General features: G+C 50.5%; 1 protein-coding gene across 2 annotated transcripts; it reads left to right on the top strand.

Annotated features, from left to right (window-relative positions):
• The first annotated feature begins 20,335 nt into the window (after positions 1–20,335).
• BEAN1 (brain expressed associated with NEDD4 1) lies at positions 20,336–56,827 on the top strand. 2 transcript variants are annotated; one of them, XM_082711078.1, is made up of 6 exons: positions 20,336–20,583; positions 30,265–30,371; positions 30,829–30,990; positions 46,440–46,700; positions 53,447–53,597; positions 54,565–56,827. In XM_082711078.1, the coding sequence occupies exons 3-6, from the start codon at positions 30,948–30,950 to the stop codon at positions 54,902–54,904; spliced, it is 795 nt and encodes a 264-aa protein (XP_082567204.1). In that variant the 5' UTR covers positions 20,336–20,583; positions 30,265–30,371; positions 30,829–30,947; the 3' UTR covers positions 54,905–56,827. The 2 variants fall into 2 exon arrangements, with proteins under 2 accessions (XP_082567204.1, XP_082567205.1); XM_082711079.1 differs by lacking the exon at positions 30,829–30,990 and having other exon boundaries at positions 20,337–20,583.
• Positions 56,828–57,937: the final 1,110 nt, after the last annotated feature.

Genomic DNA, 57,937 nt, shown 5'->3' with positions numbered 1-57,937 from the left:
CCCTTGGTTTTTGATCTTCAACAGTTTTGTTATAATGTGTCTAGGATAATGCTAACAGTTTATCTTATTGGAGTTCATTGAGCTTATTGGATATGTAGATTAATATTTTTATCGAATTTGAAAGTTTGGGGCCATTATCTCTTCAGATATTCTTTCTGCCCCCCCCCCACTTCTCTCTCTCTTCTCTGGGACTCCCACTGTGCATACATGAGTATGTCTCATGATATCCAATAACTATCTAAGGTTTATTCATTTTCTTCATTCTTTTTGTTGTTGTTCCTCAGACTAGATAATCCTAATTGATCAATCCTCAAGTTTACTAATCTTTCTTCAGCTAACTCACATCTGTTCTTGGGTTCTTCTGAATTTTTCATTTCATTTATATTTTCAACTACAAAGTTTCATTTTTTTTAAAATAATTTCTACCTGTTTACTGATATTCTTTCTTTGGTGAGACATAATCCTCACATTTTTCTTTAGTTCTTTAGACATGGTCTCCTTTAGTTCTTTGAATGTCTTTTAAATAACTAAGTTAAACTCTTTGTCTAGTAAGTCCAACATTTGGGTTTCTTTACAGATAGTTTCTATCGATTGCTTTTTCTTCCTCCGAGTGGGCTATACTTTCTGGTTTCTTTATATGTCTCATAATTGTTGTAGAAAGTTGGGTATTTTAAATAATATAATGTGGCAACTGTGGAAACCAGACCCTTGCCCGCCAAGGTTAATTGTTTTGGTTTTTGTTACACATGCAAGTTGTTTAGTGGCTCTCCTAAACTACTGCTGTTAAAATTTGTACTCTTTGGGGCGCCTGGGTGGCTCAGTGGGTTAAGCCTCTGCCTTTGGCTCGGATCATGATCTCAGAGTCCTGCATCATGCTCCCTGCTCAGCAGAGAGCCTGCTTCCCCCTCTCTCCCTCTGCCTGCCTCTCTGCCTACTTGTGATCTCTGTCTGTCAAATAAATAAATAAAATCTTAAAAAAAAAATTGTACTCTTTGTTGTGTGTGGCCACTGAAGTCTCTGCTTGGTAGTAGTCAGATACCTCCTTAAATGCCTGAAACCAATAAATCTCAGTGCTTGCTAAAAGGCTGTGTGTGTGTGTGTGTGTGTGTGTGTGTGTGTGTATGTGTTTATGTTGGAAAACTTCGTCAAAGCTCAAGCAGGCAGTTTATAACTCAGCCTTAGCCTTCCCTTTCTGATGGCACAGAGCCTCCAGGTCCACCATAAGTGAGAGCATAGGGTTTCCCCTGATCTCTCCTGGACATCTCTTGCTTAGCCCTACACATACAAGTGACCTTTTAGATTCCCAGGAATATGCCAGAGTTTTTCAAATGAGTGGACAGCTCATTCCTCAGCTTTCCCTTTTAAGATTTTTGGTCAGCCTCTTGGGATGCCTGGGTGGCTCAGTTGGTTAAGTGGCTGCCTTCAGCTCAGGTCATGATCCCAGCGTCCTGGGATCGAGTCCCATATTGGGCTCCTTGCTCAACAGGAAGCCTGCTTCTCCCTCTGCCTCTGCCTGCCACTCTGTCTGCCTGTGCTCACTCTCAAAGTTTTAAAAAGATTTTTGGTCAGCCTCCTGTTTGCCGGAGCTGTTAGCCCTGCCTCAGGCCGCTGTGATGTGAAAGGATTACCAATGATTGTTTTCGACAAATGCCTGGGGTGGGGGAGCTGTTTGCATTGAGCAAATTTCAAGTCAGGTGAAATAAAAGCAAGCTTTAAAATGAGGTCTTCTAAGGCCCACCAGACAGGTCAAATGATACAGTTACTCGGGGACTGGGCTTTGGAGGATCTCCAGCACCCTCTTCCCCTTCCAGAAGTTTGTAAGCTGCTGATTTTCACTGTGATTGTGGGGCTGTTGCATTTCAAGGCTACTACAGGGCTGAAGAGAGGGGAATGGAATTAGGGTAAGTTAAAACACCACAAAGATCAAAAATCTTACAAGGTTTAGCCTCTTCTTGTGAATAAACACTCCCAGAATTTGTGAAAGACTTTGGTTAATTCCCAGAGTTCTGAGAAAGTTGATTTTGACAATTTTTTCCAGTGTTCTCATTGTTTTTATGGACAACAGGATTTCCTTATTCTTTTTTTTTTTTTAAGATTTTATTTATTTATTTGACAGACAGATATCACAAATAGGCAGAGAGAGAGAGGAGGAAGCAGGCTCCCCACCGAGCAGAGAGCCCGATGCGAGGCTCGATCCCAGGACCCTGAGATCATGGAAGGCAGAGGCCTTAACCCACTGACCCACCCAGTCACCCCGGATTTCCTTATTCTTTTGTTCCTGTGGATGTCAACCCTACCACCATGACCTAGGTTGGCTTTTGAGCTCTGTTTTCCTACCTGTCAAATGTAAAAATTCAGAGGCTTACCCTCTGAACTCCAAGTTACCCAACCCCTGGAGCTCATGCGATCTGTTCACTACTTTTTCCTCCAATAAGGCTGCCAGGCTTCAAGTCACCTCTTATCCCTCCATCCCTCCAGTGGGATCTGGCTCTGAGCTCTCAGCCACTCTGGCCACCTTTGGTTCCTGTTTACCTTGAGGTTGGAGGAGTGACTTTGTGAAGGCAGGTGGCTAGCCTCTGAATCTAGAGCAACTGGCAGACACCACCCTAGGGCACAAACCCAGTGCTCCCTGGATTCAGCTAACCACACTGCTCCAGTGAACCCTGGGCCCTGGGCCTGGCAAAAGGGAGCAGGAGCAGCATAGGCTCAGAGCCCTTCCCCGTACCCCCAGGTCAAATCTCTGCGGCTAACATGAACTTCCTCTTCATAGAAGACTAAAGTGAGGCCCAGATGGTGCAACATGACCAAGGCCACACAGCAAGTTAGAGACTAGGGCTAGAATTCCCCCCTTTTGGTTCCGCCCCAAAAATGTGGATCTGCAGGAGACTTTCCTAGACCTGGGGACCAAAAACTGGACCAGGAAATGTTATCCATCTCTATTGAACGGATCGTAGGAAAAATGACCACTTGGGGGCGCACGACATAAACAAATGCTCAGCCGCAATCCCAGTGCTGTGCACCCAGATATCCTGATGTGGACCATAGGCTCTGAGGGTTCTGGGCCTTGGCCGAGAACATGGATCAGAAAGGCAACCACAAAAAGCCCAACCCCGCAACCCACTTTAGACTCTGGCTCTGTCCCTCCCCTCCAGCCAGGCTCTGATATGGGAATGTCAAGAACCTAGTTCTCCATCTTCCCAAGCAAATAGGACACCTATGGCCTCCAGCAGTACTGTTGGCACTGAGAACTTCAACTCCTAGGGAATCTGCTGGCCTGGCTGCAGGAGCCTTTGTCTTGTAAGGGTTACAGTCCACTGCATAATCCCTCCCAGGACCAACCCCTGCCTCAGAGTCCATATCCAGCCCTCTTGCTCTTCATCAAATCAGTCCGGGAGCATGGACTCTGGGCCAGAAACTGTCCATCCCTGAATGCCCTGGTTTCAGGCACCTCCCAGGTCAAGAATACACACAATAAATCCTACTGTCCCCAAGGTGATGGATTGAGTCTCTGATCCTTACAACCAAAACCCTAGTCCACCCAGCAATCCCCTGTCTAAGTATTAGCTTGAGAGTCACACATAGGGTACATCTGTCACAGTGTTAATTTCTGGTAATGTACAAGGCAAAAAAAAAAATCAGAAACAGTGGAAATATCCAAGAAATTGACTAGGTAAATTATGGAAGATCCATAAAAAGAAAAAAGAATACTGGGCAGCCATTAAAAGTCATGTTGTCACGTGGTGATCTTAAGCTGAATTCAAAGTCAAGCAAAAAGACAGAATCCAATGCATTATTTATAGTCAGATCCCAATATTTTTTTTTACTAGTAGATAATCTTCTCCAGGTTTTTGAATTATAAGTAATTTTTCTTTTCATCTTAATTCTGTGTTTTCCAAATTTTCTATATCAGCATGCAGTATGTTTATAATCAGAAAGGATATTATTTTAATGTTAATAGATAATTACCTTCTTCTAATTGGAAAACCGTGAATATGATAAAGTTTATCATATCTTTGTAGCACTGAGTTTTGTTTTAAAAAAATGTTTAAGCTTACAATTTATTAAAGCAAAACTTTATGTTTTTTAAATTAACCAAACTGTTTTTAAAACCATTGCTTTTAAACCAGGCAAAACTGTTGTTGGGAGGTTTATTAATCTTATTGTGTTGTGTTTTGTTTTTATTTTCTAGACTTGGCCATGTGGGATCTGCACCTCCTAACTTTTAGAGTTCTGTTACACCAAATTCCCACTAACTTTCTGCATCAGAGCAACTGGAGTCCACGGAATGAGAAAAACCTGGTTTTCCAGAGAGGTAATCCTCATATGATTCTTCAATGCATAGAAATACCCTACATTACCCTTTCTCAAAAATATGAGAAAGAGCTGGGACCAATTTTCCACAGCTCGTCCAGAGGCCACCTGGGGATGTCTGGGAACGCTGAGGAGCACTAACACTCAAGAATTTCACAGGCCTTTGCAATGTGCTTTTCTGGCTTGGGGTGTTGAAAGCAAAATTAACTTATCACACTCCTGAGTAATGGTTGCTGGAGGGATGGTTAATGATGTTACACAGGAAGCTGTGCCGGAAGTCCTGGTTTTTTGGTGGGCCTCTGAGCAGGAAGTGAGTCTTCTCATCAAAGGGAAAAAAACAAAGCTCTACCTTTGAGTTCAAGAGTTTTCCTGGCGAAGCAAAGAGAGACCTTCAGGCAGAAAGTACGCAGCAGGAGAAAAGAAAAGCCCCACCTTGGGCACCACATAAAGCAGCTAACGTTTTGCAGAGCACAGAGACGAGTGAAAAGCGATCCGGGGCTTTTTACTTTCTTTCTTCGCACCAATTCTGGTACAGACGTATAATGAAATACTACTGAACCACAAAAAGGAAGGACAAATTGATTCATACAACAACTGGAATCGATCTCAAATACATTATACTAAATAAAAGAAGGTAGACTGCGTAGACGACATATGCTATGATTCCATTTATACAATATCTGACAAAGGCAAAACCAGAGCAACAGAGAACAGATCAGGATTTCCAGCAGTTGGCAAGGAAGGAGGATCTGACTAACAGAAGGTGCATGAGAGAGATTCTGGGGGTGACAGGACAACTCAGTATCTTCACCTGTGGCAGTAGTTAAACAAGTCTATTTCTCAAAATCATGGGACTATACTCCCCAAAAAGTGAATACTACTGTTTGTAAATACAGAGTAAATTTTTTATTTTTATTTATTTATTTTTTAATTTATTTTACAGACATCACAAGTAGGTGCAGACATCCAGGCAGAGAGAGAGAGAGAGAGAGAGGAGGAGGAGGAAGCAGGCTCCCTGCAGAGCAGAGAGCCCGATGCAGGGCTCCATCCCAGGACCCTGGGATCACGACCTGAGCCAAAGACAGAGGCCTTAACCCACTGAGCCACCCAGGCACCCCTAGAGTAAATTTTTTAAAATCAACATTTGTTTTAAATGGAGAGATGTTTCATCAGGATCTCATTTTATTTTGTTTATTTTATTTTTATTTTATTTTTTAGAGAGAGAGAGAGAGAGAGAAAAGTGTGCATGAGCAGGCGCGGAGGGAGCTGGAGAGAATCTTAAACAGACTCTATGCCCAGTGTGGGGCCCAGTGCTGGGTTCAGTCTCAGAACTGAGACATCATGACCTGAGCTGAAATCAAGAGTCAGACTTAACTGACTGACCCACCTAGGCCCCCCCGTCTCATTTTAAAAGTGATTTTCGGGGTGCCTGGGTGGCTCAGTGGGTTAGAGCCTCTGCCTTTGGCTCAGGTCATGATCCCAGGGTTGTGGGATGGAGCCCCACATCGGGTTCTCTGCCCAGCAGGGAGCCTGCTTCCCCCACTTTCTCTCTCTGCCTGCCTCTCTGCCTACTTGTCATGTCTGTCAAATAAATAAATAAAATCTTTTAAAAAAAGTGATTTCCTATTGCTCACATCATAGGTGCTCAAGGTCCAAGTATATATACTTACTTACTTGTTTATTCTTTCTAAAATATCTGATGAACAGTATGCTAATGAACAAATTCCCTGATTTTACTCTTGATGTCTCCTGAAGCCCTCTCTTCTAAACTGTGCCAGCCTTAGTTGGGATCCTCTTCCTTCCCTACTGTGTTTTTCCCCAAATTCCCAATTGTTCTACCTCTAGCCTCAACCCCCGCCAGTCATTCTGCTGTCACTGAAATTATTTGTCTAAAGTGCAAATAAGATATTGCACTCCCTTAAACTCAATAGATTTTCTTCAAACTTTCCATGGCTCTCCACTGTCAGATGACAGAGCCTGAGCTGTTCAGCCTACCACCCAAGGCTCTGCATAATCTGGCTTCTCCTTTTAATTTCTGTACCGACACATCTGCCTTCATGCCAAACACTCTGTCATATTAAGCTGTTAGCCTTTCCTCAGACAAATGGTAGGTTGTCTTATAGGTCAAAATATGCACTGTCCTTCTCTGTGGGAGAACTACACATCCCTAACCTATTGATGTCAAGCTTAGCCAAGTGATTCAATTTGTTGAATATGAGTGAAAGTGACCCTTGTCACTTCACAGCAGAAACTTTAAGAACCATGAGCGTCTGGGTGGCTCAGTCATTAAGCATCTGCCTTCAGCTCATGCCATGATCTCAGAGTCCTAGGATTGAGCCCCAGTCAGGCTCCTTGCTCAGCTGGGAGCCTGCTTCTCCCTCTCCCTCTGCCTGTTGTTCCCCTGTTTGTGCTTGCTCATTCTCTGTCACATAAATAAATAAAATCTTTAAAAAGAAGGGAAGGAAGGAAGGAAGGAAGGAAGGAAGGAAGGAAGGAAAAAAGAAACTTTAAGAACTGGCTCATGGCTCCACCATCTCTAGTCTCTCTGCCACCAGCAATGAACATGTAACATAAGTGAAAAATAAACCTTCATTTTTTGTAAGCCACTGAGATTTGGGGGGTTGCTTGTTACCACAGTATAACTTAGCCTAACCTGACTGAAACACTCCATTAGAACATAAGCTCCAGAATTGTTCACTCTGTAACCCCTATAAATAGTACAGACACATGGCTGGCACTCAGTACATATTTGCTGGATGAATGGATGGATCAGTGAATGAATGAACACATGACCTCTGGGCCTTTGCACACACTGTTCTCTCAGTAAAGAGTCACCATCTCTGCTTTTTCACTTGCCCGTATCCTCCTCAAATCAAACCTCAAAGATATCCTCCTCCAAGAAGCTCTCTCTGCCCATCACTCTCCCCTCCCTAAGAAATCTGTGTATATTTCTGCTCTCATAATAATTCTCTGTCTTCTTGCCCTGCCTATAAGATCCTGAGGCAAGACCAGATCCACCTCCCCTTTGTGGCCCTGAGCCCAGCACACATGGCCCAGAGCAAATGGGTGGATAAATGAATAAAGGAGTAAAGGAGTAGGAAGCTTTCAGTTCTTTCAGGAAATCACAGGCTTTTCCCACTTCAGACCTTTGCTCATGCCATTCCCCTGGAAAATCAGTCCCTTCTCCATTTGCTAACCTAATGCTTCTAAATCTTTTAGGGTCACCTGTCCCATCATTACATATCCCTGTCACAATTAAGTCATTCACTCTCCCCTGTTCCCACAACCTTAATACATCCCTTCAACAGAGCCCTTATTACATGGCACTGAGATCTTCTGTGGTCTGTCTCTATGAGCCCTGTGAGGGCAGGACCCGAATCTGATTCATCCCTATGTCCCCATATCTAAGACTTAATCACAACGACAGCAACCTCAAAGACAATAATAAAGATAACCAACTGGGGTATGTTCTGGTTAAATAAACAGATGAATCATTCTGTGAGGGAGTGAATGGATGAATGTGAATGGGTTCTAACATGTTCTTCCATTGTCCCTTAGAAAGCCCAGGCTCATCACTGGAGGAGAACTCTCCAAACGTGATGGGGGCTGAGCTGGCTGATGCTTTGTCACCCTAGCGGACTTCTCTCCCGGGCCCCTGTTACTGTCCCCAACCTCATGGGCCACATGATCCCATTAATGAGTGCAGGACACTGTAAGGATCAGCTCACTGTGCCACTTCCCAATCCACCACTAACATCCCCACCCCCTGCAGAGACCCAGCAGAGGTGTCCCAGAGCGTGACTCCAGGGAAGTGTGTGCACCAGGTCAGCCCTGGAGCCTCCTCTAATCTGTCACCAACAGAGGACAAGTGGAAGAGGGGAGGAATGGAGAATGATTTGCAGACAAGGAGGAACGAGAAGGAATCTGCATCCATTCCAAAGTCAACATGCACGGCTAATTGCATAATTGATTGCAGATGTGATTGGGAACTCAGAATATGACAGGGAACACCCAAGGTCAAGAAACACTAATCACCTCCACATAACGCTTTCCCTCCTCTAATTGACTCTTGCTCCAGAGAATCCCAAGGGAACCAAGGAGAATGAGAGGGGTCAAAGAAACAGAAGCACTTGTCCAGAACTCATCCTAAAGGCAGACCTCCGAGAACTTCAATCATCTGGAGATCAACCGGGAACCAGAAGCAAGTAAAAAGCTTCCATGTAATTGATCAGTACTCATCAGAAATATCAAGGTCATGAAAGCAAGAATTCTTACAGAATGGAAGAATCTAAGGACAACCAACCGCCATGAGCAATGTGGGATTCTGGAGCAGATACTCAAACAGAACATTTGAGGAAAACCCGTGAAATTCACAGAAGGTACAACAATTGTATTGTACCACTGATAATTTCCTGGTCTTAATCACTGGACTATGATTTTGGAAGTTGTTATCATAAGGGGAAACTGGATGAATGATACAGATGAACTCTACTTTTACAATATTTTTTATAAGTCTGAAAGTATCTTAAATAAAAAGTGTGCTTTGTTTTGCCTTCCAAAGGTCTTGTACGTAGCCATCAGCCTTCTGGTAAGAGTGCAGTCATGCTCGCCAAACCTGGTTTTGCTGAACTGTCTGTGTATCTAACTTACTTATTTAGCAGTCATGGAGATGGTTCTCTGAAGAAACCTACAGTTCTTCTGTGAAGCTTGGAAGTATCAAATGGGAGGAGGAGGACGGCTGGAAGCGATACACTGAGATGCACAGGGAGAGAGAAAGTACTGCAGTGGGGCCATTTAGCGCCGGGCTGATCAGCCTGTGCTCTTGAACCCGCAGAGACAACTCCCTGTTCCAGCTCAGTCGCAAATGTCTTTAGGGTCCAATTCCATTTGTGCAGCAAGTGTTTTTGGAGCCTTGAACCAGACCCTGGTGTGGGGACACTGGGTTCCTGCTTGCCAAAGGCTCACAAATGGGGAGCCCCATAGGCACAAACACAAAAGAAAATATTACACAGTTTCTATCACTCTGAACTGTGAAGCCTGTTAGGGAACCCCAGAGCCCTAATACAGAGCAACTGATTCAACCTCAGAGAAGACACGGTCAGAGAAGTTGCTGAAGAACAGGGTCTTTGGAAGTTAGAGGCAGCTGGAGCCCAGGGGTTCAGGTGGAGAATGGTTGGAAGGGAACCTAGCAAGATGGGCAGAGACCAAATCAAAAAGAATCTTGACTGCCATTTCCAGTGTGGACTTGATGTTTAGCGAGAGGAAGCCACTGAAAGTTTCAAGCAAGGCCATGGGTTGATTTAAGGAACCTCCATGGTTGCAGTGTGGCGGGGTGTCCTTTCTTCAAGAGTGAATTGAGAAGTTATATCAAGGCACTGTGTGCCCTGTTTTGGGGGCGGAATGCCTGCAGCATGCTGGGTGAGGGTGAAAAATGAACAAGGCGATAGTCCAAACAGAGATGCTGAGAAACAGCTCCTTCCCCAGAGGGCTGAATTCACAAGATTCTGCTGTCCACCAGGCTGCCCTGCCCTTCCCCGTGTGTAAAGGCTCAGCTGTTCCATGCTGGGGTGTGAATGGTCCGTGCTCTGTGTTGCATTCAGACAGCACGCTTACTATACTTCTAGGGCACGAGCTCTCCTGACAGCATTTCAAATCTATCCCCGTCAGCTCAAAACCAAGAGCAGCCAGACTGTTTCCTAAGGGAGGGAAAATAAGGGGCCCCAATCTCTTTCTGACCATCCGGGCTTCTAGCTGTCTCAGCCCTCCTCAGTTGCCAAGCTGCTGTGCCATCTCACGAGGAACAGGGGCAGGGGTCAGCAAAGCCTCCCAGAGCTGTCAGATCGGGTTTAGGATTCCCTGTTCTTCTGAGTCTTGTAGATGTGTGTGGGGCACCAGAATTCTTGATGGAGAGGACCAGAACAGAAAAGAGAAGCAGGATTAAGAGTTCCCTTCACACTGGTTAGGTGCCCCAGAGGAGGGGGCCATAAGCAGAAAATGCCAGAGACCCAGGTCCTAAGCAGTGCCTGCATAAGACCTTTCTGAGGGATGGAGCAAGTAATTTGCTACAGGAAGCACAGCAGGTCAAGGGCAGAGTGGGAACGGAACCCGGTTTTCTGGCTCCAAACCCAGAGCTCCTGACCCAGTCCAGAGTGAATTTCTCCATGCTTTCCAGAGCTTAGAGCAAAGGCTCATGCAATCCTCTGTGTTCCACCCAACCTCCCAGGGCCAAATGCCTCACAAATGCAGCAGGCACCTACTCCATGCCAGGCCAGGCCCTCCTGCACCACTTCTCTCCCCTGGAACTTTCCTCTAAAAAGGGTGGTAGAAATGCCTGACACATAGGCAGGTTTTCTATAAATGTTTTCTGCTCCACTGGTTTATTCATACTCCATCTTCTTCCAAAGAGAATCAAAGCCACTTAAAAACACACACATACTACGTATAATGTTTTCTCTAACAAGTGAGTAACTAGGAGCAAAGGAAACATACACACATCTCAATTTTTTTAAATAAGTGAGTGAATCAGGACAAGAGAAACACACGCATTACACTATTTTTTTAAAATAAGTGGGTGAATTGGGACAAAGGAAAAATAAGGATAAGAAGTAAAACGAAAAGCTCAGGATGGCACTGAGAGACACAATCTCTCCATTTTCCAGAGGTGGACCCCCAAAAAATAAGTAACAACCACTGCAGGGAAGCACCCTCTGTTGCAAGATTTGCAATATTCAAGGGATGTCTAAAAATAAAGGAAATAAAGGAAAAATAAAGGGGAAAGTGTTATTAAGTAGAAGCGGAGCTGTATTTGTTACTAAGCACGGAAAGAAAGTTGACTGATGGGCTGGGGAGATGTTAGGTTCTTCGCTTTGCCCCTCTGCCTGAAATCCCAGTCTCTCCTCTGCCTTCCAGCTGGGAGCCTCAACTGAGCAGATGCACACAAAAATGGGGCTCTCTTTGCTTTTTTAAAGACCTTTTTCTTAAGGAATAATATACATACATTAAAATGCACATTAGTGGGGCCCCTGGATGGCTCAGTGGGTTAAAGCCTCTGCCTTCAGCTCAGGTCATGAGCCCAGGGTCCTAGGATCAAACCCCGCATCAGGCTCTTTGCTCAGCAGGGAGCATGCTTCCCTCCCTCTCTCTCTGCCTGCCTCTCTGCCTACTTGTGATCTCTGTCTGTCAGATAAATAAATAAATAAATAAAATGCACATCAGTGTGCTGTTCAGTGAATTTTCGCAAACAAAATATGCCCGTGTACCCAGCAAGAAACAGCATTACCAGCACACCTAAAGCCCCCTCCCAGCCAATACCTCACCAAGGGCAAAGTGCTTGGACTTCTAACACCATAGATGTGCTTTTCTCATTTTGGAGCATTATATAAATAGAACCATTCAGTGTCTGGCTTCTCCCGTTCAACCCTGTTTGTCAGTTGCCCATACATTTCTTGTAGCTCTAGTATGTTTATCCTCATTGCTATATTCTGTCATGCAGTTATCTACAATTTATCCTCCTGTTGATGGACAGGTTCATCCATTCTTGGTCAGGAAAATTAAGACAATCACAGGTTGCACGTGGCTATTTTTAATTAAGTTCATAATTAGTTAATAATTTAAGTACTTGAGTTCAGAAGATGCCAATGTTATTTTTCTAAACTTTTAAATTAGACTCAAATGCACCATCTGAAAACTGTCAGTCTGGCAGCTGTCATTATTTTGATCACTGAAGTCTATTTTTATAACCAAAGATGTCTCAGTCCTGTGGCCAGGGAACCAAAAAAACATATAGAAAAGCCACACAATTTTTTTTTTTTTTTGCTCTTTTGCAATTAGACATTCAAAATTTGTAGGCAACATTTACTGAGACTTCACTTGTGTCAGGAACTCTGCTAAACATTTGGCTTGTATTATTCCTTTCAACTCTGACAACAACCCTGTGGAATAGTTTCGCTTTTATTACTGTCATTTTTCAAGCTTTGTCCTCAGCACTTAGCATAGGATCTAGTACAAACCAGACACTCAGTAAGTGCTTATTAAGCAAGGCAGTGAATGAATGATAACAGCTACCATTTATACAGCCCATAGTATATGCCAAAAACTGTGCCCAAAGTTTACATTCATTATCTTATTCAATCTTCCAAAAAAACTGAAATAACATAGGAGACACACCTCACAAATCCCCCCACTTTCTCTGAGAACTGCCCGCTGCTCATGCACACATCCACTAGCTGCCACATTAATGCCGTATGACCCCAACCCTCTGGTTACAATTGATTGGACCAGACGTAGATACCTAATGCAGCTCAGCCAACCAGATTCTCTCTAGGGAATATGGACTTGGCATTGAAAGATGGTCGGTCAGTTTCTCTTATGGCCAGAATTGAGGTGCTATGAACTCACGCCCAAGCTGGAGTGTGGACTTTTTATAGAATAATAGAGAAAGAGGAGAGAGGTGCAGAGACAAGGGGCAAAGTCCTGCTGGGTTCCCACCTCCTTCTCTGTTCCCCACTCTAGGACCTCAAAAAGCCCAGATTTTGATAGGTAAATATTCTCTTTCTCTTTCCACATATGAATAAACTGAAGCTCAGGGGAAGTAAAATGACTTGCCCAGAGTCACAATCCAGTGAGCTGTTTCCTCTTCCACACCCTGATGTTCCTTGGTCCAAATCACCGGGATGAGCACGCCCCCAGATCAATCTTTCATCCCTGTTGGAAGCTTTTTGTAGGCCAGGGCCCCATCTGACTCATTGTGGCATCTCTACCTGGACTGAACACTGTCAGGTGTCAGTGGCCAGCCACCAGGATGGAGATTTCACGAGGCCAAAGGAAAGATCATGGCGTAACTGATGGGAAGTTAATGGGTTTTGTGAATATAGTTTATACAGGGAGCAAAGTGGGGCATGGAACTTAGGCACCTCCTAATGACTTTGACAAAGAAGCCAGCAAGCAACTGATGCAAGTCCATTGCAGCCACAGCTGAAGACGGCGTGAGGGTACAGTACGCCACCCTGGAATACAGACACTACCTAAATCCTCCTCGTGCCACAAACCTCAGTCTGGCCGCCTTATGTTCACTCTTGGCCAAATAAATGAACTGAGAATTGGGTTTGGGTTCAGGCCAAATGTGGGGGCCTGGCCAACCCCAGGGGCTGAACTCAGAGCACATCACTGGCCAGAGTCCGCATTCTGCAGAGACTGGACCATCTGATCTCCTCTGCACACACTTACTCTACCCCATCTTCTACAAGGTAGCCAGAGAGATCTTCTGGAACACCAAACTGATCAGGTCACCCCTTCCACAAAATCCTCATGTGGCCCCCAACAAGGCCTTTATGACCTGCTATGGTACAGTGAGAAATAGATTTGGTCTTTGGCCAGGTTCCTGGCACAAATCTCCTAAAAACCATGTAATCTGAAGGGTCTTAAGGTTGCTAAGAGCATCTTTTTGTTATCGTGGGTCTTGTGCAGAGCTCCTAAGAATCTTGGAATTTTCTAGTGGTAGGAGACTCTTCTGTTATTCATTAAGAGCCCTTTTGGTCACACCTAAGTTTATGCTAAGGAGGTGATTTCAGATGGAGCCCTTACATAGCCTCAGAATGGGTATGGTCATCAGAAAGACCAAGTGGTGGAACTTTCAGCTCCACCCAGTGATCTACAGGAAGAGGAGCCGGGCAAGTGGGTGCAGGGCAAGGGGAGGGGGTGGAAATTAAGCCATATAAAAACTCTTAAACAGGAGCACCTGGGTGGCTCAGTGGGTTAAGCCTCTGCCTTCTCTTCAGGTCATTGTCCCGGGGTCCTGGGATCGAGCCCCACATTGGGCTCTCTGCTCAGCAGGGAGCCTGCTTCCCCTTCTTCTCTCTCTGCCTGCCTCTCTGCCTGCTTGTGATCTCTATCAAATAAATAAATAAATAATCTTTAAAAAATAAAAATAAATAAAAACTCTTGAACAATGAGATTGATGAGCTTCCTGGTAGGTGAACATGTCAAAGTGTTGGGAGGGAGATGATCCCAGAGAGGTCACAGAAACACTACACACTAACCCCCAAAAGCTTGCCTCTCTTCCACCCAGCTGTTCCTAAGTTGTATGCTTTGTAATAAACTGATAAACATAAACAAAATGTCTCCCTGAGTTCCGTGAAATTATTGAATCCAAGGAAGCAATCAAGGGAAACCTCTATTTTAGAGACAGAATTGTAGCTTTGTGATTGGGATCAAGAGTCATGAGCAATCTTGTGGTATTGAGCCCTTAAGTGTCTATACAATCATCAGGTAGTTAGTATCAGAATTGAGTTGAATTTTTGGACACCAAGTTGGTACCTGGGGAGTTGGAGAATTGGTTATTGGTGTTAGAAAACACTGTGGACCTGTCGTTTTCTGTCTTCGCTCATAACACACTGTCTTCGCTCACTCACACTCAACTTCGCTCCCAATACTCCAAGTCGCTGCATCCCTGAGAGTTTAAGTGAACTTTAAATTCAATTCAAGGAGCACAACCTCAAAACAGCCGATTCAAACCTCTCCAGATTGGGTTAAGGGTCCTTCCCCTTTGTGCACTTCTGACACAGAAATTATACTGCTCTGTGACCATGGGTTTATACATCTGCCTCTCCTCACAGACTGCGGGCTCCTTAAGAGCCAGGCCTTGGTTTTTCTACATCATTCTTTTTTCCTACCAGTATACAGCAGAGTGCCGGGCCTGTAGTAGGCATCAATAAGTACGTATGGGACGTATGGGTGTTTAGATGGGGATGGGGAAGAGAGCGGGGTGAGTGGGTGGGTAGAGGGGAGTAGATGGGTGGCCACATGGGGAGGAGGAAAAATAAATGGATCTGTGAGAGGACAGCGAGGTGGACAGATCAGAGGAAAATCAGACGGTGGATGGATGGAAGGATGGACAGAAAGGTAGGAGAAGAGGGAGGTGGGATGATAGGGAGGTGGACCGATGAGAGGAAGGTTGGCTGAGTGATGGACAGATGGGTGGTCAGGAAGGTAGGAGGAAGGATGGGTGGATACGTGAGGGGACAGAGGAGTGAAGGAGTGGATAAATGGGTAGACGGTAAGAGGGTGGGACAAAGGACACATGGATTCATGGGAAGAAGACGGAGACATGAGTGAGCCAAGGGATGGATGTGTCGATCGATTTCAAGCCTGCATGTCTAAGCCTAGGGTTCAGTCCTTAGGTTGTCTTTGTGGCCTAGACTCTTCTCAGAGTTCCGCCGCCTGCCAACAACTCTTGAAATAAACATATATAAAATCAAATGCGTGTTCGTCTTCCCCAAACCTCCAGTATTCTGCTCCTCAGTGACTGGCAACACCACCACCCAGCTGTACAACTAGAAATCCGGGGATGATCCTTGACTCTATCCACTCCCTCAACCCCTATACTCAAGACGTCACCAAATCCTGTTGATGTTACCTCTGGCAACTCTTGCCAGCTGGTCCATCTCCATCCATCTCCAGGGCCACTCCAGGGTCACTTCTCTCCTGGGCCAGGGTGATCACCATGTCTCCAGCTGTCCCACCTCCATTCTTTCTTGACCCCCTCCCTTGCAACAACCTCCACACTGCCAATAAAGCTGGCATTTCAAAATGCAAGTCTGGTTTTGCCACCACCACTCCTCCAGTATTGTTCAAGTCATTCGAATGCCTTCCATTACTCTTAGGATCAAAAGCAATCCTGACCTCTGCCCATTTCTCCTGCCTCATCCCACACCCTCACAAGGTCTTACCTCCTGTAACACTCTCTCATGGTTCCTTGTGGCATGTCCCATCACTGCAACTTTACATCTGTCTCTGGGATTCAGTGGTTCATGTCGGTCACCATCTCTAGGCAGTGAGCCCTACAAAGGAGAGACCATGATTATTTTGGCTGTACTTGTTTTGGGAAAGACAGGCTAGGGAGCAAATCTGAGTTCTACCCCTAATGAGTTATGTGACATTGAGCAAGTTACTTGACCTCCATAAACCTCTTTGCTGTGCTTGAAAAATAAGAAGATATTTTCCCCCTCTACAGAACATTGGAATGAAATGAAATCATGCATGCAGTGTGGCTAACAGAGGGGCTGGTCTCCGTGAAGGCACGTCGTGATGGGGCTGCGAGCTGCAGCAGAAAGGTCTGTATGCAGACCCTGCTCACTCCTCAGCCAGTTTACCCCGAAGTAAGCTCTACCTTGAAGACAAATCTTCAAGCAGGCCCAGAATGAGGAGGAGGTGACCCAGAGGGGGAGCTGCCTTTTATACGTCAGCACCTGGTGACCTCTCTCAGGGGCCCAGAAGGATGACTTTCTTCCTAAGGGAAGACAGAAAGGGACAGCCTACCCCAGCCCCTACAGCCAGGAGAAAGGGTGTTCAAGCCTTATTAAATCCCCAGAAGAGCTTACAAACCCAGAGACCAGACTTCTTACTCCTTTCTGATCCCAGGCCCTGCCCTCCATCCTGGAAAACCTTCCTCTATAAATCCTTTTCCCTCTTTGAAAGTCTCTTTTCCAGAAAGCTCCCTAGGATTGCCCCAGCCTACACTGATTTCCCTCTCTTCTGACAGCCCAAGGCCCTGGTGCCTCCAATTAAGTACAAAGCACTGGTGTAAGACCCATCTGGATACAATTCCAAGCTCACTACAGATAAAGGATACATGATTTTAAAGGATAAAATCATGACTGTTATACAAATATAAATGAACGCTCATCAAAGACTTGAACGCATTAATCAGTGAGGGAACGAATAAGATGTTATACTATAATTCAAAGATGAATCCAAAGACAGCCACGTGTATAGCTTTTAGGCCACCGCTAAGATATCAATTGACCCCACAATTGACCCCACCTGAAAATATTCATGTGCTTCTCAGTAGCCAGAAATACTCTGCATTTCAATCAGCTTTCTTCAAATGATGAAACAGGAATATACTTCAGACCATGAAAGGCACAAATTCCCACAGAAACAGACAACCACGGGTGAGGCAATGCCTAATATTTAATTTAAAAGATACCTGGTTAAAAAAAAAAAAAAAAAAAATATATATATATATATATATATATATATATATGTAAAAAAATAATAAAAGATACCTGGTAATCTTTTTTGGCCTATTTTAAACTGCTTCAGCATCTCACTGGGTTTGGGATGTGGAACTCTGGAAAGTCACTTGAATTCAGAACCCTCAGTTTCCTCATCTGTAAAGTGGGGCTACAGTACAGACTCCTCCAAGCTCTCAGCAGAGAGCAGCTCCAGAAGATAGCTCTGCACCACAGCACCTGCACCAGAGCTTGCCAGCTCCTGGGCCCTAGAAAAGCCCTGCTCCCAACCCCCGCCCCTGAGGGAGCAACGACCCAGGCCCCTTCCTTCATCTTTCCATCAGTCAAGAGGAAACCTTGACAAGAACAAGAGGGAAAGAGGAAAAGGCTTTGAAAAGCTGATGGATGAATGACAGCAGTGATACAGAACACACTCTAGGGCAAATCCCCATGGCCTGGCACTTAAGGACTCTCAGGGTACCTCACTATCACTGTGTGGCCTCTGGAAGTTTCCTCCTCCAGCCTCCTTACCCTGCCTCCACCCTGCTATCGGTCAAACAGCCCCTAAATACCACTGTGCTTCCTTGGTGTCCCGGAGATGCCCCTCCTGCAAGTCTGACCCCATCTAGAGGAAAGCCTCAAGAATCTATGGATATAACCATTGAAATAAGGAATAATCACAGACACGCTCAAACTTATCCACGAGAATGTTCATCGCTGTGCTGTCTCGACATGTGAAAAACTAGAAACAGACAAAGTACCCAGCGATAGAGGATTAGCTAAATAAGGTAGAGTACAACCATCTGATGCAATGCTAGGCAGCCATTAAAGTGTGATGCTGGATAGGAAAGACATTGAGCAAGCTCACTTAAGGACACGTGTAGAGTTCTACCGTGACAAGGAAAGAATAAGAAACCTCAATAGTAACAGTGACCACTTTCTATGTCCTTCTTTTGCCTTCTGATGTTTCACAAGTGCCCCACACTAACATTTATTTGTGGATGGACAGATAGCTAGGTAAATGGACACAGTTCAACTCCCCAAAGCTAGACTCAACACCTCTAGGCCCAGTGGAAATCGGTTCTGAGCTCCAGTGTAAAGAACCAGCCAAATTTATCAGATCACTAATGTTCAAAGCAATGGTGGAGTTCATTTCCCTAGATGAACTCTTAAGGGTTAGAGCCTTCCACAAGTTCTCAAAGTGCTATCCCAAAAAACATATACACACAGTCTTGACAAACTGGACAGCTTATAGGTATAACCACTAACCACCAGAATATTCATCCTGCAAGGATCGCTTACAAGGTGTCTTCTCAGGGAGGTCAAGGTCACCTTTACTGGTGTTCTGCAGTAGGCGCAGCCCTGGCCTGGGAATCCTAGATCCTCCAATCCTAGCTCTCCGGCCCTGGCCAGTCCCCTCCTTTCTCCAGTCCTTTACTTATTCAGCCATAAAATAAATGCATACGGTTAGACAAAGGGACTCTCAGTTCCCCTTTCTTAGGACTCTCAAAGATGTTTCCCTTTATTCTGGTCCCGGCCCCCCCTCCCATAGCACATATGTCCCATAATAGCCCCAAATGGAGCTGGAATCTCCAGCCTAGGTCCCACCCTCTAATTTTGGGGGGTTGGGGGAGGCAGAAGAGTAGGCAGAGCTCAGACTGAACAATTACCAAAGAAGGCTGGGAATTGTCCTCACATTTCAAAGCCCTGGATCATACAGGTGTCTCTGCACCCCCACCCCTTAGGGATACCCAAGACGCAATGAGTGGCAGAACTGGGAGTGAGGTTTGTCTTCCCCCCTCAGAGCTACTCTGTCCCCACCTGCGCACAGTACCCAGAGTGGCGCTTACTTCTCTTTGGAGCCATCCCATGCCTGGCTCCTCCACTTCTCCAAGTTCATCATAAACGTGTATAGCTCTTTGTTTTCTTTTTGAGACCCACTTCTAGCCTCCATCAAACAAGTGGGAGTTAGGAAAGAGTTATCAGTGAAGTATTTCATCAAGGCACTCATCAAATTTAAAGGGCAGGCTCAGTGTAGGACCCCAAGGGTTTCCTTCCCAGTCAAGTAGGGGAGACAAAAATAACTGGAGAGCACCACAAGGTAGCAGGAGGTTAATACACCGAGCTCTATGGTAATGAAGTAAGGGAAGCCTGCGGAATAAGCTGGACTTGTCCAAGGCCCCAAAAGTAGAGTGTAGGGCAGGTGCATCTGCCGCGGTCAAGCTCTGCGCCTGGGGTTTGCAGGGGAGAGGGTGCAGAGGGCACGAGGTGCAGCAAGGGGTGAAGGAAACGGGCAAGTTGACCGGTCAGGAGAGGAAGGCTTCAGCCGGGCCTAGCTGACATCCCAACAACCCCCAGAACTCACCTGCTGGCAACTGGGAGCGGAGGCCCTGCCAGCCTAGGCTGCCCCTCCCAGTGGCCACGACAGGGTTCCCCACCCTCCCAATTGCCCAGTTTTGCCTCTGACCAAACTGCCTGGCTGTCCTTCCCTGCACATATCGTTGTCTACCCTTCTCTGGACGTGTCTGTGTGTCTGTCCCTCTCTGCTCCCGCCAGTCTGTACGTCATTCTCTACACATGCCTGTCCGTCTGGCGCGCTGGGCACCCCACATCTCTGGGCCTCCCCGCCGCGCCTGTTGTTGTGTGGGTGTCGGGCTGGCTGGGCGCAGAGGGGCGCGGCTCGACCCTCCCCCTTCTACGTCCCCCCATCTCAGGGATGACCCCGGCGACGGCCCAGAGCTGCTGAAGCCTCGAAGCCGCCACACAGCGCTGCTGAAGCCGGGGAGGCGCGCCTCCTAGGGGGCCGGGGAGCGGACGTCTGTGGCTTGGGCGGAGGCGCAGGGCCGACGGGCAGGCGGGCGGGGCTGCGGCAGGGCTGGGACTGGGGCTGAGGAGCCGCCGCCGCCTCTACTGGGGATCGCGGGCAGCAAGTCCGCTCGGCCCGGCCCCGCCTCGCCCGCCCCGCCCCGCCCCTGCGCGCCAGCAGGCCGAGGCGGAGCGGCGCGCCCCCCGCGACGCCCGAGCTCGAGCCCGAGCCCGAGCCCGAGCCCGAGCTCGAGCCCGAGCCAGAGCGCAGAGGCATCCGAGCGGGAACCAGAGCAGGAGCAGAAGCGCGAGTGGGAGCGGGAGCCAGAGCCAGAGCCGGAGCCGGAGCCGGAGCCAGAGCTGGAGCCGGAGCCGGAGCCAGAGCGGGAACCCGAGCTGGAGCCGAAGCTGGAGCCGGCACTGCGGCTCGCGGCGCGGAGCAAGGCGGCTAAGCCGAGTAAGGGGCGTTGGGCCGGGGGCGGTGCTGGGGAGGGGCGGGAAAGGGGTCCCGGCCCCCTCCCCCGAGCTCTGCGGCGGCCCGGGCGCACGCACACACCCGGGGCGCTCCGCGCCTAGCCTTGGCGCGCCGGGAGGGCCGACGGGCGGTCCGAAGCCGAGCCGCAGCGCGCTCCGAACGGGATCCCCAGACTCCCGCCCCCGACCCCCGCACTCCTGGCCGGGCCAAGGCTGCCCATGAGCACGCCCTCGGGCCACGGGGAAGGGCAGGTCTCCCAGAGCGTCCACCCGGTGTGGGGGGCATAAGGCAGCCTTCCCGGTCCCGCGCCCTCGGTTTCGGGACCCCTGAACAACCCACCTAAGAAGGGGAAACTAAGACGCACTTTCGGCCCGGGTGGAAGAGGGAGGGGGCTCCGGCTTTGTGGAGTTCTAAGCTACAACCCACCCCCACCCTTGAGCCAGAAGTTTGACCCTCCGACGGGTGGGTCACACGCGCCGTACCCCCGCTTCGGTGCCTGCGGAGCTGGCTTATCTCCGCACCAACGGTGGGAGAGGGGGGCGTCCCCGCCGCACCTTCTCTCGCTTTGGGGCAGACTTTCCCTTGCGTGGTAAGCGGGACCCGAGGCCGGGTCCGAGGCCGCTGCTCTGGCTGGCTGCGTAGTGCCAAGCGGCATAGCCGCCTCTCCCCAAGCGCCCTCGGAGGCTCAGTAGTGCCCACCCCACCCCCGGCTGACTCGCGCAGCCCTTCCTCCCCCTCCACCCTGCCCCCCTCCATCGGCTCCGCGGTATGGAGGCTGATGCGCAGAAGACCCATAGCTGCCCTCTTGATCCCACACCAGTGTCAGTGGGGGTGGCAGGGAAGGCGAAGGCACAAGTGACAGGTGTGAGAGGCAGGGGTTCCAGGAGTTTGATCTTGGGTCTTGATCCACGCAGTCCCACCGGCACCTGTCTTGAGGATGCCGGTCAAGGATCCCTCCTCAAACACTCTGACTTTACCTCCCTGTGCCTCAATTTCCTCCACTGACAAGTAGGCAAGATTCTGTTGTGAGGAGAATGTTTAAGGGCTTTGGTACCGCAGGATGGGCTTGATTGACTTCTTAGCTGTGGTGACCTTAGACAAGACGCTTAACCTCTCTTGAGCCTTAGTTTCCCCATCTGAAACATGGGGAATGTGTGTTGAAAGGATTAAATGAAATTATGCTGGTGTGGGTGGGGGGAGTGCTACCATGGTGCTTGGCACACAGCCAAGATTCAATTCAGGTTGGCTACAGGTGTCATTTTATGAAGTTTCCAGCATCGGTAGATGCGGAGGCAGAGTGAGTTCCCCTGAAGAGGTGGGGACACGACCCTCACCAAGCCCCCTTCAAGGAGGCCTCTGAATCCCCCAAGGCCTTGATGACGTCTAATTGTGATTCAAAACTTAGGGTCTGCCCTTTCTCAGACATCCCCTCTTCCCCAGGCTTTCTACTGCCTGGGGAGTAGAATTCCATTCTCCATCTAGAATGGAAAAGACTGTATCTGACTGACTTTTCCTTTTGCCCTTGGCTGATGTCTGCTGCCCTGGCGGAGGGCTTCTTACGCATTTCTCACAATCTATGCAAGAGAATTCTGCAGACCTGTCGCCACTCCGCAGTTTGGGGGTGGGGGTGGGGGTGGGGAGGGCTGCTTTCCCTGAGGAGCCATAGCCTATCAGGTGGCTTGGACGTTCCAGTTGCGATGGCTTCAACAGGCAGCAGAAAGCAGCAGGGGGAGCTATCACCAGGAGGAGGAGACAAGAGGAGTTCTGGAGGGTTCCAACCCTGTTTTCTTGCTGACCATGTTGTATTCATCCAGGCCCCTAAGCCAGGAGACACCAGAAATGATGAACCTTGGGAGGAAATGGAGCCAGTAGCTGACCAAGAGGTTAGAACCTCTCAGAGCTGGAAGGTTCCCAGGAAGAGATCTGCCTGTCTGTGCAGTGGGGGCCTCAGACTCAGAGCCAGAGCAGGCGAGACCCAGCACCTAGGGGAGGGTGCTGGGATCTCTGGGAGGGTGTAGATGGCAGGAGCACTGCTGGGAAGAAAACAGAGATCCATCTTGTGGACACCCATGCTAGTCCTGACCACCTGTGGCACAGCTGCCCAGAACAGGGCAGGGGAGGGCTGAGTCTGTCTACATGTTGCCTGGTGGGGACTTGGGGAGGCAGCCAGAGTGGGTTGCCTCCTCAGGGCTCCTTCTACACAAAGACCTCCTTTCTCCTCTTCTTCATCTGTACTTCCCCCTCCATTCACCCACTAGGATGTCACATCTTCCATAATCCTCACTCTTCTTCCCAAAGGAATTAATCAGGAACTAATTAGGAGGTTTATGTCTCCTGGTCCATATAAGTTTCTGGGACACAGCCCACAGGGAATGTGATGGGGATATTGGCATTACCTTCAGTCTTTGGTAATAATCAGACACATTCTGGCCTTTTACCTGAAGCCTTTGGCTTGGAAGTACTCAGAGCACAGAGTAAGGGCCAGGAAGATCTCAATTTTGTCTCAGCCTCCTAAAAGTAGAAACTGAGGCCATGAAGGAGCCCCTTTGGCAAGTGAGCACAAAATAGAGCTGTGGCTGAGAGCATGGCTACTTGGATCCAACCACCTGGGTTTATAGGATATGATTCTGGGCAGATTTACCTCTCAGAGCCTCAATGTCCTCTTGAAAGTCAGAATATTACACACCTCCCAGTACAGTTGTGAGTCTAGAAGAATAGATAAGAAATGTCAGGCAATGTCAAACAGACCTCTCCAGGTGGCCTTGCCATGTCTGCATTATGAAAATACATTGAACACATGTGGTTTTCCAAGCATTTCTCTTTGAATTCTGACAACAGTCTGCTTTAGGTACTGAAATTGTCCCCATTTTATAGAGGAGAACACTGAGGCTTAGGAAGGTTAAGAACTATCTAACTTTGCCAGGTATAGAATACTTAAAACATCCCTATGACTCATCATAATTTTATGAGTTCATAAAATTGATAATTAGCACATTGTATCTTAGATGATGTGTAATTAGTTATTGGAATGCTTCCTCCAGGAATATCTTCAATCACTTTATACCTCTATGTCACTTGTCTATGGGCTAGAGAATTTTTAGAAACACCTTCACTATTCAAACAGTAATCAAACTGATTTTAAAAGAGCACCCCATTTCCTATACCTCTTCTCTCCATCTTGTATAGCACTTATCACCCCAACATCTCTATATCATATTCATTTGCTTATTGTCTGCCCTCATCAATATAAACTCCCCCAAAGACAGGGACTTTTACTCATTTTGTTCATGATATCGCCTATATGCAGAGCCTAGAATAGTACCCAGCACTTAGTATGCTTTGCAAATTATGAAGTGTTTTACAAACATAAGGTCTACAGTTATTATTTTTGCCAAGTATATAGCTTGCCTGAAAATAAAACATTAAGGTTCATGACAGAAACCATTCCCTCAAAAATTTGGCAAATAAGACTTGCTCAAGTGCCAGGGAAATTTTGATGAAGGTTAAAAACAATGGAATTATTTTCCTAACATTTTAATAAAGCTCCTTATCAGTAAGTTCAAAGACAAGTTATTTTTGTAAATCTTTACAATAACAAATGGCATGTTCAAAGGCAATTAAGTTAGCTTTAAAATTTTTCAATGAGTTAACTATCACTGAATTATTCACTTAATTACTCTTTGTTAGCATGAAGGGCTTTTTTCAAATTTTCATTTTAATGATTTTTCAGATTATAAAAGTAATGCATGTTCATTGTAGAAAATTGGGAAAATCATAAAAAATGTAAAACACAGAAATCCTCCTTAACCCCACTCTTGCCCACAGAGCACAATGACTGTAAATATTTTCGTCCATTTCCTTTCTAATCCTTTTCTATATATGAATATTTTCTCTAAGGTTTTTTTTTCTTTTACAGAATAAGGATCATGTTGTATGCAGAGTTCTATAACCTGCTTTTAAAAGAAAAATATCTAACCTGGGTTTTTTTTTTTCCCCTCAACATTATACTGAAAGTCTTTACCTATGTTATTAAAATGTCTTTAAAAATATGATTCCATGGCTATATATTATTCCATTATAATTTGCTTAGCTTGTCCTTTTATTGGACAGTGGGGTTGTACCCCCATGTCCTCTTTGTGGTGTTTCCTGAGCCTTAAGTCAGGCTTCTGTACCCACCTGGTGAGACCTATTTGCCAGTTGGTAGATGGACTGGTTTATGCAGTTAGACAGTAAATCAAGCCTTAGAGGTTGAGCCTTGGTGGCAGTGAGGAACGAGGTGGCAGTTGATCCTATAGAAGGCTATTTGCCAAGGAAGGTTCTTCTCAACTGGGGAAGACACCAGCTGGGTCCCAGCCTCACATAAAGACCTTCCTGCAGAGAAGAAAGGTTTCTGCCACCTGGGGACCTCTACCTGCAGCCCCTGGAGTTAGCCCCCTGCCTGATAAGGTACCTACAACACTTTTAAGATTAGTGTGTCTCACCAAAGTCCAAAATCCCTGACTTTCTAGCTCTGGGCAATGACAGATGCACCCACAGCTTCATGGAACCCCTGCGAGATGACTTCATTCATTCATTCATTCATTCATTCACTCAGCCAGTAGTTCCTGAGAATTTACTGTGGGAGGAACAAAAAGAACCAGTAGTCATCTGGGCTATCTATACCTAGAGTCTCCACATCACCCATCTCTGGAAGGTTCTCCATTTCTCTACCATCCCCCAGTCACCCAAGCAGACACAGGGAACCATCTTTAACTGCTCCCTCTTCCTCACCCTCTGTATCTGATCTATCTGTCCTGCTTCTTCACTGTTCCATACACAGCGTGCCCTACCCAGTATGCTCCTGCCCAGGGGTCTTTACACTTGTCTGTTCCCTTTACCTGAACTCTTCCTTTCCGAGATAGGCACCTATCTATCCCTTCCTAAAGCTCCCTTCCTCCATTCTTCACTCACAGGTCACCCCCTCACCAAGGCCTTCTGAAGCCACTATCCCTAAATGCTCAGTCTCCACCTCCACACTGCCTCTGTCCTTCCCCATTATCTAACAAACCCCACCATTACGTGTGTGTCTCCTCTGCTAGCAAGAAGCTCGGTGAGGACAGGTATAGCCAGTGTTTCCTTCACTTCTCTATCCCCATCGAACCTCTCACTCTTTTTTCCATTGCGTGTTGCCTTCATTTAGACCCATCATCTCCTGCCACAGCCTCCCTGCTCCCCTGCCACCTGCCTTCCACCCCTGGTCCGCCCCTCTCCACGGAGCCCAGGGAGACCTCCCTGATAGGAGACCCTGTGGTCCCCTTGCTTAAAATCTTCCAAAGGGCAGTCTCGGGGCCGGGAGCTCATTATCTCACCCAGCCCCCTCCATGTCTCTGAATCTCAGTGTTGACATCTGCAAAATGGGGGGTTTGTTTTGCGATCCCCTGGGCCGACGACACGTGACTGCGGTAGAGCGGGCGCCGCAGCGGCGTCACCGCGTCACGTGGCCTCCTCCACAGGCCAGCCCACTCCTGCGGCCCCTCGCTGTCCGCTGTCTACCGCGGTGCGGCACAACCCTCCCGGGTCCGACTGCCGCGCATGCGCCGTGCCGCCTCTGCACACTGTCTGCGCCAGCTCTGCTCCGCCAGCCAGGCTCTGCCCGCCAGGGGCGCGGCGCCGCCCCCCCTCTGCCACATACGCATTTGCCCAGGTCTGAGTGTCGCAGTGGGCCCCAGACGAGGTATTCTGGGAGCGGGGACGTGAGGCGGAATGGGAGTGACGTGGACTTGCCGCACACCATTAAGCCACTTCAGAGCCTGGAGTGCCGCCGCCGCCCGCCCTCCCGATTCCTAGCCAGACAATACTGTCGCAGATGAGTCACAGACAGGAACGCGCCTCGCCTCGGATGCCGGGCTCCGAGACAGGCGGGCAGGGGGAGACGTGACCTGAGAGTGGGTCCAATCCCAACCCCCCACTCCCGCAGTCCCCGCTTCGGAACTCGTCGCCCAGCAAAACACAATCTCAGCCCATCTGTGCCAGACCTGGCCATCCACCACCCCCACCCTGCTGTGTCCTCACTGCCGCTCTGGTCACATGTGGGGAGAGCAGGGTGGGCACTTGCGCACACAGACACCTGACATCCATCTCCTTTGTCTCGATGACCCCAACCCAAGCTCCACCCAAGCAGAGGATCTGATGCTACCATGAAATGGTTTTCCTGTAGGTCCCCATGTTGAAATCCACAATTGGGGGAGGGGAGGAGAACACTGTGAGGCCGAGATTGCCATTTTAGGACCCCTCGCCCAAAGCCCCTCCTTTTGTTTTCCAAGGGTTTTGTGTGACACGCTCTTGGAGCTTGGTAAATATTTGAATAAACTGATGTAAGCCAGAGATCCTGGGAGAATGCAGCAAGAAGATGTGTATGAGGTACAGATTGGGTTACATGATGCAGGGAATGGTACCCTAGCTAACGTCAGCATCATTGTCACCCACGATGTCATGAACCATGTAAGTTCCTTACATGGGCGTCCTTCTCCTCAGGAAGCTGAGCATCATTAAAAGGCAGCCTCAACACTGCAGTCTGATGATGACATCAGACCAAGGGAGATTTTTCTAGATTCCTCCTACTTTGGAATGTCCCCTCAATGCCCAGCCCCAAGTGAATTCCCAGAGGCCACACTTGTCCTGCATACCCACACAAGAAACGAATAATCTAGAACAAGTTAGAAGAAGAGCTGTCCTGGAAGGATGTCCAGGTGCTGTGGGGGCACAGCCAAAGCGACTATTCCATCTACAGCAGTCACAGAGGACTTCACTGAAGAGGTGTCTTGAGCTGAATGTTGAAAGCTCATGGGAGTATGCCAGGTAGAGAGGAAGGGCAGGACATGCAAGGGAGAGGGAATAGCCTGGAGGTATAAAAGGCCAGGGAAGGTCCAGAAAGCTGGCCAGCCAGAACACCAAGGGTGTCAGATCTCTGTGGTGTGTCCCTGGTGTAACTGGGGAACACTGGGGGACAGGACCCCACCCTGCACAGGTCTTCCTCCATCTGCTCTCTGTGAACTCGGGTGGGCCAAGTCACTGAGCCTCAGTTTTCTCATCTGCAAAATGAAAATGATACTACCCACATCAGGGGCCATGTGACAGGAATGTTGATCCTCTTACCTGGCGTGTGCAGCTGTTTGGTGAGTGTAGGTCACACCTGAAAGCTCGAGTGCCCAGAAGGCTTCCATATACAGAAATGTCTACCTGACCCAGTCCCTTGCCAGCCTCCTGAGCCATTGGGAAACATACACGTTGTCCACCAAACACCCAGACTGACCGCAAAATGTGCAATGCGAGGATTCTTGGCGCACCCTGCCCTAAGCAGCCCATCTCCCACTTCCTCACCCCCCCATCTCCACAGCCTCAGCCTTCATCTAAGAGTCACAGGGTCCAGGGGAAGGAAAGAGGAGAGGGTACAGGGGGCCTCTAGGAGAAGCAAGACCTTGGGGACAACCACTTGGAGTTTAGGGGGTGGTCAGCACCCCCCACATAGCACCAGTGTGGCCCTACAGGAAGTATACATTCAGCATATTTTTAATAAGCATCCATATTATGCCAATTCCCTAGAGAGGTGAGCAGATTCCCAGGGCTATGGAGATCATGGTAGAAGTCAGGTGATTCACCTAAAGATACCAGGGAGTTATGAAAGAAAGTGACATGATCCATTTCACCTTTAAGAAAGCCCTCTCTGGAAGCAGCGCAAGAGATGACCTGTCAGCCCACTTAAGTCCCCCTCCAGACACATACATGGCTGCAGTGCACACGGGCGCACCCACAAACACGAACACAGACCCATGTACACATGTGTGTTTTTAGAAAGTGTAGATCCCAAGCCCTGAGATTCTTCATGAATTTTCTGGTGTGAAATCACAGCTCCCCAGGCAGCCTGCCACACCAGAGAGACTTCTCTACCAGGCCTCGGGAGATCACATCCTACCCTACCCTCACTTCCCCCATCAAAACTCTTGTTGGTTTCTGTGGGGACTGGGAGTGGGCATCAGATCAGCCTGGGGTTCACACCCAGAAGGCTGAGCTGGAAGGAGCCATCTGGAAAGAGGGATTCCAGGGTCAGCAGCAGCAATGGCTCCCTCCCTCCCTCCCACCCCCTCAGACATCAGAATGAACATGAAGTACATACCTTTCATCCTCGAACTTGGCGAAGGGCCTTACTCTGCTTTCCCCCTGAGAACACCACAGCTTAGAGAGGTGAAGTGCTTTGCCCAAAGTCACACTCCCCGGAGTGGCAGAGTTGATACCAACCTGGGGACTGGACTTCTGAGCTCAGCCTCTCCAAAGGTAAGTCCTTGGTTCATTGACTAAATAGAAAAAAAAAAAAATTTATTCATCAGTGCAATTTGGCCAATGGTCTCCATCAAAACGTGGCTCCCATTTGGAGGGGAAAAAGGTAGATAATAAAAAGGATCTCTGTAAGAGACAAGGATGGGAACCTCTGGACCTGCCTCTTACACAGAAGTTCTGTCCACAGTGTCATCCCCAGGACCAGGGAGGTCAGCTGCCTCCTGGGGACCTAGAGGGGCCAGGCTCTCTGCCTGTTAGCTTCTGGCTACAAGCTTCCCCCCCACCCACCCACTCCCCCACCAAGAGCCCACTGAGCTCCATATTCAGAGTCCCTGCTCAGCAATCCCCAGAGGTGCAGTTTGGTTTCTGCAAGTCTAGTGACCACAGTCCCTAGAAAATAAGAATCGTATCCCCCTGCTGTTCATACAGCTTTATGTCACTTGGAGCTCAGAAGAGACTGAACCAACTCAGACCTTTAGCAGCATGGAAGGTTACGTTACTTTTTAAAAATGTTTCCTCTCTCACACATGGGTGCTCTCTTGCTGCATGGGCTTTCCAGTATCACACCAGGCTGACATGGGGACCGGGGATTTGGGGAAAGAGACATTTGCATTCTCTTGGCCTTTATTAGGTGCCTTCTAAGTCAAGTGCTGGCTGACAATGGGGGCTTTGGAGTCAAACAGACCTGGGGTCTAGTCCCAGCCTGTAATTAGAAGCTGTGTGACCTTAGACAAGCTACATTACCTCTCTCTGAGCCTCAACTTCCTTATTTATAAAATGAGAATGAAAAGAGCATCATCCCCTTAAAGCTATCCCATTACTGTTGGGATAACAGTAATAATAATAATAAGGTTTCAGTTAAGCAACTCTAATCACCCTTCCAAAGCCAACCCTGGGACCTTGAACTTGTTCCTCATCCTTTCCAGGTCTGTTCCCCTTCTGTGATAGGAGGGCCTTGGGCTGGTCTTTAAGGGTCCTTCCAGTTATAAGATGCTCAGAATGCCATGGTCCCTTGTAGTTGTCTCAGACAGTGGCTTCTCACAGGTTCAAGAGACAGGAGAACTCCAGGGACTCTCTCATGCCTGTTCAAGGATCCACCCAGATAAGATTTCCCCTCTCCACCCATCACTGAGATCCCCACATGCTTTTACCCCACCTCTGCCCCAGAACCCCCACACTCTGCAGCCCAGAGCTCCCTCAGCAACCCCCACCCATGCCCAGACTGGGCATATGCTGTCAAAGTTCCCACCTTTTCCCCAGAGGTGCAGAGCCAACGGACATGTGTATCTTGGGGATCGGGGGGTGCTGTGTGGGCGTTCCCCCATCATCTGCTTGTTTGTGTCTCTACAGGTGACCGGCAGGTCCTTCTTTACTCTAAGTCGGGACTCAACAAGTCGGCAGGCTGGCTCCGCTATTCTGTTCCAAGGATTACATGTCCTTCAAACGTCCCTGTCCCTGTAAGTCTCCTTCCCACATTCTCCGTGTGTCCCGGGGCCAGGCAAGGGCTGGGCTTGGAGACAGGGTTGCAGAGAATGCTTCTAGATGTTTGGCCATAGGGCTCCAAGGGTCTGATGAGGGGCTGATGTGCTATGAGGGGTTTGGGGAGGGCAACACAGAAGACCCCTGACATTTGCAAGCGACATCTGTCCTTTACTGGTCCCTCCATATCAGCACTTCCCAAAGTGTGGGGCGGGGTTCCTCTGAGGGATATTAATGAGATTACTTTTTTGTTTTTTTTTAATTCCATGGCCAAATGAATGTGGGAAATGCTGAGTGAGACAAGTTAAGTAGCTTTTGTGACCGCAGGACTTTTCAGAGCCTTTAATGTGGTGATGTGTGTTGTGAGACTGCCATAGAAAAGAGAAAGCCCAGTGGCCTTCCCAAATTTAACTGACCACAAGGAATGTCTCACAGGACTGGTGCTCCACAGAACATCCTCGTCAGAGTTCACTGTCCTAAGGAAACCCTCCCTGCAGCATCTCTACCACGAAGCCCCTCATTTACTAATTCATTTCATCTAATGAAGCCTTGAGATGACTTTGCCCATAACATCCTTCTCATGGCTCCCTGATGTCTGTAAGTCCAAGTGATGGGCTTAATCGGGTGTACCCCTGGGGATCAAGGCTACAGCCCCCTTGGGCTTACTCCCCTAGTCTCCGCCAGCCCCACCCACCTGGGGGACCCCTTCACCTGTCCCCATGGCAGCCACCCGCTTTCTCTCATGATGTTCCCTGTGCCCCCCAAAACCACCATCACTTGATGCAGTTTGAGAGAACATGCCTTCTCCTTGATGACTCAGGACTACGAGCCTGTGTGAAATCCAGGACCCCTCCTTAGCCCCCTCCGATGATATCTCTTTGTCCTCTCCCAGCTCCCAGGCTCACTCTAGCCAATCCCTCACTCCCACTCACCGATGTCTATTCGAATATGTACCACTGGTGACTTGTCCCCCATCTTGGAGTTGGGGTCCTCTCTTCCCAGTAGTCGAAACGTCCACCGTTAAATCTTTAAACATCAAGGGACGGCTGCCATGGTCAGGTAGAGGAAACTGGTATACCCTGCCTGAGGGGGACGGTCACCAGGCATGCCCTGGGGAATACAGTGACGGTGGGATTCACTGTCCCCAGAGCGGTGTCCGGACGGAGCCAGAACAAGCTCGGTAAGTTCTTGTTATTGTCGTTACTGCTGCTGCGGAAATGGAAGCCCGAGTCCCAGGCCAGGTGAGAAGGCTGCTGTGCAGGGACACCTGCCCCCCAGAGGGCCGGGGTGATCGTGTTGAGCCGCTGGAAATGGAAACGGCTGGTAAAGGGCCCTGGGAAGCCCTGTCTACACAAAGAGAGGCCATCAGCACAAGACAGCTCTCTGCATACCCATTCCCTGAGGATAAGAGGACGTGCCCGCAGATATTCTAGGCTGTTCGGAAGCAGTTCCTACACATCTCTTCATTCGCCCCTCCCCTATAGGCCCAGTGCCTGGCATGCAGTGAGCACTCAGTAAATGTTTGTTGAATGAATAAATGTATAGTCAAACACTCTGAATGAGGAGCTGGAGGCGGTAGGTGGGGGAGAAGCTGCAGCTCCTGACTCCGCCGCCAGATTTTCTCTGTAGCTTCAGGCAGCCAGCTCTCTCTGAGACGAAGGGGTGGTCTGAGGCGAGGGCATTCCAGGAGCTCAGGGCTGCTGGGAGGCTCCAGGGAAGGCAAGGGAGGCACGGATGGGCACGCTTGGCCCCTCACTGCCCCTGGCTTCAGTAAGAGCAGCTGAGCCTATGTCTACCTATAGGTGGGGATCTGCTCAGATTTCTTCGGGGAAGTGGTCCCTGGCAATGGCAGTCCACTGGACAGGTCGTGGGGCTGTCCAGACCCACCCCTTCCTCCATCCGCCTCTCCTCCTCTGCCAGATTCTTCTCACGTTTTCCAGTCTGACTTCTTCTCTTTTCTCTGAACATGTCTGAGAAGGATTCACTGCCCCCCCCCCCCGCCGTCAGCAACACCAGCCTACTTCAGCCTAGCTTCTGCACCCCCTCCCCACACTCCATCCACTTCTGTGTCACTAACTCCAGTCCGTAGCTTCTGGTTCTCCTTCTTCCTCACGGGGCAGCTTTCTTGAGGACTCCTCCTTTGGGTTCTCTGACTGGAGCCCTCCGGTTCTCCTCCAGCCATCGGTGGTGTCCCTTGGCAGTGGGGAAGGATAGATTCTTGCCACACCTGCCCTGGGACACTGGGGTTCCCAGGGCTCGAACGCTGCTCTGGACTTCCCCTCCGAACACTCCAGACCTTCCCCTCCTCACCCACTTTTCAGCTGCAGCTTCTAGGCCAGCAGCTTCCAAGGTTCTCTCTCTTCCCCAGTTCCTACCTGCCTCCAGATTCCTCTTTCTGTCCTCTGCTGCCTGTCTTCCCTGGGCAGCCCGCACCCCTGCAGCTCACAAGGAGCTGTCTCAGACACGGCTCTTCGTTCCAAGCTGGCTTGGCTTGGTTTTGCTCTATTGCTTTAGGGTACCACGATTGACTCAGTCCCTCAGGCCAAACTGCCCAAGGAGACCCAGCGGTTTCCAAAGTGGGTCATTAGATTGCCATTCAGGCTTTGCCCCGATCTGGGATACGTTTCAGATTCAACCTGGAAATTGCTGCCTCAGTAAATGTGTACTGAACGCTGGACAAGTAAACGAATCAAAATGAAGCAGACACCTTGCGGGCAGCCTCCTCAGCTCACAGACCAGTGACCCTCACACCCTTTCTGGAAGGGATGCGGGATCACGGAGCTCCAGACATCCTCCAAACACCTGACCTGGGACCATTCTAAGGAACGAAACCAGAAATCCCAGGAGGGCCCTGACAAGGACACACACCCTCCTTTTTAACACCTCCATTCCTGTTCTGTGAATTTAGACATCTAATAGAATCGGTTTACCCTTCTTAGCTCACAAAATCATCTATCCCAGTTCAAAGGAAGCTACCAAAGCCCATTAAAACCTGGAAAACTTAGGGTAGGAGCCATAACTTGTTCCCGTTTGGGTTTCTACACCCATCCCCCGCTGCCAATTGAGAAAGTGGGGGCAGTTCCCAAAAGGAAAAACAAGCCCCAGCGTTTCCCAAGCAAGACCCCACTCCTGGGAGTCAGAGCTCCTGAGGTGGGAGGAGTGAGCAGGAAGGGTCGCCAGTGTAGGGGGAGAGCTGGGCAAAGGGCAGAGGTCTGCCTGGAAACCAGGCAGCTTCAGACACCGGGGGAAGCAGGACTGTCCACTGGCTTCTTGAGAATCATGCAGGCTTTAACCAGAGCAGGCGGGGCCAACTCCTCCCAGGCACAGCCCACGCTGGCCCACACAACGGCAGCCCCCCCCCACCCGATCCCACCTTTCAGGCACTGCAGCTCATCCCTGCCCCCCAGCGACAGCCCCTCCCCCAAGTTCTACAGGTGAGAAGACTGAAGGCAGAGGATGGAGGCAAGAGTAGGCAAGCGGGAGACCAGAGGGCTTTAGCCACTGCGAGTGGGAAATCAGGTCGTCTGCCTGCAAGTGCCAGGCCGGTGAGCCATTTTCCAGCCTTAAGCCACCGAGGGAGGTGGAGGAGGACCAGCCTGGCTCCTCAGGAGAAAGCCGGAGGCGTGGGAGCCTTCTCCATCTGGCCCCAGCTGGGCAGAGTAGCCCAGGATTCCCCCAGAACCCAGGCTCCAAGAACAGATGCTTCATAACCTCTTCTTAGCCACTGGCAGATGGCCGTTCCATGGAGCTCCCTGGGACACGGGGGTGCCCGCCTTCCGCTGGCTGCTGGGGACAGATCTGGGGGAGGAGGGACTTTGGGGGACCCAAGAGAGACGGAGGCTCTATCAGAGCAAGAAGGAGGCAGGGAAGGTAGCATGCACTGATGCTGGAGAAGTCAGCTGGGGTTCGTCTCTGCTGAGCTCTCAGGCTGCCCACAGCCTGCCAGGAAATACAGCCTGGCAGAGCCCTTGGAGGGGCTTGGGTCTCCCCGAGAATCAGTGTTATGCAGTAGACAATGCCTGGGTTTCTGTACAACCCAGTGCCGACACTTAGCAGCTGTGCTATCTGAAGCAAGCTACATAACATCTAGAAGTTCCAATTCGCTCCTCTGTAAAATGGCAATGTCATACCAGATGTGATGTTCAGATTTAACATGCTCCCGAGGAGAGTCTCAGCTGGTGCCAGGCCACTGAGATGATCCTCAAGAAGCTTGAAAGTCCCATCCTTTTGACCCCTCCTCACTACACACAGGGTAGTGTTACCTACACCTTTAGTGATAGAGCAGGGGAATGGAGACACGTGGAAACTCCAGAGGGAAATTTGGGGTTTGGACCAGATACTACTGTTTTCTGCTCAGCTCATTGTAACAGTGATCTCTGCAGAGACTTAGCTATCAACAGAAGGAAGGACTTGAGGGCAAGGCACGCAAATGATGGGACACACTCAACATTTGCCTCTCCTGTGCCCAGAGCAGACATGGTTAATCAGCAGCAGCGCTCTCCTACTGGGCCCCCATGCAATCCCAGGCTCTCCAAAACTCAAGCATACACCACCCGAAGATCACTGGCCTGTGGAGTGAAGCCCTCATTCATTCCTTGCTGTGGTCTCACTTTGGAGTGGGCAAGGGAATAGAAGTAGGGACTTCAGCTAGACATTACTCTCTGAGTCTCAGTTTTCTCATCTGTAAAATGGGAATTAATAAAAGGCTATACCTCAGAGGACTGCTGTAAGGATCCAAGGCGGTATCACAGGTCAAGGGCTTATATGGCCCTCTCTTCCCATGGTTTCCTTGCAGCAGCTCTGCAAGAGAAGGGTGAGTGTGCCCATTCCACACATGAAAAAGCTGAGCATCAAGGACATAGAGAAACTAGTCTAGGTGACAGGTCGGGGATATACCCCAGGTGAGTCTTTCCAGGGCTCAATCTTAGGTAAGGTGCAGATGGCCAGCAGGACAAGGACAGAATCAAGTCCACCCCTTGGAGGGAGGGTCCACTCTGCAGCATTTCATGCCCCACGAAGGTCCTGGCTGCCCGTCCTAGAGTTCTCTGGTCTACCAGAGTCTGACTAGGGTAGGCGCTCAGCATCGGATCGCTGATCTTACTTGTAAATACGCGTGTTCTATTAGAGCCCCTGGCAAAAAGGTGCCCACCGCAGTCTGAACACCTAACGTGGTAATACTCTAGGTATTCTCTTCTTTTTGAAAGTTTGAGTTACACCACTTCGCTTTTACAAAAGACCTACATTAGTACCTCTTTTCATGAACCAAAAGAAATCAGAAGACAGTTCTGCTTTCACGAAAACTGAAGACGGTCCGGCATTTTGTTCCAAAGCAAGCCAGTGTAACAGAGGCAGCTGCACACCCCAGGCAGCAAGAGCAGTTCCACCGAGCTCCTTCCCCAAAACCACACCCGGCAGCATCCCCACCTCCAGCCACCAGAGCTTGGAACTGCGTCTGGGCGCATCTCCCTTATCCCAGTTAATTCTGCACATCCGTTAGCAAGATGTAGCCTGAGGTATCAGAAAAGCCTAAGTGAGGTTATTCTTTGAGCCTCAGAACGCTAGAACTTTTTTTCAAATGAATTACTGATCACCACTTCTTCACTTTACACCATTTTGGCTTATGCAAGGTTTTGTGGGAATGCTCTACTTTCAGCTAGTGGGGGAAACCTATCATGGCAGCAGTACCCGCTCCCCCCTCCACTTCCACAGAACGCTCCCAGCCTGCAGGGCTCTTGCATTCCACTGCCCACCCCGCACACCCAGCAGTGAGCGTCCCAGGTGATGTCATCCAGCCTCTTGGCATCAAGGAACACAGATACGCTGACAGCCCCCAAATTTCCATCCCCAGCTCAGACTCTCCCTGAGCTCCAGACTCATATATCCAACCGTCTGCCCCCCTCAGATGCATTGGCCCCTCAGATGTCCACTCAGGGTCTCTGGAGCATCTCAGATGTAACATGTCAAGACCTGAAATCTTGACTCACAGTCCCGCATCAAAGCTGCCCATCATCTTCCCCATCTCACTAAATGACAGCTCAGTCCTTCTTTGGGCTCAGGCCCCGAACTTTGTCAGTTGTCACTGCTCTCCAGTTCATCCACTGGCAATTCCATTTAATGGATTCATCTTCAAATTGGGCTCTGTCTTGCCCCCCTGGACCAAGACACCATCATCATCTCTTGGACCACTGTCCAGCCTCTTCTGCCACAACCAGGAAAGCTCTAGAAACTGAGCCTTGGGATGGTGGAGGGGACAGTGGTTTCTGTATCTAGACATCTTGCCGATTGTCAGAGTTGTCACCTATGGCATCCCAAAGCCAAGTACACTGGGAGGAGAGGGTGGATTTTCCTGCGAACAGGAATGTACAAGGACATAGCCATTTCTCTGCTAAGGGCTACCCTCGACTAGCGACCCCTAAACTCAGCTCTGCCTGCAACTGAAACTGTGCCTAGGGTGACTGGGGAAAACTGGTTGTCCTCTGTGACGTCACTGCAGACGTGTGCAGGCCTGCTTGCTTTCCAGAGAGGAGAGAGAGGCTCCAAGAGAGACAAGTCACATAGCCAGGGACCTGCCAGAGGAGGAGACAGGATTCAAAGGCAGGCTCCTGGATCTAAGTCCAGGGCACTGGCCACACGGACCCCTCTGGGAGCACAGGTACATTTCAACTCCCAGAGCCCTCTCTATTTGCTCCTCTCGTGTCTTCTATCAGCTCCCTAAGCATCAGCTCTAGGGGCTGCTCCCTCAGCCCACCAGACCACACCTGGACTCCATGTGATCATGTAGGTGATTGTTAGGCCTTGCTAGAGACCGTCATTCCAGAGCTCTCCTCTGCCCATACCCCAGGCTCTTTAGCCCCTGGATAACACTTGTCTCCCCCAGAAATGGGGCTAAGGGTGAGGATTAGGGGTGATGCAATAAAAACGAGAATATAATTTTATAATCCAAAAAGCCAGGGTGGAACCCCTCTTAAGTTGGACGGCAGCCTTATTAGAGAGTTTCCAGCTATTTTTGAAATTTTAGGTTTTTGGTTCAATGAAATGAAGTAGTTTAAACTTTTTCAAAAATGTCCCTTTTTTTTTTTTCCCGAGATAAGTTACTGCCAACATTTTAAAATATTGACAGTGGTTCCAACAGTTTCAGGACTGTGGTTACAGCACACGTGGCTGTGGTCTGTGCACTGTGTGTCACCACCACTCCCTAAGCGGTGGGAACCGCAGCCCTGGGCACACCCCCCACCCTAACCCCATGCCACTCTCGGGAGGGAGCAAGATGATCAATGACAGCCGTGCGATGCAGCACACGGGCCCATCTACGGAGCGTAAAATCCAATTATCTAAAACAACATGACTATCAAATTCTCAGACACTTTGTAATTTATAACAGGATTTGTATATTCAGAAACCTGTGGAGTATTCTTGGAATGCTTTTAAAATATAAATTATATCGAGTATTAAGTAAAAACACTGAACCGAGCAGTGTCCCCTCGATCGGGGCAGAAGTTCAGGGTAGGGTTTAATGAACGTTTACCCACCATTTCAATCTCCATTCCTGCTCGGTCTGAGCACATCCAGCATTTCTCTCTCAGTAGGATTTATTTTGAAGTGCACAAGAACGAGAGGCTCAGCTCCACGCCATTGTCTTGTTACAAGAGGCAGGGGGATGGCAGGGTGACGGACACATGTAAGAGGAGAAAGGTGCACACAGTGTTCTCCCTTTGTTCGGCACTGGCTTTGACCGAGAACAGAAAACAAAAACATGCCATAAACAGAGAACGAGGGTCTGTCCGTAGGTTTGATTCAGCACCCAAGGACCATGGTTGTGCTGTAGAAACCATTGCAGGATGGAAGTTTTCAATATTGCACGAATATTGAAACATAGGTAATCAGAGGCACCAAAAGCACCGGTCATGTGAGTCATCATCAAAAGACAGGCCGGGTAAATATCGCACATTTCCTGTCAGCTGCTGCTAAGACTTGCATTTTTCTAAACGAAAAGAAATCCTGCGGGGCTTTTTACTTATCACTTGTTTGAAGAAAGGCTGTTTGAGGTTCCAGCATTGAACACGAGGCCTAGGTTGCAAAATTAGTTTTCCCGTAGCATCACGAGATGTATTATACTCTGTTAATACTGTTTGACATTGAACTGTCTGTCATAACTGATGGTGCCGCTAGTCTGTGGGGTATCCCGCAAAAAAAAACAAACCCATTAGAGGTAAATAACTAATTGTGAAAAAGGGGATGTGCCACAGAGATGTGAAGAAGGACCCTTTAGTGTCTTGGGATCTTTTAACTACTTCCAGGCACCTGTACAGATAGGAACCTCCATGGGCAGCATTCTCCAATGGCCTGGGGCAGGTTGCAAGTGATGAATATATTAAGAAAGTCTTTCAAAACTTTCTGCTTGCTCTAGCCCTGGCCTCGACCCTGTTCACATCTGAGTCCTGTGTTGTTCCTTGGCCCCCTGCCCACCTCAAAGTCCAAATTCCTACCAAAGATCTTTATTTTAATATAGTCAAACTTACCAATTTTTTCATGGAATTTTTGTATCTGCTTAAGAAACCCACGGTCATGAAGACATTCTCCAGTGCTTTCCTCTGGAAGCTTTACTGATTTGCCTTTCACATGTAGATCAATGTCTAAGGGATATCTTTAAGATTTTAAGATATTGTCCTATATTGAGCACACACAGTGTGGCAAGCATCCTGCTAGGCACTGTGCTTTAATTAGTTCATAGCCGAGACTGCTGTTTCCATTTTACAGATGAAGTAAGTGATAGAGGTTCAGAGGGGTAAAGAGAGCAGAGGGCAAGAAGCAGGCTTTGAACCCAGGACCATCTGTGTCTTACTTAGCCTAGGACAAGCCACACTTATGTAGGAGTGCTAGCCTTTCCCCTCAAGGAAGGCAGGTGAGGACTGATCCTTCTCAGAATATTGTGAATAAAGGGACTGATAATGTGCCTGTTTGACTCCAAAGACCACTAAGGGCTACAAAGCAACCTTGGGGGTTCAGAGGATAAAAGGCTGTTCCCAAACATCCCATAACATTTTTAGAAATCCATGTTCCATGAACCACTAATGCTAAGAAGCAATTCCAGAGCTCCATGGTTCAGTGCTAACAACCACTTAATATCACCAAGATCATGGCCAAGAGATGCCGGGCTTTGCCCCATCTAGTTTTTCGCATCCTATCTATGGAAATGACATATTAATAGATTTCCTGGTCTTAAACCATTCTTGCATTTCCAGAAGAAGCCCTGTCTACTTCTGGGACATTATTTTTAATACACTGTTGCCCTGGTGGTTTTCCAGATGGCCTCATAAATTCTAGGAGCTGAGAGAACCTCTGTGGAGCAGGGGACAAAATCCCATCACCTCTAACATTTTCCAGAATCAAAACCTATGAAAGCAAAAGACCAAAGCAAAACTCAAGGAAGAGAATACTGTAGCCCAAGTACATAGCTTGAGCCTGGACCAGTTGTGGTGGGATAGCTGAGGATAATTTGCAGCTTTCATAAATTTAACATGTTATATATCAATTATTCATGAACTTCCTGGAAAGTCCATGTTGTAGTAAATGGTCATTTTCCAAGCCATGATTTTGAGTCTCGTAATGCAAGCTGGGATGTGGGAGCTAATCCCCCCAGCTGATGGGTGGGCCAAGCCAGCCCCCCAGCATCTTCTTCCCAACACAGTTACATGACTTCCTACTCATTGAGCATTGACCATGACTCAGCCAGTGTTATAAAAACCTATGTTCTTTGTGGAAAACAGCGTAAGAGCCAACTTTAGGTGTTGACAAAAGAGGAGAGAAAATGAGGAGGTCGGGACCAGTGATGATTCTAGCAAGAAAATGAGAGTTTGGTGTGGGTTCAAGTGGAAAGCCTAATTCTGTCATGGCTTTCCTTCTGGGATGTCGCCCAGTTCACCATTTGCTCCATAGAAATAGTCAATAGAAATAGGGAAAAGTGGTTTGTGACACTGTTACGGTGAATTTCCCCAGCCAATGAATAAATTATCCACCCAACCAGAGATAAAAGTTTAGTGAATGATAACAAGACAGTAAGCTCGTTCGATATGTAGAAGCGATCGTCCATGTGAGATCATTTTGGTGAGTTTATTTAAGTGGCATCTTAATAGTGGAATAAACCACTTTCATCTTGTATTTATAGTCATGAAAGGCCTGTGGGTAGTCACTTAGATTTTCCAGTTATATTTTAATGTAGTAGTTGAGAAGCTTCTAGTAGGCAGTGGAGCACTCCCCTGTTAAGCCTGATGTGTGAAACAGATGGAAACAGAGCTACTCTGTGTGAAGGGAGAGCAGGGAGCTCCATCATGTCCCAAGCTTCTCTTCTTGGCCCTGGGGCACCTATGTAGGACCTCTTGCTTCCCACAGTTTGAGGTTCATTGTGGTCTGATTTGTACCATGTTCCCAGTGTCTAGCACATGTCCAGACGTGGAAAATGCACTTAGTGAGTATTGGTGAGTGGATGGATGGGCAGATGGATGGATAGATGGATGATCAAGAGAATGCTGTGTAGATGCCCAGGTAAATAAATACACGGAGGGTGGATGGTTGGTTGGCTGAGTAAATTTATAGAGGATTGAGGGTAGATGACTTCACATTCCAGTCCTCCTCTCCACTATAATCTACCCTGTTTATGATGCCACAAATGGCCAAGTAAAACGTTTCAAGACCTTGACATGACATTAGCTGACTTCTTGTAGAGACGCATCCCCATTGTAAGAAGAATCTTGAACACCAAGTTGCCTTTTCCTCACTTCCATGATCCCAAAGTCTAGCTGCCATCTAGGTGACCTCCTACCTCACCCCAGAAGCACCTCCTCCTTTCTGGAGCTCTGCTGGGACCTCACCTCTCTGTGTTCCTTCCTCCCTCCTCTGTTTGTCCTCCAAGAGCCCAGCCCCACCATGTGGATGTCCCTGAACCCTGCCCCAGCACTCTTGTATCTCTCCATCACAGACACTTGGCAGCAAGAGGACAGGTTTCGGCAAATGGGCTGAGAGGCTACCCTAAAAAGCAAAGGAGGAGACCCAGAAATGCCCATGCAAGGGAGCCCACCCTGCCATGCCCCCTGCCCCAGCCCCTCTGCATATTCCTGCCAGGAGGCTGGGACCTGCCAACATCCAGCGGAGAGAAGATGGCGTCTGAATCTTCTTTCCCATATTCCTTCCAGTGACCTCACTGGAGGTCACTCAGCAGTGTAGGAAGAACCGCACAGCCGAGGCCAGACTTGCCAGGGAAGTGGATCCATGACAAATGTCCTCAGACTTTCCTGTGACAGGAGCCATCAGTCAGATTTGAGTTGATGGCCCTCCTTTTCCTTTTAGCCATCCTCTCTGAGGGGGTGAGCCAGACAACAGGCTTAAAGATATTGGCTCAACACCTCCAGTCCTGGTGCCCTTCCCTTGTCAGCGCTCCTCAGGGAGCTTCAGGCTGCAAAGACCGCTTCCTTGTACACAGACAGAGGGACTGTAGAGCTGCCTGCACACTACACTCAACAAGGACTTGGTAGTGATCTTCTGCCTCAGTTTCCCCACCTTGCCTGTTCCCCAGACTGGAGACAGCCCTGACCCCATCCTCCTGACACAGGACTGAATCTTATCGCCTCCCCTCACACCCACTGTGCTCACCCAGCTGCCACCCCCTCCCGACCCCTCTCAGACCCATTCACCCACCCTGGAGGGATGAACATTCGAGAATAGGTATCTCTTTGGACAGAGTGCCAGCAGGTCCAGAGAGGGCAGAGTGTGCCGAAGGTCACACAGCAAATGAGCCATAGAACCAGACACAGAACCCAGCTCCCCTGTCTCCACCCCCACCACATCCCACTCTCTTCCCCTGCTTGGTGCCACTATTTGATGAGTTGTCAGGTACCCTGGGTTCAAATCCCAGATCTGCCACAAAACCAGGGCAAATCTTCAGCTCACCAAGACCCAGCATCCTTATCTATAAATGAGGGTAACAAAGGTATCTGCATAGAAGAGAAGCCGGTCCCAGACCCTGCCCCACATGTAGACCTGGGTCACATAGAGCCTTCTGACTCAGTTGTGGCTCCCAGCTGGACCAGAAATCTGGAGGCAGAGATTTATGCCTGGCACAGCAGTGGGCCATGGCCCGGGGTACTGCCCCAGCCTCAAAGGGGCCCTTGGGACCCTACCTGCCGAGTAGGGAAGCATCAGGCCTCTCCTTGAAGCCTGCTCAGAGCACATCAAAGAAGAGAGGCAAAGGAACTCTGCAGTGGCCTTCTGCCAACCAAGGGTGTCTGCCAGAGCCTGGCTCTGTACTTGGCTCTGCACAGCGCGGGGCCGTGGTCCTCAGCCTCCCCGACCCCAGCCCCATGCTCACGTGGACCCTGGCAGCAGCCTCCTCCCTGGCCCCCCAGTCCCCACTTTGCCCCCCCCCCCGATCTGCACTCAGAGGGCTCTCCTAAAACACTGTGACCACACTCCTTCACCCAAGTCTCCTCTCTGCCCCAGAGATAGAGGACAGTCTCTTGATTTGACATTCAAAACCCTTCACGGTCTGGCCACTGCCTCAGCCTCCACCTCTCTCATGACTCCTCAGAAGCACAAGGTTCTCCTGTGGTGGGATTTGCCAGACGGATTCACCATCGATCTGGAGCCCACCCCAGACCTGGACTCCTCCGTTAAGACCTGATCCGCTCCCCTAGACGGTAACACCCCTTCCATCCCCACAATCTGCCCGGGCTTGTGAACGAGCGCGGATCCCGCATTTGGGCTGGACGGTTGGGTGAGTGATGAGCAGAAGGACGTGCCAGCGGGTGAGTGAGAATGACGGAGTAGCTCACAGAGCCCGTCCCCATGCCCCCAAGAACACAAGCAACCCATCCCTGACCTCCCTCCTTGAGACTCAAATGGCCCCCGAGTTCCCTTTGTGGGCTGGCCTCGCCCAAGATGCTAGAAAAACCCAGTGACAAGACCGAGGGGACACAGGTCCTGCCCTCCAGGGGCTGTCAACCCCATGTGGAACCAGAGGGAGTATGAGTGCAGGCTCGGGAACAGCACAGAACAAGCTGGATCTAAGTTCTGGCTCCACCCCTTTCACTACCTCTGTGCCTCAGCTTCCCCATCTGTAAAATGGGTGGGAAAGATATCTGCCTCTCAGGTTGCTGTGATGATTAAATGAGATTATGGTGCTTATAAAGGGTGTAGAGCCTGACCATTGCTGGTAAGTGCCCGGTGAGAGCTACCTTAGTATTCCCATTGTTCCTCTGTGGAGAAATTGCCCCAGGGCCCCTCCCCACAGTCCCAACCACATCTCTGGGACAGATGCAGAAATGGAAGATACACAGAAGAGGGGTCCCCTCCCCCGGCCCCTCAGCCCTGAGTATCTACTTGTCCCAATCTGTCTCTTCCTGACACACACGGGCTCCCTTCTCTGGAATCCTGGTGTTTTATCAGCAACGTTCAGCTGTCAGTACGCCTTCACCCTGCATAAGCTGTAGATCACGGCCTGCTCTGACTACAATAAAGGGATCCAGAAGCAGCCAAGCATCATTTTAGAGACAGGAACTTTTTAGTTTATCAAGATCCAAGAAAACATGAGCTCCCAGAGCCCAGTGCCTGGTCGTCACAGGCTCTAGCCCTTGGCTCAGAGTGTAGCCCTTGAGGTTGCCCCCCAACCCAGCTCCCTCTCCGTGGGCCACGTGACCTTGGGCAAGTTGCTTAATCTGTCTAGGGCTCAGTTTCTCCACCTGTAAATTGGGGATCTAGCCCAGGCCATCATGAGAATTAAGTGTGTGAGGAGTACCAAGCACAGTGTGGGACCCACAGTAGATGTTCCAGAAAGGGGAGCTACTCAGGCTGGTCTGTGGAGGGAGGGCAGCCTCTCAGGGAAGAGCTGGAACTTTGAGGCACAACTTCCTCTTGACCATGGGCACCTCTGTAGAAGCCGCTTGGGAAGAAAGTCCAGGAGAGAGGCAAAACCTGCCTTATCCTCTGTGCTTGCCACAGCTGGTGTAGGGGGACGGGGAGGCAGAGGGGTGGCAAGGAGGGCTGTCACCCTGTTATTTCTCTGCAGTCATACATATCTTGTTGATATAATGGGCCCTGCGTTTAGAAATTGGAAGAGTTTCCCTCCTAATTTAAAGTAGCACCTACCTCTGCCGGTCCTGGTGACTGGGAGATTAATTGCTCAACCAGCCAGGCAGGTGGGCGCCGGCACCAACTGGCTCTGTCTGCGGGAATGGGTGATGCCATCATTGCACCCAACTGGTGATGAGACTGGTGATGAGACTGGAACTGCTGGGGGACAAGGCTCTCATCTGCAGGTGACGCGGAGGAGGGCGGGGCATCTTCAAGGTGACCCTGAGGCACCGGCACCTCAGCAGCACAGAACAGACACACACACTCATATCCAGCTCTAGGGAGCTGAACTGGGCACCATCCTGGACGGGCCAGCTCTCCAGGAGCACGTCTGCCTTGAGTCATGGGTGACCGGTATGACGCAAGCCATGGCAGCAGCGGGGACACACTGAATGGGACAGTCTAGAGCCCTGACAATGGTGTGGACCGTGCCCCCACTCCTACTTTCTGGAAAAGAGCGATGTCCCTGACATGCACCACCCCTGCCCTTGGCCTCCAAAATGAGAGGCCACCTGGTGAGGAGGAAGAGGGTGACATCAATTGGACAGCTGGGCAGCCTGGACTTTACTAGAGAGAATCCAGTAATAGGTGACCATGGCTCAGGTCCAGTCTGAGCCAAAGCCCTGGCCACTGGCTGCAGAGTAGTAGTAGCACAGGGCACCATGGTCACACTAGGCAAGTGGGACCAAAAGCTCCATTCCCTGACTGGGTGGAATCACCATGTGGACCACTACTAGAAAGGACATGGAGGCTGCCTCCTGGACCCAAAAGGAATAAGAACCATTGTCATTTCGTAACGTCTGCCACCAGCCTCGACTGAGGAAAGCGTGGCCGGCGTGTTCCATGTCCACAGCCAAGGGCTTGAGTCCTCCTAAATTGAGGTCTGACTGGACAATTTAAATGGATCTCTTTTGCCTGAGAGACAAGGAGGACAGCCCCACTTTGCCCCTTTCCAGCTGTGGGTCTTCAGGAAAAACGGACAACTTGAGCTTAGGGTAGCTAGCTGACAGCCAAGGGAATAAAGACAAGCAGCTGGCACTTCCCCAAAAACTCAAGCAGGCCCAACCAGTCAAAAGCAGACATGAAACTGAATTCTGTACCTTGTCGAAAGTGGGGTCCTGATGTCTCCAGCCGTTACCGCCGTGTCGTTGGTCTCTCCCTTCAGTGCTTCAGCCTTTGCTCCCTATTATCGTAGGGCTATGTTCTTAGGTGCATATAGGTTTATAATTGTTACCACTTCCTGACAGACTGCCCTTTCATCCTTATAAAATGCCCCTTTATCGCTAATGACAGTTTTTGTTTTGAAGTCTGTCTTTTTTAATATTAGTACAGCCACTCTGGGAAGCCTTCTCTGCTCTGATCCAACCCCTTGATGTGTCTGGGTCAGTTACCATTTGATTTCCCTGGAACCCCCTGGGGAGGTTTCACCCCCCCAAAGCAGGAGGTCAGTGTTAGAGGCCAGCAGAGTTAGTCCTCATACTTTGACCAACATCCCCATCCATCACTGACCCCTTTCCAAGGTAAAGTTCACCTTCCAACCTCAAATCTTGGTGGAGTAGAGTCCCTATCTAGCACTGAGTCTTGACTTCAGGCCTCAGTTCTGCCACTGATTTGCTCTGTGACCTTGGACAAGTCTATTGCCTGGAGTTTTTCTTCTCCTACCTGTGAGCTAGTTGAGCTCTCCGGCCAGAGCTGGAGAAAAGAGGAGGGGAGGTCAAGCCGCAGCCTCAGGGGCTCCTTCAGGGAGCAGAGCAAAGCACTGTTCCCTTCCTCCCTCTCACAGGCAGCTGGGACACCGTCCATGGGGCTGAAGCCTGACTGTCCTCCATTTATTAGGGACACATCATTCACGGGCAGCCGGGCTGGAAGAGGAAACATGGCAGGGTCTGTGCCCCAACTCAATGTCCTCTCCTTGTTCCCAATAGCTCGGTACAACCGAACCAGCTATTTCTACCCCACGTACTCAGAGAGCTCGGAGCACAGCCACCTGCTGGTGTCTCCTGTATTGGTGGCAAGTGCAGTCATAGGGGTGGTCATCATCCTCTCCTGCATCACTATCATCGTGGGCAGTATCCGCAGGGACCGGCAGGCCCGGCTCCAGCGTCACCGCCACCGCCACCGCCGCCACCATCACCACCACCACCGCCACCGCCGCCGTTACCACCGAGAGTACGAGCAAGGATACGGTGAGTTGCCGTCCACCCCGGGGCCTGGCCTCCTGTCTGATTGTGACGGCCACCCAGGAGACACACGGGAGGGGGGCAGCCCTGCCAGGGGTGGGACGGGGTGGTCAGGAAGAGATCAGAGGCTCTCAGGGGCCTGAGAGGTCCAGGAGTCTGCCAAGGTGACCCTGAAGGTCAAAGGAAGGGTGTGGTGCTACTCCCCAGCCTTGGCCAGTGTGGGCCCGGCTGTACTGACAGCTGGTCCAGCTGGGACCTGCGTGGAAGGACGGAGGGAGAGAGGGATGGGGGGGTCAGAGGGGGGGACAGATGGGGAGGGGGATGAGGAGATGGAGAGGTGAGGGAATGGGGGTGGGGCGAGCGAGTGGACAGACCAGTGGCTGAAGGGAAAGATGGGTGAGTGGGTGGGGTGGGAGATGGTTGGCGACATGGGTGGACAGAAGGACACAGGAAGAGAGGATGAATGGCTAGAGTGGGTGGATACAGGCGTGGACTGGGTGGGCTGTGTGAGCGCATGGATAGATGGGGTGGATGGATGGATGGATGGAAAGATGGACAGATAGGAAGGTGGTGGGATGGACAGGTGGGGAGTCAGTTGGACACATGAATAAGTGGATGGATGAATGATGGCACGAGTGATGAGTGAGTGACTCTACCCCCAGGGAGCCTGCAAAGTGCATAGAGAACGGATTGGAGATTTTCCCAATGAGGGGAATCTCCCTTACACAGAGGTGGTGGTTAATTCCTGGGGCAGCCAGTCCCCAAAGTGTCCATCTGGCCAGAAGGCCTGAACTGTTTAGAGAAGGCAGCCACCTGACTTTGTCTGACACTTGGAAGGGGACCGTTATCTAACAGCAGCAAGAAGGAGCTCAGTTCATTCAATTCCCAGAATGGTTGTCAAAAGCAGGAAAAAGCCTGCCCTGAGGCCTGACGGAGCCTCGGCCTGGACTCTGGGAGCCATATGGGCCCAGAGGCCACCATCACACCACAGGTGAAGCCACCTGGAGGCTCCAGAGCCATGGCAGGGCCTAGCAACCTTTCCTCCTCCTCTGCGACAGGCAGAGCTTGGGAGAAAGAAAGAAAATAAAAATCTAAAAACTGGTTGGGTGGGATCTCATCCACATGGACCAGAGGCCTGAAATCCACAGCCCCCTCCCAACATGCCCTGATCACCCAGCGGCTTTGCGCCACTTCCTCCCCCTTCCACACAGAGTTAACTGGGTGAGGAAGGGGCTACCTTTCAGCAACTACAACTCGCCTCCCGCACCCGGCCGCCGGGAGCTGAAGCAGGGAGGACCTGGACGGCAGGACACTCACTGATTGCCCCGCACTTTTCACGCACGATCTCATTTCACCCTTACTGTGGTCCTGGAGGTCAGACTACTTTTTATTGCCTCCCCAATTTACAGATAAGAAAGTTGAGATTGAGGGGCGCCCGAGTGACTCAGTGGGTTAAAGCCTCTGCCTTCAGCTCAGGTCACGATCCCAGGGTCCTGGGATCGAGCCCCGCATCAGGCTCTGTGCTCAGCAGGGAGCCTGCTTCTTCCTCTCTTTCTCTGCCTGCCTCCCTGCCTACTTGTGATCTCTGTCAAATAAATAAATAAATCTTTTTTTTTTTTTTTTTAAAGGAAGTTGAGGTTGGGGCATTCAGGTGGCTATAACAAACATACCAAAAACGGAGTGGCTTGTAAACAAAAGAACTTTTTTTCTACATTCTGGGGGCTCGGGACTCCCAAGATCAAGGCCCCTGCAGATCTGGTGTCTGGTGAGGGCCCACGTCCTTCTTGCTGTGTCCCCACACAGTAGAAGGGATGAGCTAGCTCTCTGGGGTTTCTTTTGTGAGGGCACTGGTCCCTATTGTGAGGGCTTCACCCTCGTGACCTAATCATCTCCCAAAGTCCCCAACTCATACTAGCAGCACCTTGGGGGTTCAGATTTCAATATAAGAATTGGGGGCTGGAGGGTTTAGCAAACATTCAGACCATAGTCAGGTGCTGAAGTAACCTACCTAGGGTCAACCAGCCAGGTGGACCCCAGATTTGAGCCCAGGTAGCCCAGCCTAGGCTCCTGCAGGCTCCCCACCACGTGCCATGGGTCGCACCACTGAGGGAGGCTGAAGGTGTGGGGGAAACAGCACCAGGGGCACCCCATGGGCCCAGGGCCCCATCTGGCAAATGCACCCAAGACCTAGGGGCCCTGTGGACCTGGATGTTGCTCCGCTGGCAATGCTGGTAGGAGAAGTAGAAGAGCAGGAAGCTGCCCCTCTCAACGAGACACAGAGGGTCATCACCTGGCAGGGGACATGTGGCCACGATGGAGGAAGGGGACAGCAGGTCAGCAGGTCAGTGGTTTGTCCTCACTGCCCAACAGGGGAAGCTAAAGAGAAAAGTCAGCATGAATCAAGCAGGTACTGGAAGCTCAGCCAACCCAGTCCCCTCTAGGGTCCCCAGAAGCTGAGGACTCCCCAAGAAGACAAGCCAGGAGCACTGCCCAGCACTGGCCTGGCTTATTCCTATGCTTATAGCACCAGCCGGCCCCTGGAGGAGTGGGAGGCTCTTGCCCAGGCATGCCCACTCCCAATAAGGAGTGAGGATTAGGGTTAGGGGAACCTCCACACCTTTGCATATGCTCTTCCTAGGTCTACAGTGCCATTCCCCATACTAACCCCCCGCCCCCCACCCCGCGACAACTGACAAAAGCCTACTTGTCCTTCAGGCCCACCTCAAATGCCACCTCCATCCTGCCCAGGTAGGATGGAATCACCCTTCCCTGTACTTGCTTGGCATTTGCCCACACTTCTGCCAATGCCCCTGTCATGGGATGGCAGGGTTACACCATGGGAAACAGGACCTGTGGGTAGCTCTTGACCAGTGGGGTCCATAGCCCAGCAGAGGATCTCACCCAGAGAAGATGTTCCACCAGGGAAGGAACCACCCCATTTCCTCCTCACTGCAAGTGCTGTGTTTGCCCATTTCCTTTTATTTAGTGTTTTATTTTTTTAAAGTTGTCTCTACACTTGACATGGGCTCCGAACTCACAACCCTATGATCAAGAGCCAGCCAGGTGCCCCTTGCCCATTTTAAAGACCGGGGTACCAAAGCACCTTGTTGAACAGCCTGGAAGTTCCCAGGCCTGAGGAGCCTGGTACTTAGAGCATGGGAGAGGGGGCCAGAGTAAATCCCAAGCTGAGGTTTGAGGTCGACCTTGGCCTTAAGAAGAGAGATGGGCCTGGAGGCCCAGGGCTGGTGCCCCATGAGCAAGGCCCTGGCCCTGATCTGTGGAGTTAGTGGTGTGACAGCAGGTCACAGCCAGGCCACACCCGGCATCAGGCCTTTGCTGCCCAGTGCTGACGGGTGCAGCCCTGCCTCCCTGTCCCCATGGGTACCCATGTGTAGGGTTCCCGCCTCCTTGCCCTGCTTAGGTTCTCAGCTCTTGCTTGAGGCCTCGGTGGGGAGAGGCACTGACGCCCCCCATAGCTTCCCACAGCTTCTTAGAGGGTGCACAGGGGTGCCAGGAGCCTTGGAAGGAGGCTGGCGAGAAAGGAAGCACCCCGTGCCTCACTGTGGGGAGGGCAAAGCAGCAGAGCACTGACAAGCACCCGCCCGGTAGCCCTGGGGACGCTTCTGTCCTCCAGACACCCCCTTCCCCTGGCTGCCCTGACTCGGGCTCTCCTGCTCTCTCTCCTAGCGCTCTGCCTGCGCCTCCTCAGACTTCTCTGTGGATTCCTAGTCTCTGAGGAGAGGAATAGCAAGGTTCCTCCAAGCCAAACCCTTGGCCCCAGGTCCTCTCTCTACATGCACTTCTGGCTCCATCTCAGCCACCTGCCTGTTTCAGACACTCCCGGTCACCCTCGGCCAGGGCTCCCCCAGGCGTCTCTCCTCAAGGTCTCACAGGCCCCTCAGAACCAGGGATCCAAAATGGCCTTCATCTTCCTCGTCTTACTGTTCAACCCAGGGAAAGTGGTCTAACCAGTGTGTAGCTCAGGCGAGTCACCTCCATGATGGGTACACGGGGACCCACGCCTACAGGGTACTGTGAGGACTAAGTCGCACAGAACCTGGCTTCCGGGTCTGTGCTCAATACATGTTAATTCTTTTCATTCTTTCTCCCCCGAGAAAACCTAAGCCAGGGCCACACTGGTGACACTGGCCGCTGCCCCTTGCCAGCCACCTGACCGGCAGCTGCTAGGCATTCTCTGCAAGGCAGCCTAAGTGACTGACCTGGTGACTGACCTAAGTGCCATCCTCTGCTCAACACCCCTCAGTGGCTCCCCATTGCCCTTAGGACACAATTGGCCCTCCTCTGCCTGTGCACAGAGTCCTTCTGCTGTCCAGCCGGGCACAGAGAGAAGAGCCAATAAATGTTTGAAAATGAATGAATGAATGAATGAATGAATGAACCAGTGAGTGAATGAAACAAATTCTATTTCTGTGAGATGGAAAGATCTTCAGTTTTAGGAGGCAGATCGGGTCTCTCACTTGCCGGGGCTTTAGAGTGAGCGCCCCCACCTCTCAGTTTCCCCATCTGAGAGCAGGAGGCGGCCACAGCGCCTCTCACAGGTGTGGGGTGAACACAGCAGGTGCCCGTGGGTGTAAATTCCTGTTCTCTATTCCTGGGCTCGTGGAGGGGCGTGTACCTCAGATTGGGGTTAAATCATGAGCTGAAGCGTTTCTTGACTTTGGCAAACAAAGGGGTAGGGAGATCTCACTCCCCATGAGGTGGCTAGAGGGACTTCCAGAGGCCTAGACCACTGGGGTCTGTGCTGACGTGGAAGTAGAGAGAGGAGATGAGAAAAGAATTTGGGGAGTTGAAATGAGGGGCCGGGGGAGTCTTTCCAGCTAGCTGTTCCTCAGGAACTCTGTCTGCGCTGAGCTGGGTGAACTCAGGATCGGGTTCTGAGCTAGGTGAGCGCCTCAGAGCAGCCTCAGTTTCCCTAAGCTGTTCGGCCTCTGGGAAGCCCCAGGAAAGATGCCCAAGCAGAGAGGGGCACGGCAGTGTGCTCGGCTCCATTAGCTGCCGGGCGTGCCCACCGCAGCTCTCCCACCATGGTCTAGGACACAGCTTTAGCTTTCCCGAGGTTGAGACAAGCCCTAACCTCCTGTGTGGTTTGGTGGGCCCCTCCTCGCCCCAGAGCCCAGAGGCCCACATCCCACCTCTGTCCTCACCCTATTTCATGCTTTCTTCTTTCCTGAGTTTCTTCCTCAAGTTCTTCCAGAAATTCTCACCCTTCAGCTGGTGCCCTAAAGGGAAACAAATCTCATTTCAGCTCCTTTTTATAGCATGCGTTATTGGGGACCTTTTTCCTAGTAGAGAAGTAATATGTGTTCACCGTGGGAAAACCTTTAAAATACAGAAAATATAAAGAAGAAAATAAGGGTCATGATCCTGTCATCAAGACAGAGCCACTGTTAACGTGTCTGGAATATTTTCTTCCGAGAGCTTTCTCAAGGTCCATAGATAACCCCGGGATTATACCTGCAGATAGAGTTTCACGTCCAGATTTTTCTACTCACTGTTGTATCAGGAGTGGGCAAAAAGAGATGAAGGAAGTGGAAAGAATATTATACAGCTTGTAGAATGGAGAATGGGGACGGATATCCTCAGTGTGTAAGATGGGAATAGACGGTGCTGCTGACCTCAAAGCAGGTCACTAACCCCACCCCAGACAGATAAGCCCCACCCCCTGATGTCGCCTCCTGATCTCTGAAGGGAGGAGCCTGCGGAGACCCCAGTGTGGGTGGGGAGACCTCATGCCTCAGCCATCTTTGCAGCTCCCCTGTCCCCTAGCCTCTACTAGAACTGCCAGAAACAGGGAGGTGGAGCGCTTTATAGAGTGAGGAGCCAGGCTATTGAGCTGCCCTCTGGTCCTACCAGTAATTTGTTGTGTGACCTCTGGCAAGTCGCCGAGCCCCTCTGAACCACACTTGTTGAATGCATGTGCTCTATCAGCACTTCCTAAGCAGTGTTACTAGATCCAAGAAAAGAAGAGTCTGTGATCAAATGCTGCCCAAGTACTGTCAAATGCAATTCTCAGCTGCAGGACTTTTCAGAGCCTTTAATGTACTACTATATGGTAAACATACAAACAAAACAGAAGAGAAGACAGTATATGGAGTGGCCAGAATTCATTACAGAAGTGCCTATTCTCCTGGGATAAATAAGGGAATAATGTATAGTTGGGCGCAGGGAGAAGGGAGGCCTGACCCCAGAGACCTCTGTGGCCCTCATTCCCTGACTCCCCAGTTTTCATGTCCCAGTTTCAAAGCTTCCTTTTCACACCACACTCTTATTTCTAACCTCCTTCCTTAGCTCAACTGTTCTTTCCTTCTTCCCAGTCTGTCCCTCTTCTCTTGGCTAATTCCTAGATAAGACCCAGCTTTAGGAGCCCCTCCTCCAGGAAGGCCTCCCTGACTTCCAGGCTGAGTCAGCTCATCCCTGTTCCCATAGAGCCAGTGCTGCATCTATCAAATCTCATGTCTCAGTACCAGGCTGTTACCAGGACAGGCTGCTCACCACCCTGGGAGTCCCACCAGGGCAGAACCCACTCCACTTCCTCTCAGAGACCCCATGCCCAGCACAGCAGTGGTGCTTACATTCTGGGGCTATAGCTCTGAGAGAATGACAGGCCGCTGGGGTTGGTGAGGAACCAGATGGTGAGCTGGAGAGCACAGGGTCTCAGTGGCCTCAGCTACACATGTAGGGCCCTCCCTGCTCCCGGTCTAAAGCCCAGGCTGAATGTCTGTCCCCTGCAGTGTCTGATGGGCACACGTACAGTCGCTCGAGCCACCGGATACGCTACAGCTGTAGCCCTGTCGAAGACTGGTCCCCTCCCTTGGACCTGAGTTCTGATGGGGACGTGGATGCCACAGTGCTTCGAGATATGTACCCGGATTCTCCACCAGGGTAAGGAGACAGTTTGGGGGAGGAGGGCAGGAGCCGGAAGGGCACTGGGTATGAATCCCTACCCGCCCCCCCCACCCCGTCCAGGGGAAATAGCAACATCTCCCCCAAACGGTGTAAATGCAGAAAATCCCTGGATGTGGCCATCTCCTGACCAAGCAGGTCCCAATGACACAGGGCATGATTCAAAAGATGTCACTGGAGAAGGAGAAGCTCAGCTCCTTCTGACTCATGTCAGGGGATGGGCCCCGGCTCCTTCGTATGCACCCCCAAAACCCAAAACCCCATGCACTGGGTCAGGCCTTACTGTGTCCAAACTGCACTCATGACCATCAGGTAGCCCAGTCCCACTGGGGAATTCTTCTCTGGGGGGCCTGTGGGTTCTCCCTGGCACCCTCAGGCAGATGACTCACAGGCTAATAGTTGGAAAAAGAAGAGAGATCAGGACCTCCTTTGCTTTCTTTCCAGGAGACCCCTCTGGCCCCACAAACAGCCACAGCCCCATCACCCTGTACCCCATTCCCCTTGGGGGGCTTAAGTGCTCTTTTGCCCTACACCTCTGTGTTTCTGAGGAGCCCAGGGTCTCCTTCTAAGCCTGGAAGGGCCGCTTCCATGACTTGAGGCCCAGGAGAGTCAGACAGGCTGAGGGTACTGCCCCGGACCATGCATTCTCAGTGCCGGCTAGGAAGCCGCTCCATTGGCCGTGGCCACTGTTCTGAGCTATCTAAGACCCGGAGTTCAGTGACTTGCCCAAGCACATTCACACGGAGCCTGGGCTGAGTCAGGACTAGAATCCAGTCTCAGTGGTTCAGCGGTACCTTTCCTGGGGGGGTTGGAGGGTTTCATTAGAGCCAGCATGACAAACCTCCAGGGCAACCGTCCCTGTCGCCAGGCTCCCAGCCCTCGGGAAAGCCCCCACACTGGCCCCTGAAGGTTCCACTGAGCCCTGAGGGAGCCTCTTCTCTTGCAGTTATGAGGAATGTATGGGACCAGGAGCCACTCAGCTGTACATCCCCACGGACGCACCACCACCCTACTCGCTGACCGACTCCTACCCAGTGCTGGATGGCATCCTGTATGGGGGCATCATCCACAGCCCGGGCCGATACGAGCAGGCGCAGAGGATCCTGGGCCAGGCTGGCCTCCACACCATCTCCATGGATACCCTGCCCCCTTACGAGGCCGTGTGCGGGCTTGGCCCCCCATCAGGTCTGCTGCCACTGCCGGGCCCAGAACCGGGGCCCAGGAGCTCCCCAGGCTCACCCACCCCGACCCGGGCCCCGGCCTCTCGTCCAGAAAGGATTCTGTGAGTGACCCAGCCAGCCAGGTCCTGCGGTCCCTCGGGCTGAGCCACAAGGGCGTGCACACACACACACACACACACACACAGGCTTACAAGGGCATGCGTACACGCACACACACACAGATGCACACACAGCACTCCCACGTGCACACATACATACACAGTTTGTACACCTACACACACACAGATGGACACACAGCACTCCCATGTGCACATACAGATAGTTTGTACAAGTACACACACACTCACAGAGCTGTGCACACACTTCTACGTGCACACACAGATAAACGGTTTGTACATACACATACACGCTGACACACATGCACACACACATCCAGATACGCACCACACATGTACAGACATGTGAATACACACAGCCCCCCTCCCACATCCACACAAACCCATCTGCTAAGGTTTCATTAAAAATGAAGCTCTCTTGACCTCCCGTCTCCTCCCCAGCCTGTGGTTATGCCTTTGCAGGCAATGCTGGGAGAAGACAGTTGGAGAGGGACAGGGCCTTGCTCCCCCCTCTCCCTGGCCTGTTTGCCTCTGCCCTCGCCTGGCAGGCTGTGCCCAAACTCTGATTCTGCCTCCAGAAACTGCCTGACCCTCCCAGGTCGGCCGCCTGCCCCCACCCCCACTCCAGGGCAACACGCCCTCCTGGGCAGTGGGACAGGCCTCAGTGAGGTTCAGCCACACACTGGACCCCTCCCTCAATTCCAGGGCAGCCACACTATCACCACCCTGACACTTACGGGGTGAGGGACACGGGCCTGGGGGCCCAGGCACAACCTGGAAGCCCTCACCGCCCCCCCCCGCCCCCTCCCTAACCCAGTGCCCCCGGCCTCATGGCGCTGGCGGCGTTATTTTGGAGGGCCCCCACCCCAAGCGACTGGTGATGAGCAGGGTCCTTGGCGGGCGTGCGACAGTGGTGGTGGTGGGTTACAGCTGTCCCCGTGTCAGTCCAACCACGGCCCAGGGCTGAGGGTCTTCAAAGAAGAGAAGGGTGGCCTGGGCACAGCTCTGAGACAAGAGACGTGGCCCCTCGCTAAGTGCGTGCCCAGCTGACCACCATGGCCGAGTGTGAGCTGTCTACCCTTCCCCCGGGCGGCAGCTCTTAGTTGGGAATCGTGAGCTGATGCATTCTGCCCCTGCCCTCCAGGGCACTTGCAGAGATGAAATACTGGGGAAGCGGGCCCCCGAAATACTAGCATGCCACCATGAGAGATCAGATCTGGGCCTCACCGCCAGAGGCACCCGGAAGGGATATATGGGTGTGCCTGCTTACAGAGTGGCCCACAACTCCCAGCAATTTCCATCCAAGAAGATGGATGAAGACCCAGCCTGCCAGAGGGAGGCAGCCGAACAGCTTTGCAGAGTGTCCCGCCAGCATTGCCAGCGGCAGGAAGTGGAAAACTCGAGTCCACCCTGCCTCCCCCCCGCCCCCACCCACCCCCGCCCCCCATTTCCATTCTTCTAATGAAGGGCTAAGACATTTCAGTAATCCCTTTCTTGAGAAGTAGGGTGACAAGGATGGCAATCGTGAATTTTACTTTCTGTAGAAATAGGGTTTCTTCCGGTGCAGAACCGAAAGGAATCCGTGCAGAGGTTCTGCGGCATCCTGAAGCACCCAACTCCGCCAGGAAAGGGACCTTGTTTACAAGCAGTTCTGTCCGCCTCTGTGGTGTACTGTTTTCTAGGCAAAAAATATCTGTCTGTTGTACTGTATAGCCTTTAAATGCACTCCAGGGATGGGACTCTTTTAAGAAATGCATCCTGCTTCTGCAACCCTAGAGAGTACTGTGGGAAAAAAGATAAAAATCCCTAAGTACTCACCAATGTTTGAGGGATGGAGCTAAACAGCTTTTCTCGTTCCTGGTTTAAGCGCTAAATAAGCAACAATGTATCTTTTCTGTGTTCAAAATAAATATATCGTATCAATAAAAATATTGCAAAAATAATATTCGGGAGGAGTGCGTGTGGTAAGGGGCTCGGGCCATCGTTCACATGTAAGGAACGTTAAGTAAATAACAGCAAATCGGAAGTACCTTCCTTCTCTCAAGAGGAGAAGCCCTGAAATCTTGTCACTTCCCTGTTGACACAGCTATTGGGGTAGTCAAGGACTTCCATGCTGACTCGCTTCTTTTCTTAACCTCCCTGAAACACAGCTTCATCTCTCGGAGCCGTGGTCAGGGTGTCACCAACACGGGCCATCAAGTTTTGGACTTGACTTCAGGATCCCCAGACACTGAGCTTTCCCCTAGCCCAGCAGTTCATTCTCAGCACCTTGATGGTTTCCACTACCAGGAAGGGGGTAGGAGGATTGGTAATTAGACGGAGATGAGTTGCTTACTTCCCCTTGCAGAAATTCTTTCCTGTGCTTTGTTCATTAATCCCTTCTCTGGCAGAGGCTGGCTGCCTTCCTCTGTCACCCTTCCCTCCCACTCAAACTCGAGTGGCATCCACCAGCAGAGTCCTAGACCCGGGAGTACCCTGAAAGTGGGACTCAGTCCGGAAGAAAGGTACAGCATCAGTTCCAGGTCCCAGCCATCCTGCACCCACTCCAAGCCCACACTGCCACCTGCTGGCCGCCTGCTGCCACTGTTCAAAGCCAACAGGTCTGCCTTGGGAAAATAGCACGCGCTTCCCTTCTCTCACTTGCAAACCCACCGCCCACCGACATTAGCAGTTGTAGACAGAACCTCTTTGGGTTCTGATCTGGTCTTCCACCCTGGTGATATTTCGTGAGGCTTAGCCAGTCAAGCATTCTACTCTCAGGAATCCCACCTGCCCCCCAGCCTCTCTCTCTGGGCACAGCCTGAGGCCTAAGCACCCCTCTCTGTATGCAAATTAATCACGCCTCTGACCTCAACACCAGTGTGTGTGGCTCAGGGGCCACCTCTGTACTCTGGGGCCCTCTTGTCCAGAATGAACGTGGCAGCCCTCACGGCGATGGTATCCAGCCATTCCAGCCATTCCACACCAACACTCAGTTCCAACGACACACAGGATCCCCCACCAGCCCAGGGGACTGCGGGGC

Source organism: Mustela nivalis, assembly GCF_964662115.1.
Source record: "Mustela nivalis genome assembly, chromosome: 18".
Lineage (NCBI taxonomy): Eukaryota > Metazoa > Chordata > Mammalia > Carnivora > Mustelidae > Mustela > Mustela nivalis.
Note: the sequence above shows the minus strand (reverse complement) of the source record. Positions and strands in the feature narration are given on the sequence as shown.

Excerpts from the sequence above, each read along its gene's own strand:
- BEAN1 (XM_082711078.1), top strand. The coding sequence starts at position 30,948 with ATGACTTTGCCCATAACATCCTTCTCATGGCTCCCTGATGTCT. Across the intron at positions 46,701-53,446 it reads AGAGTACGAGCAAGGATACG|TGTCTGATGGGCACACGTAC; the intron begins GTGAGTTGCCGT and ends TGTCCCCTGCAG. Across the intron at positions 53,598-54,564 it reads TACCCGGATTCTCCACCAGG|TTATGAGGAATGTATGGGAC; the intron begins GTAAGGAGACAG and ends CTTCTCTTGCAG.